At 40.9% G+C, this 71,704-nt stretch overlaps 2 protein-coding genes across 9 annotated transcripts; one reads left to right on the forward strand and one right to left on the reverse strand.

Annotated features, from left to right (window-relative positions):
- Positions 1-5,565: 5,565 nt before the first annotated feature.
- Positions 5,566-52,775, forward strand: usp9 (ubiquitin specific peptidase 9). Of its 7 annotated transcripts, none has more exons than XM_034693574.1 (48): positions 5,566-6,088; positions 12,325-12,593; positions 17,331-17,476; positions 18,245-18,324; positions 18,464-18,576; positions 20,720-20,938; positions 21,763-21,878; positions 22,003-22,254; positions 22,351-22,486; positions 22,605-22,757; positions 24,202-24,306; positions 24,426-24,632; positions 24,726-24,862; positions 26,185-26,223; positions 27,438-27,571; positions 27,683-27,773; positions 28,388-28,501; positions 28,612-28,840; positions 30,342-30,437; positions 30,551-30,762; positions 31,513-31,753; positions 31,959-32,108; positions 32,396-32,516; positions 33,126-33,256; positions 33,649-33,927; positions 34,031-34,168; positions 34,392-34,529; positions 34,872-35,038; positions 35,135-35,243; positions 35,386-35,532; positions 35,689-35,835; positions 35,938-36,145; positions 36,233-36,453; positions 37,430-37,617; positions 37,698-37,871; positions 37,991-38,132; positions 38,271-39,027; positions 44,120-44,243; positions 44,328-44,553; positions 44,683-44,812; positions 44,949-45,134; positions 45,521-45,741; positions 45,821-45,909; positions 46,010-46,166; positions 47,540-47,752; positions 48,329-48,358; positions 50,065-50,163; positions 50,592-52,775. In XM_034693574.1, exons 2-48 carry the CDS (start codon positions 12,492-12,494, stop codon positions 50,889-50,891), a joined length of 7,914 nt encoding a protein of 2,637 aa, XP_034549465.1. In that variant the 5' UTR covers positions 5,566-6,088; positions 12,325-12,491; the 3' UTR covers positions 50,892-52,775. The 7 variants fall into 7 exon arrangements, with proteins under 7 accessions (XP_034549465.1, XP_034549464.1, XP_034549466.1 ...); XM_034693573.1 differs by having other exon boundaries at positions 5,566-6,016; XM_034693575.1 differs by having other exon boundaries at positions 5,566-6,016; positions 34,404-34,529.
- A 4,047-nt stretch (positions 52,776-56,822) lies between these two features.
- rpl8 (ribosomal protein L8) lies at positions 56,823-60,704 on the reverse strand. Of its 2 annotated transcripts, none has more exons than XM_034693990.1 (6): positions 60,612-60,704; positions 59,877-60,020; positions 59,626-59,767; positions 58,050-58,268; positions 57,846-57,961; positions 56,823-57,019 (listed from the first exon to the last, which is right to left on the reverse strand). In XM_034693990.1, the coding sequence occupies exons 2-6, from the start codon at positions 60,012-60,014 to the stop codon at positions 56,861-56,863; spliced, it is 774 nt and encodes a 257-aa protein (XP_034549881.1). In that variant the 5' UTR covers positions 60,015-60,020; positions 60,612-60,704; the 3' UTR covers positions 56,823-56,860. The 2 variants fall into 2 exon arrangements, with proteins under 2 accessions (XP_034549881.1, XP_034549882.1); XM_034693991.1 differs by lacking the exon at positions 60,612-60,704 and adding an exon at positions 60,294-60,401.
- Between the last annotated feature and the right edge of the window lie 11,000 nt (positions 60,705-71,704).

A 71,704-nucleotide genomic window follows, 5' to 3' on the forward strand; every position in this document is an offset into this window, starting at 1 on the left:
AATTGAATAAAAAGAAGATATCCCATCCTATACTCCTTCCCTTCCCATGTACAATCCTTATAATTTAAGTGTCTGTTTTTGCCTTAAATTGCAATAAAGTTTTTTGAATTGAATTGAATTGAATGTCTCAGTTCAGGACTATGGGGTGACAGTGTAACCAAAAGGGTCTTTTTAGGGGGGAGGTTATCTACCCCTGAACTAAATTTAGACCCTAGTTCCACTGGTCGAAACGCATGTAGTTCAGGGGTTTTTCCACCAAAGGAACTTTACCCCCGGAACTAGGGACTCTACCCCTGAACTACGTGCGTCTAGACCGGTGGACCCAAGGTCTAAATTTAGTTCAGGGGTAAATAATCTCCCCCCTAAAAAGCCCCTGCAAGGGGGGTACTTTTCAAAGGTCCCGGGGCTTTCGGGGGGGAGGGCCTCTAATGCTGAACGTGTCTGATTGGTAGCTTAACCGCAGAGTGTTTATTCAACCCTCTGTCCACAATAACATCACACACATCTGTGATTCACTTGATTTCTCTTTCTTTCATTTGTTCTATCTTTTTTTTTTGTACGTGTGTTTGTGCGTGTGTGTGTGTGTGTGTGTGTGTGTGTGTGTGTGTGTGTGTGTGTGTGTGTGTGTGTGTGTACTTTTCAAAAGAAGAAGCTGTGATTCTCTTGATTTAGCAGCTTGTAACAGTAGTCTTCTCTAAACCCACCGCGAATGGCGTCTCTCCCGGTGTTACGGTTTTAAAAGTGACCCTGTAAACTGGAGACCTTCAGCTTCCATATGTCACTGGCCTGATTTGCACAATCTACCCAGGACTTCAGCCCGCGGTCGAAACACAGACAACAATGAGGGCACAGGAACCTTTTAGTTCCAGGTAAAATAGTTCTGGGGGCTAAAAGACCCCAGAACTCTTGGTCGAAATGCACCTCAAGGTGATCCATTGTATGGAAGCCGCACAAGGACAGGCATATATTTAATGTCCTCCATAGTCCTATGATAACGACTGATTTCTGGCAATATAGCAAAATTTGTTTCCCCATTGTCACTGATATTTGATCTTGTTAACTCGAAATGTTTACTCGATTGGGATACATTCAGGGATACATTCCTGGTGATTTGACGTTAAGTGAAAATCTTGTAGAAAAAACAGAAATGCACTTGTTATGTAAAAAAACTGAGTTATTAATAAATCATGAATGTATGTATGTCCTTCCATAAAACTGGATGCCCAATGGTGGACAAAACATTGCCCTGTGTCCTATGTTAGTCCAATTTGCAGGAAAATGGGAAGCAGGACCCTCTCTGGTTCTCTTACTGAAGAAATGGTGATGAACACTCAGGTGGCCTTCCAATATAGCCCTCTGGGGTGCCCTTCCTTTGAGAAAAATGTAATGGAGTACAATCTAGAGTACCCCCACAGAGAAGAAAATGGGATTGTGTTGTTAATCCTGCCTTGCCATAGAGAAAACCTTATGCAGGGGCCTATATGGTGCCATTTTAGTGGGCTCACAACAAGCAGAGTCCTTGGGGTTACCTTCCAGTGGAGAACATAAAAAAACCCATGAATAAGTGTTTTTTGGTGCATCAATGGTATAAACGCAATTCAGGAGTTCTAGGCTGCCCTAACTGTGCAGAACACATTAGTAAGTACCCTCCAGGTATCCATCCAGAGGAGAAATTATACAAACGAGCCCCCAAGGATACCCATCACGTAGAGAAATTATGATGGGTGCCTTACAGGTGGTGAAGAGCCTTCTGGTACCCTTGCAGTAGTGAAAACCAGATGTAGTGCAACGAAGAGTGCCCTCCTCCAGGATGGACTTCAATGCAATAACAGTGCTGTGTATACAGGCATTGTAAAATTACAATAGACGATTAAGATGACAAAATTATACAGAGATTCTGTATGTATGAAAAAAATGGATTCAGGATTATGTTGACAGACTTATGCTATGGGTCCCCCCTCTTCTCCATGGGGACCTATATGATATCATGTTACACATTATCACAGAGGACAAAGCTTGAGCACACAATACACATTGTTTTTTATAACACTGTTTTGAAATAACATATGTAATTGTAAATACTGTAACTCCTCAGTTCTTATGTTTACACCTTAAAAAAGTGCTGACTCATGCATCTGTTAAACAGCTGATTTCTTAACAATAGCTTGAATACAGCATGGAATAAAGACAGCTTACTCTCCTTTATAGATGTGTTTTATCTTTTCTCTTCTTCTATTCATGGGTTAGGAAGCACACCTTACATTAATACTTTTCATTTTTGAGTGTTTTGAGTTTAGATCAAAGCTTATCTTTTATTTTTCCACTGCATCTCAACACCTACAGAAAGCCTGCAAAGACATTATGAAAAAGGGTGTTTTAACACTATTATGTACATATATTACTGAAACACAGTTAAGGTGAATTTAGTCAAAAGGGAGCTCCTACTTTAGACCAAGGCAAATCACAGCACAGACAGAGCACAAAGAACCCAGTGCATGATGGGAGGGGAGGATAAGTGTCTCGTACACTGGATCACTCCAGTTTCTATTGGCCTTGTTTTTGCTGTGTCATCAGAGAAACATATCTGGATATGTAAGCAGATATGATATCATTTTGGTGTCTCCTGTAATCCTTCTATGTAGAATCTCATATTTAGAGAGCTTTAGGTAATAACACATAAAGAAATATAACTAATTTTCATAGAGATGGGAAATGCTTTTAATCACACGTATGAAGTGAGTCATATTGTGACTTGTGTTTTCTAGAATCCAATGAACTGACTTTTTGACTTCACTTTGTAAAAACGAAGCTATCCTGGTGGTATAATGGACATGTTGTCTAAGCTCCAGTACTGTCAATTAACAGCAACATGATCTAACTAATGTTCCAGCAAATTCAAGTCTTTAAGGGGCTCTTATTGCTCCCTTAGGCACCCATCACTTAGGGGCTTCCAAGAGTGGAGTTGTATTGTGCACTTATGTCCACAGGGACACACAACAGGTTGGGTGTGGCAGGAAAAACTGACAAACTATATCCAATTATACTGAAGCCAATCCTGGCAATAAAGTGGATATACATTAAATGTAACCCATAAATCTCTAAATACATTTTTTTACCACATTTGCAAGAAAGTAGAGTAGTCAACAATATTAAAAAACTTTTACTTTGTACAAGAAAGAACACACCACAGGCCTGGAAAATACTGCTTTTGGAATATCATACAGTTTTTGTTTGCTGAAGATTTTAATGCAGCTGTAAAGTGAAGTTTGAGGAGATGGTAGCGTGGTATACAAAAGAGTATTTTGTGTTTATACTCTTATATGCTTTGTGTATAGTATTGTCACATTGCATTGAACGGAACAGAAGTTATTTTTTGTGGAGCTTAGACAACATGTCCATTATACCACCAGGATAGCTTCGTTTTTACAAAGTGAGGTCAAAAAGTCAGTTTCAATAAAAGGGTGTTTCATGTTGAGCAACCAGTCAGTGGCATACCTTGCTTGCATCCTCTTCCAACCATAAGCTCTCTACCAAGGGTCAACATGGTTAGACTTTTTCTCTATTTGATTTCTACGGAGGCCATTAGCAGACAGTCATACATATGTTGTTTGTTTGTTTTAAATTGCCTTTATTGGATAGGAAAGCTGGAGAGAGACAGGAAATGTGGGGAGTAGAGAACATAGACTGTAAAAATAATGGACGTAGTATCCGTGACATAACCCATCTGTTTCTGAAGCGCTGCATTGAGGCCAATCGTCGGCGGCAGCCATATTGCTGCTGTCTAGCAAGTGTGACCTGAAGAGGCGGGCTTTGAGCCTCCTAGCCAGCAGCTACAGTGTTCCCGCATGTCAATCAAGTCAGCTGTGCCTCTCATTGGAAGACTTGTAATCTCAATATCTTTGAAATTGCTGCGTTAGAAAAAAATTCACCCTGTACAGTGTGGGCCGATTGAGAGTAAGCTATCCAGACTACACTCATCTTTTGTACCAGGCTGTAAACATGTTTATTTGATAAACTGCATTTTTTAACACTTTCTCATTGGAATCATGTTTTTAGACCGGAGGTTGCCGCTTGGTAGAGAATGGGGGAAGACATGCAGCAGGTGGAAGAGGTCAAGAGTCGAACCTGAGACTGCTGTGACGAGGACTGGGGCGCGCACTTAGACCGCTATAGGTTTCCTGAATTGCAGTAGTGTTTTCTTATTTTCTTGTAGTGTTTTCTTATTTTCTTGTAGTGTTTTCTGATTTGTCGTAGTGTTTCCTGAATTGCCGTAGTGTTTCCTGATTTGTCGTTGTGTTTCCTGATTTGCTGTAGTGTTTTCTGAATTGTCGTAGTGTTTTCTGATTTGCTGTAGTGTTTTCTGATTTGCTGTAGTGTTTCCTGAATTGCCGTAGTGTTTCCTGATTTGTCGTTGTGTTTCCTGATTTGCTGTAGTGTTTTCTGAATTGTCGTAGTGTTTTCTGATTTGCTGTAGTGTTTTCTGATTTGCTGTAGTGTTTCCTGAATTGCTGTAGTGTTTCCTGATTTGTCGTTGTGTTTCCTGATTTGCTGTAGTGTTTTCTGAATTGTCGTAGTGTTTTCTGATTTGCTGTAGTGTTTTCTGATTTGCTGTAGTGTTTCCTGAATTGCCGTAGTGTTTCCTGATTTGTCGTTGTGTTTCCTGATTTGCTGTAGTGTTTTCTGAATTGTCGTAGTGTTCCCTGATTTGCTGTAGTGTTTTCTGATTTGCTGTAGTGTTTCCTGAATTGCTGTGGTGTTTTTTGAATTGCCGTAGTGTTTTCTGATTTGCCGTTGTGTTTCCTGAATTGCTGTAGTTTTTTCTGATTTACTGTAGTGTTTTCTGATTTGCTGTAGTGTTTTTTGAATTGTCGTAGTGCTTCCTGATTTGCTGTGGTGTTTCCTGAATTGCTGTAGTTTTTTCTGAGTTGCCGTTGTGCTTCCTGAATTGCCGTAGTGTTTTCTGATTTACTGTAGTGTTTTCTGATTTGCTGTAGTGTTTTTTGAATTGTCGTAGTGCTTCCTGATTTGCCGTGGTGTTTTCTGATTTGCTGTAGTGTTTTCTGATTTGCTGTAGTGTTTTTTGATTTGCTGTTGTGTTTTCTGATTTGCTGTAGTGTTTTCTGATTTGCTGTAGTGTTTTTTGATTTCCTGTAGTGTTTCCTGATTTGCTGTAGTGATTTGCACTTCAGGGCCACCGTACTGTTTACTTATTTTTAAGATAACTTATTTCAAAACACATTGGATTGGACTCTAGCGGTTGTCATTGTAAGATGTGTTCTTGTTTGTCTGTAAAAATATAAAACTGGGTAACATACACTTTTTGATTGATGTATAAAGTAGAGAAACCTTATGAAAGTATATTATAATAAAAAATATATAGATATGAGGTGATTTTTTATTTTTTGTGTTAAATTTTTATTTTTTATTTTTATGAAACTATGTTTAATTGTATATCTGACCACCCAGTGCGATAGGAGGCGATATAGTCAGGTGCTCCAGGTTGTTCAGGTCTTTTTTTACTTGGTTTCTCTGAAAGCACGGATCCCAGATCCCTCCTGGATCCGGAGTCCTTTATCAGAATAGAGAGGGGTTTTGTGCCCTTTCCATTTAGCGGCTGTTGTGTTAGCAGAGCTGATTTCGGTTGCGGTGCAAAGTAGCCCCAAAGACAACGCGGACTGCTGGACTCCACGCAGTCGTTCACAGCCTGTTTTTTACGGAGCAGCATTTTGTGTCCGACTGCGCTTCCGCCATGTTGAACTGATTCAAGTTGTGAGTGACTGCTGGGACCGAAGTGACAAGCCCCAGAAACCGGACTAGATAGAGTTAGGGGGGCTGTTACCGCGCCGGTGACGCAGGAAAAACACCCAGAAGCAGAGGAAAAACGTAGGAATTAGATCTTTCTAGTAACAGGTTTGTGTCCTGCCAAACTGTCACGTTTATGTAATATACGACGACACCATCGTTTCAAGGCTGGACGTAGCCCGTGAATAGAGGGGGAAGTCATATCAAATTCCTGGTGAGTTGTTAGCTAACTAGCCCTGGTGATTGTTAGCTGCTAGTATTAGCGTCAGCTGGTGGTGGATGCAAGGTAACAAACACTGCTGCATATGGATTACTTGTGTTATTCACTCACTTGTGGGGTTTTCTTTCCTACCTATTTAATTCTGGACAATGTCAACGCTATCAAACTGCAATTCATGCTCTTGTTAGTACGTGTCTGATTAGCTTACTCTAGTTGATTCCAAGCTAGTCCTGGGCTCTGTCTACAGACTGCAACATTTCCTTTAACCGTCTCATGTTTACAACTTAAACATATTTGTATCCCCACAATTCATATAATTCAAACACAATTAAGACTGCTTATACAAATAATCAATTTCTGTTAATATTCTGTGTCCCCCTGATTGTCGTTATCTTATTTTCAATTTGTTTTTGCCAAGTTATAAGTTAGCGATACACGGCACAGGTCACTGAATGTCAGGAAATAGACGACTCCCCTGTCACTATCGTATTTGACGTTATGTAGAAGCTGGGTTTAACATTTATTTGGCAGCTGAAATGACTTCTGAGGGATGTTAATGTTAAAAACAGAGTGTTGCTTTTATTGAAGTAGTTAAATGTCGAGTCATATGAGCAAACGTCTTGTCAAAACAGAAACGTTAGGGATGGCTAACGGCTAACATTAACTGTTTATCCAGATTGCTCTGCGTTAGCTAGCTAGCACGGCTCATTGTAAGATTGAGATACAATAATGCAAAGGAACCAGATATTTGATTTGTGTTAATATTAATTACAAATACATATCTGTATGTGTTATAAAGCGCGTCTTTTAAATGACAAAGGTTTGATGGATAAGTGTAATGTCAGGCCCGACTGAATATCGAGGCCTGTGTTTCGGTGCAGTGGGGCTTTGGACGAGAAGGCCGTGGAGCTCTGCTGTCTGTCTGGGCGGATCGCCTTGCAGCAGCTAGCTAGCAGCAGCAGCAGCAGGCGTTAACTAACCAACCACCAGCTGTTAACGGCGCTAGTTTGTAATGGTAGTTACGTAATGTCTCCGTGTATTTTATATGTATCCGGTCAGTGGGCATTTGAAGATATAGTAAGGTTTCACACGTACTCCTACATGGCCGATTACACCATCCAGACGATGCTTCTGAAATGACATTAAAGCCGGTTCAGTCCAAAAGGCCGCAGTTGTTCCTAGCATAGCGCTTGTAAGTTGTAATGATGGTGGCTAATGTCTGTATGTCTGTATGCCACTCTTTCACTGTGTCTGTGAAACATTGTGTGTTTTTTGCAGCATCATTTTAGCTACGGAGTGATTGCACTTGTAGTAGCTTCAGATAAAAGGTGTGTGTTTTCAGTAAGCCCCAAAAACCCTCACTGGAATTTGCATCAACCCATGACTGTAATGAAATGGACTATATCTATTGACAGCTGCAGCCCAACTGATACTGGAGCAGATGTCATTAGAGGCCTGTAAAATAGGAAATGATGTAGTTTCACTTAGACATTTTAAGTTGCATCTGTTTTCCTCTATTCAAATCACACACAAATTCAACAGCTACTCACTAAATAGATTTATGGTCACTTAAAGCTGCTGTTGGTAGGAATGGTGTAAAAAAAACATTACTTTTTTCTGCTGGGTTTGGAGAAACGGTCATAATACCCATCGGTACTCATCAGTAAGTGGAGTAATTTGAGACTATTGCGAAATCTCTGCGTTTTCCAATGCCTTTGTATCAAGCAATGTTATTATTATTCCCCTTGTTCCCTTTATGACGGACCAATCATAGCTAATCTCCAATCCTCTGTCCTGATTGGTTAAGAGGCGGCCCCTACCACGTCCTCCGATTGGTTATGATTCCAGCACTATCATGACTGCACACGCCGATCTGTGTTGCAGAGGAAATCTGCTTGGGAGTGATAGTGTTGACATTCGAAGTCCCTCTCTCTCTGAACAGATGTTTACTCTCTGACTACCAACAGGAGCTTTAAGTCAAATTTGTACACCAACATCAACTCTAGAGAGGGCATACTCTTGTAAAGCTGGTGATATACGCCTTAATGAAGTAGTCATTCTTCTCATAGACAGCAAAATAACAGTCATTGTTTTTAATGATGGTTTTATTGTTGAGTTTAATAGCATGAGCATGTGTTTGTGTATGTGTGTGTAAAATGTGAATCTGACATTCACTTGATCCTACTTTCCAGAAGGGATGGGAATTCAGAGTAATCCTTGTACTCGATTACTCGAATTACCTAATGAACGACTACTCGAGTACTTGCAATGATTACTTTTTCCATCTTTTCTTCTCCGTGATGGTAGCTTGTACTCCGGCTCGACAAATGCGATCAGCTCTTTGAAGCCTTCTCCTTCAACAAAACGTAACGGGAGCATATCTCCAGTTACCATTTCGGTTATTAGAAGGCTAATCTTCTCCGCTCTGGTTTCGTCGCAACGACGTGTGCTAACAGGGCGAACAAAAGGAGTGATGCGAGACTGCCTGTTATCTGTCTCCACTGTTTTCTCCTTGTGCTTTAAGCGCATGTGGTTAAGCATCGATCTAGTATTTCTATGGTATGCAAGTTTAACGCCACATATCTTGCACTGCACATAAACTTCATTGTTTTTTTCGAAGTACTTCCAGACACCACTTTTTTTAACTGACATGCCACAGGTGTCGCAGACGGTTCTGTATTTGTTGTGCTTTCGCTTTCGGTGGAATAATATGTTCCTCAAGAGTTGCCGTAGCTGCTGTAAAACAGTTGTTTCTGCTGAAATCTTGCTCGGTGTGTACTAAAGCTGGAGAAGGCATACGTTTATATCCTGTTAATTATTTTCCTACCTCGTATATTCAGTTCGGCAAAAACAAAAAGCGCATGGTCACACATGTAACGCTGTATGAGTTCAAGTTATGTTGCCAGGTGCGTGAGTAACAAAATGCTACTGGAATAATGGGGTCAAAGGCGAGTACCCAAGTACTCCAGTATTTGTACCCATCCCTACTTTCCAGTCATGTTGTTTATCCGGTAATGTTCTGTTTCTCTGAACAGAAGACACAACTGATCGCGTGAGTGTCGACTTCACCGAGGCGTTTGTGTTCTTACAAACACATCGAATGTTTCATTTTCTTTCTAGTTTTGTCTTTTGACACCAATAAGCCTTACTCCTCTCCCTTTGACACTCTGCCCCTCACATACTTTGATCACAGGTATTGTTTCTTGCTTCTGTTAAACTGATATAACCTGAAGTGAATCGAGAAGAGAACAGACACAGAATTGACTCTAAACCAAAATATTTGGGCATAACAGTCATCTAAATGTCAGGAAGACTGAAAGGTGTGGCACTGGTTACCTTAAATGATGCTGTTTATTATCTATCTGGTGACTTTGAAGTAGCTTTCGACTAATGTTTGCCTTCTTAATATTTACTAATGTAGTTTGTTTTCCAACAGACATTCAGACTTCTTTAAATGCTGAAAAAGGACCACCATAACTATGATGAATGCAGAGAAATGAAACTGAAAAATATTTAATTTAGCTCAAGTATTTACGGTTCATAAGATTCTTCCGTGCCTGTGTCATTCAAAGGACATTCCTAGTTTTGCACAAGCTGTGTTGCATGTTCTTCTCGTCCATTAGTCATATCGGTAATAATTACATTTCACCCACTCAAGTAGTCCGTGTGATCTCTTTTGCAATTTATAGGCCAGCTTCCTGGCTAATCTTTGACCTGCCCTACTAACTGCAGTTTAAAGTTTACACGGTTTCCTCCGCAGTGAGGAAATATTACCCGCATTACAGGTTTTACCTCCAGATAAAGTCGGTTTGAGAACACTCTGATAATCCTATCGCTCATGTTTTCGAAAGAAGCAGAAGTATTGTTTTCCCCAGTCCCAGCAATTAAAAGAGTAACTTAAACAACGACCAGTTTGACTAAAGAGAATCTGAAAAGACGACTAAGGTATCCTGATAAAGTGTGAGTATTAAACTTCTGCTCCAAGGTTATAAAGATGTTAATTATACCTCTTTAGCTCCTTACAAAGTAGCACATAGCTTGTAAAGAGACATGGACAGTAATAGGAATTTGATAACATGAATTTAAGTAAGTCTTTTTTAAATACCCCGGTTAGAAGAACTATCAAAATTATGAAAACATTCCACAGTCCGTCGCAGATGCTCTTTCGCCTTTCATTACCATCCTCTCCTGAGGCTGTGTGTTCACGTCTCCCCTTGAACAGATTTGAGATGCTGTTGTTGACTTGAAATGGATTCAGGCAGGTCATATCCTCTGGCTGCTTATTCATGGGGAGTGATTAGGGCCCTTTGTTAGCATGATTCAACAGATTTTCAGAGTAGAACTGGAACTTGGATTTTCAGGGGGCATCAGGGGTTGGTATGTCTCAAGGGTTGTCCAAAAGCCGAAATCATGTAATCCAGTTTTACAGCTGCTGTGACAAAAACGTCAGTACGACATGAGATGCAATCAGGATGGGGGCGCTAATATTACTGAAAGGCTAGATGAACTGGTAGTTACAGCACTCATGTACAGCTGACTTTCAGAGATTCATTTTTAAGGCCGAAACGTCCTAATCCATTGTGTTTTCGGGTTTTAATTTCCAGGGGAACACTCAAATAATCTCATCTTCAAATCAAGTAGACCACAATCTCAGCTCCCAGCCTCCCTTCATATCCTTTCTCTGTTAAAGACGGACATTACTCTGGCTTTGTAGCCTTTATTAGATAGGGCAGCTTGAGAGAGTGACCAAGCAGCAACCTCTAGTCTCATAATATGAAGCCCATGCGGAAGTGTTATAAACTGCAGTTCATCGAGAGTCCGCTTGAGGCTGGCTGCAGAAACGCCAGAAACCACATACACACCCATTCAGAAAAGACAATGTTTGCAGCATTAATAAACATGTTTACAGCTTGGTTCAAAAACGCTTCGGTACAGGGCGTGAATTTTTTCCTAACGGTTCAAAAGATATTAAGGTTAAGAGTTTTGCCCATTTAAGGACATGACTGACACAAGACTTCCACCAGATCTGTGTCCGGTCTGTCTCTGATCTGCTGCGGTGCGGCTCTGTGCTCTCTCGTCCGTCAACACCCACCTGGTTGCGTTTTCAGAACCGCCGGACAGCTGGAGTCATGTGACCGAGGCTTTCCTGCGGCAATCACTGAATCAAGGATAATCCTCCTCCTCTCCTCATCCATGTTGTCTTTATGGTCCTCTGAAAACCTCTGACCTGGCTCCATTCAAAATGAGATCTTGTCGTCATAGTTAAGTTAAAAACGATCTAACGATAACACATAGTGTTTTATTCTGAAAATTAACTGGATGTTTTCATTTTGTTTTGGTGCCTGACTTCCTGTCCTGCTCCATCTGCACTGTGCTGAATTGATGCGTCGTTCTCCAGCATCCGGCACAAATGGAAGTCTTGCGTATCTAGAATAGAAACCTGTCAGATACCGGTGCCATGACGGATCGAAAACGAATCTGGTGGAATTTGGCCGTGACTTGACTGACAGGCGGGAACACTGTAGCTGTTGGCTAGGAGGCTCAAACCCCGCCTCTTTACCTCACACTAAGTTTGGTTGAGTTCAGCATTTCCAATATGGCTGCCTCCGCCAATTGGCTTCAAAACAGCGCTTCAGAAACAGATGGGTGACATCAAGGATACTACGTCCATTATTTGTACAGACTATGAGAGTGACAGGAAATGTGGAGAGAGAGAGAGAGAGAGAGAGAGAGAGAGAGAGAGAGGTATGGCAAGCGCCAAATCATGTGTGGACTGAGAGTTGATCCTGTGACCAGTGTGGTGAGGACTGTAGCCTCTGTACACGGGGCGTCTGCTCTACCAACTGAGCTAAACCAGCACCCGTAATCCGATCCTCCAACTCAAAACTGTTACTCCTCTTTTAGAGAAGAAGGAGACCTTTTTGGTGACACATGTTAGTGGGAAACTTGGCATTGGATCAATACAAAGATGGGCGTACTCTCCAAAACCTGATCCTTCATTGTAGGCTGTATCTAAGGCATCTCCCATACTGGTATCAGACCCCTCTTGGGTCTTGGTTAGTGAATAACTACTAACATAACCTAAAAGAAAATGTATTTTAATTTAGCAGAAGATTCAAAAACCTAACTTACACAGCTAATAATCAAAAGGAAGAGAATGACCTGAGGTGTGCTGGATTCAAGGTCTCTCCTTCTCTTTGTGGAAGAATCTTTCTTTCATTGATGCATCATTTCGTGTGTTACAAGTTACTGTACCAGCCTGTTGATAACCATGACCCTGTACCCCCTCTCCCCTGCTCCAGGTTATGCAATGGTCTCAGCGGCACATCCAGATCTCCAGGTGCTTGTGTCCCTCTCTCGTGTGTCCGGGCTCTCTTCCCTCTGCTCTACAGCTGAGGTGGCTGTGATTTCCCTCCTGGCCAGCGCTCCCTAAGAGGCCAAGATTGCCAAGATCTGCCCTGTGGCGAGCATGACGGCCACCACGCGTGGCTCTCCGGTGGGGGGCAATGACAGTCAGGGCCAGGGCCAGGCACCTGATGCTCAGAGCCAACCCCCTCTGCCACAGAACCAGGTCAGCAACCTCTGCTCAATTACTACTCAAAGTTACACCTCTGTCGTCCAACACAATATCCAATATGTTATGTTATTTCTGATTATCTCTCTTGTCCAGCTTCTGTGCTGTCAGCCTGCTCTCTGTTTCTTGTTTTGTTTCTAAAGGCGCCTTTTTCAGACGCTGCACACATGTAATTTAACCAACCTGTGATTAAGACGGAGTAGTAGTGTTAGCAGACATTGCAGTACAGGTTCTGAACAGGATTTGCTTGTACCTAACCACACACTGATGCCATGAGCGGCAGAAAAGAGAGAGGGGAGGAGGGAGCGGAAAAGAGGGAGAAAGAGAGTGAAGGCGAGGCATCAATGAACAGAGCCTCCTGAGTGATGGATAAAGGATGTGTGTGTGTGTCTATCTCTGTGCGTGTGCATGCGAGGGCCTGTGTTGGTTAGAGATGAGCCGTGGTGAGACGTGAGAGGCAAGCTGCCTATGTAGGTCAGCCAAGCAGAAGGAGCCTTCACCACACTCCCCCACATTTCATATTTCTCAGTTGTGCATCTCTCCCGACTGTGTGTATCCCTTTTTTTTACTCTCTCTCTCTCACACACAGCTGCTCACAACACCACTGATGTTCATACACACTTGTTAGATGTGGAGAACACATAAAGAAGGGGACGATAACATTGCTGCTTGCCTTGAACTCACATTTAGAAAATTCAGAATTTTTCTACTTTTTCCTTCTGAAATTTTCTATTTCACAGCCGCTTAACAACAATACACCCACGCACTAACACGGTTACACTTCTAACACAACCATGTCAGCTCTTACTTTTTGTTTCCTCTCGGCAGATAAGGATGAAAAGCGCATTGCTCCATGTGCCAAATACTATGAGTATTATGACTTGAATGGCTTTGTTCAAAGGCCTTTCAGGAGAGACACCTGCTGCTTTATATAACACGCACGTGCACTTAGTGACCAGAACAAAAGACATCTGACCCCCATATAAGAAGTGTCTTTGCCTCTAAATTGGTATACATCACCATAGAAACATATATGCTTTCAACGTATGTGAAAGCATTTAGGTTGAGCTCTGGTTTTTGTGGGTTAGAAAGTTGTTCTTGAGTCTGAAACAAAGGTCCCAACTAAGAAATATTTCACTTGTCTAAGCTCTGTTTTATCTCCTGATTAATCAATAAGTTGTTTGACCCACTTAAAAAGAAATCAGACATGAAAGACTAGTGTCTCTTTAAACCAAAGATGACCTCCTCAGATGTCTGCTTTTCTCCACAACCCAGAGATATCTAGTTTCTCAACTCAACTTATTTTTATTTCTATAGCACCTTTCAAACAATCAAGCATGCAGCCCAAAAGAACAGAGACAGAAAACAACAGCAACAGGTAAAATGATACAAGGCTAAAACGAGAGAGAGAGATGTGATATGAATATAAAATACAATAAATTAAAATAAAATAAATCAATTAAATCTAATCAAATAAATACCAGAAAAAAAAATCGAATAATTTGAAAAAGGAAGAAGAAAAAAGAAGATGGAATATAAATAAGAAATTATGCTAAAAAAAAAATTATTTTCTTTTTTTTATTTAACCTTTATTTAACCAGATGAGAACCCATTGAGACCAAGACCTCTTTTACAAGGGGGACCTGGCTAAGAGGTCAGCAGCACACTTCAAAATAACTAGTACAGTTCAATAGAATGGAGCATATGTAAAAACAGTGTGTAGGTACAATCAATAATTTAAAAGTGCAACTAATTTGCAAATACCGTGCAATTCGTGAACACAAAAGCATTTTTTTTTAAAAACACAGGCACGGTTCTGTGGTCTGTCTTTCTTTTAGGCGTCAAGTGAAATAAAATCAGACAATTTCAAGTCCTTCTGGAGTGTATTCCAAGCAGTAGGAGCAGCTAAACTAAACGCTCTCTTACCGAACTCTATCCGAACAGTTTCTAAACTCAACTAATTTTTATTTATATAGCACCTTTCATACATTCAAGCATGCCGCGCAAAGTGCATCACAAAATAAGAGACAGAAGACAACAGCAACAGATAAAATGATACAAGGCTAAAACAAGATAGAGGAATGTGATATGAAATACTTAAAAAATAAAAAAATAAAAAATAAAAAAAATCAATTAAATAAAGTAATGTGAATGCCAGAAAAAAATAAAATACTTAAGAAATAATGAGATAGAATAGAAATAGAATAAATCAAAAATGATACTAAAACAATGGTTATAACAGTAATACAAGTAATAATGCAGTCTAGGGCTAAAAATAAATTACTCCAATTAAAAGCCATATTAAAAAGGTTAGTCTTAAGTTAAGTCCTAAAGATCTTTTTATTTTGTTTTTGGCCACTGACACAGTCAGAACCATCTGCACCAACACAAATAAAAATGCTGCAAAAAAACAGGGATTTGGGGAAACAGAAAAAATGGACTGATATTGAGAATGAAGATCTTCACTGAGGAATTGCCTTCATGTAATGTCAAGAGTTGTAAATATCTTTGTTGTTTACTAAATTTGAACATATTTATTTTTTAATTTAGAAGCTATATTTGCATTCTATGTTTTAAAAATGGTTCATAAAACATGTTTTTGGTTTTCACAGTTAAAAATCAAACTTTTTTCTATTCAGATCTTATGTTTTTTGTGTGATTTTAGGTGTAGTTTATTAATACTTTATGTCAAAATGAAAAAATAATGGCATAGTCATACTTGTGGGGTTGTGCTGAAAATAATGACACCTAACAAGGTAAGGTAAACTGTTTATAAGGGGAAATATAAAAGTAAAATCAAAATGAGTCAAAAATGGCCAACTAGACCCCATAAGTTTAAAAACACCCAGAGAGCTCGCCGTTTTAAAGTCCAGGAGGCAGAGTTCAAAGTAGTTGACATGTGATCGATCATCATTACATTCTATCTCAATCCACTTTCACCAAAATTGCCTGAATCTGAAGCCACTTATCGGTCTTTAAACATTACTTTGAAACATATTTATGTTAATGTATGGAAGAAAACTGAGACAAATGTTATAACTCTGGGAGGGGTGAAGTGATGCAGACTGCTGCATCCAATGTTGGGCCTTTATTTTAATAGCTTGGAATCAGACACACAAAAACAGCCCCATCTCTGATCCATTGTTCGCTTTGCTCTGCATACACCGCTGATCTAAAATGCCCCATTGTGCTCCATTAAAACTCTGCAATTGTGCAGCCTTGTTAGCGAGTGACCACACAAGCGCACAAATTAAATAAACAGCACCCTGCAGGTTCAGCTAATGATACGACAGTGAGAGTCATTGATATTACAGCCAGAGCTTTCATGCCTTTCAGCATTTCAACACAAAATGAAGCTTTTGGTTGGAGATTGCATTTGAACTCTTTGCCCAGTCATGTTGGAAATGAAGCAATGCTGTTTAAAGCTTTTCCTTTTTTATTGATGGATCAGTCATATTTAGGAGGGGGGGGGGATGGACAAAAAAAAGATTGCTGAAGAAGGCCAGGTGGTTTAATACAGGGGTTCCCAAACTTTTCAGCCCGTGACCCCCAAAATATAGCTGACAAAGTCTTGCGGCCCCCACTGTCCCTCTAAGGGGTTTAATGCAACTTCATTTAGCTGGTCTGTAGAAATTTAGCCTACCTATATGAGCATGTGTCTGTGTTTCCTGTGCCATTATGAATTAACCTGCTGCTACTGATGCTTTTGATAATTAACTGTTCACTAACCCTAAACTTAGGAGTCATCTGGCAATAAAGAAAGGCAGAAAACTCATTACATTTTATATTTTCAAGGATTTATTTCAAGTTTAGCTACTATTTTTGTCGATATTTTTACTTTAAATGGGTACAAATTGACTATTTGTCATCAACTTTTTTTGTTGTATAGAATTTGCCAACTTGTGGTGAAGAAAGAAATACTGAAAAAAATGCAAGTAATACAAAACCAACAAAGAGAAGAAAAGATAAATAAATACAAAAAAATACAATAATAATAAAGAAATAATAATAATCAACAGTACAAACCAAAAGGAAGATAAACATACGAAAACAGAGTAAATAAACAAGAATAAATAATAATAGTTTTTTTTTTTAGATAACTTAAAAAATATATATTCTGGAAGACATCTCACGACCCCCAGGGGGTCCCGAAACCACACTTTTGGAACCCCTGGTTTAATGGATGCAGTGACGGCATTAGAATAATGAAAAAGAGACAGATCACCAGGAATAAAATCATAAGGATGACATAATATGATTTTGATAACAACTTTGCTCCTTCCATACATACAATCTTACATTTTCATCTCCACAACGAGTAAGAAATCAGTAGAAAGTTATTTCTCTGTTTATGACCACAAGAAATATTGGATTTCTGTAACCACTGAATTATAATCTCTTCAAAAAATGTATAAGGATTATCAGTAAAGAATGCAATCAGAAAAATATTAAATACTTAAACAAAATGAACATCTAATTAAGTATTTCCATCTGTGACATTGTGAAATTGTAAAAAATGTCCCCCTTCACACCACGAATGATGTTTTTATTTAATCTGTAAGTTCTAAAATACTGAATCAATCATTAACTGTCATTGTCTCTTTGAATTGTAAGTCTGTTATGTTTGTTACACATGGTCTGTTAAATTAACACAGTCACATTTTGGTTGTTTTTTTTTCATCCACAAAGACCAATGATGCATTTAGTAATTCTGATTGTCTGTGATTTTTCTAGACATCATCTCCTAACTCATCTAATGAGAACTCTCCAGTGAGCCCACCAGATGAGCAGGCCCAGGGGGACGTGCCCCCTCAGCTGGAAGAGGAGGAGCCCGCCTTCCCTCACACTGACCTAGCCAAGCTGGATGATATGATCAACAGGTACTGACTCATGCTGTAACAGAAGCTGCATCCTCAGTCATTCCTAATTCACCTGATGCTTGTAGATTTAAATGTTAGTTTCAGGTGGTTTGTTATTACAACTGAAGTACAGACAGTGCCTCTGAAAACTCAAATATAATGGCGCTCCAACGTTTTTTGTAGGCTTTTATTTCAGTAGAGCCAGGTGACACTGTGCTCTGTTAATGGGTTCTTCAGTCTAAATTCTTCAGAAATAGAAAACAAACCGTGGGTATTCGCCCCCACAAAGATTGTAACACCAAGATTGAATTGAAAGCAAGAGTGAGACAAAAGATCTCTCAAAAGTCCTGACAGAAGTTAGGATCAGCAAAAAGTGTGCATCAGTTTAGTTCTGCACAACAGTAGAAAAATGTGTTACTCTCTCAGTAAAGGTCTCCACAAACCAGGAAGTCTGTCAGTCATAGTCTCCACCTTGACATTGAAATCAGACGTTGTGTCAGTTTAAGTCCCCATGACAATTTTAAAATCAAAAAGTGTGAAGGTAAGAACCCCACATTGCTTGAAAAATATGCTTTTGTATGTTAAAGTCCACGTGATATCAGAGAAGATAATGTGAAGATAGGTGTTGTCAAAAACTCCAAACGTAAGTGGAAAACCAGGAAGAGTTTATCAAGTCCCGACAAAAATCAGTTTCAGTGTCGACATGAAGAGAATAAACAAAGTGAGTCAGGGAAAGCCAGAAAGCGTGTCAGTAGTAGTAATCAATGTTGATTTGTTTTTCTCTCTCAGGCCTCGCTGGGTTGTTCCAGTTTTGCCAAAAGGAGAGTTGGAAGTCCTTTTGGAGGCTGCTATAGACCTGAGTAAAAAAGGTAAGGTTTACAAAAGGCTGTTTTGAACCAGTAGATTCTTCTTACAGCACAACATTCACACTCTGTCATTTGAGTATTTCACTACAGGTACATTATATATGACAAGTAAATATTACATGTTTGACGTCTCTCCCTGCAGGACTGGATGTGAAGTGTGAGGCGTGTCAGAGGTTTTTCCGAGATGGTCTAACCATCTCCTTCACAAAGATCCTGACAGATGAGGCTGTCAGCGGCTGGAAGTTTGAGATCCATGTGAGTTTTCCTTTCTCCTTTTTATTTAGTTCTTTAAAAAACCCACCTTCTTCCATGTATACAGTCAGGGTTTAATTTGAAGCCGTCAAACCAATATGTCTTCTAAGTTGCACTCAGGGTTTCATTAGGTTCAGGTTTTATGAAAGACATGAGGCTAATATGTGAAGCTTCATTTTAAAGCATTTCTACCTTTGGAATATGACACCGCTTTCAGTTCCCACACAACACATCATCTAAACCGGTTTCAATGGAAAGACTCAAAGGTATTTTGAAGGAGCTGACAAAAATCCATATTAAGTCAGGTTGCATGACTCAGCACGGTCACCTAAGCTGTATTTACTTTCTGTTTTGCTTTCTCATCATAATGAATGTATGCTGTGTTCAGATCTGGATCTTCTCTGGATGTTGAGCTTTCTGTTTTGTTTTCTTTTGAGCTGGGGGAGAGAAACACCAGCAGTGATCAATGACCTTTTTGGAAGCAGGAGCTGAATCTTGCTGCTGTTTCGTAGTGATAAACTGATCTGGAACCTTTATGCAATAAACCATCAAGAGGGATGAGAGTGTCAAGGGGCAAAGCTTCTTTGTGTCTCCTGTGACATCAAACACAATGTCCACTAAATGAAAGACACTCATTTATACTTTAATTCTAGTCCTGTGTTAGAACATTAAAATCCACTTTTACTTATTTGAAGTGATCCAGAGATGCTTTGATGATTCTCTTCGTTGTTTTGGAAGAAACCTGATATTTGTTGACCTCAAGAAAACTTGTCAGGTAGACCATTTCCGGAGCCGAGTTTTGGGAGCGGCTCTTTCAAGGCTGTCTTGACTGCAGGGTAACAGAGCAGAGGCTATTAATAATATAGTATTTCTCATATTTCCAGGTACAGTGTATAACTGTAAAGATGACGGCTTTCTTTTATCTGAGAACACTTTCTTGAAGTGACGTTAGAGGTTATTTGTTTATGAAAACAATTTCTATTAAATATGTGTTCTGTTAAAACACTTCAAAAGGCTTAAACTGTGAGATCCTCTTTTCAGGAAAGTCTCTGATGGCGATACACTTCCAACAGAACGTCCAAACTTTCCCGTACCTCTTATGTCTTAAAATCCTGGGCCTCAGTTGTAAGACAGTAGATCAATAACATGAACTTAGTGAGCTGTTTATGTACTAAGTCGGTCCCATTAACTTGTATTTTCTGCACAGCTAATACTTGTGGTTTAATGGTAACAGTTTCCTGCATTTGTTGTTGCAGCCACCACTGTCAGCTGTTTTGGTTAGCATATGGTTTAGTATATATTCATCAAATCACAAGATGTTGGTTTCATTTTTATTTAATTGCTCAGCATATAACTTATGTTTTCACTCTTGTATCATATATTGAAATTGTTTGGGGATCAAATGCTAATAAGGCAGTGTTTAGATTGCAGTCCAAAGGTTTCCATACCCACGTTGAAGACAGATTGATAATAAAAAGTCACGACACGAAGAGACAGAGTGCAATTTTAATTTCTGTTCAAGTCAGATCTAAACCACATTAGGAAGTGTTGGGTGTGGCACAGTGATGACGTCACCACGAAAGGGCCAAGAGTGCTTCTTGTGATTTGATATACATGTAATGGTTGTGTCCAAGGGTTATATGGAGTCATCTGATAACAACCTCTGGACCTTTTAATTAAATCAAATCCAAACTATGTCTTGGCAAAGTTCACATTATGTTATATTATGTATTATCCAAAGATTCAGTAAATATGAGATAGTATAAAAGTTGTGATAGACATCCCAAACATTCACTGATCCTACATCACATTCTGATCACTCGTAATCACAACACTGACAGTCTCTTAAAAACCTAATTTTAGAAACAAATCTGATCTGCCTGCATTCTGAACAAACTTGAGATGGTGTGAAATTGTCTTAAAGAGCCTTTTTGTTGTCATTGCTCAATATAAACTGGGCGCATACGAACAGCCTGTGTGGAGAACATTCACAGTCTAAATTCAATGTGAATGTCAGTCAACCAGGACCGGAAAAGAAGCTTTTCTGAGGAGGACGTTTTCCATTCCAGGGTTGAATTCTCTTCCTTCCACACTTTTTGGCCTCTCATAGTCTTATGCTTAATATGCCGTCTCTCTCCTCCTGCAGAGGTGTATCATCAATAACACACACCGGTTGGTGGAGCTGTGTGTGGCCAAGCTCTCTCAGGACTGGTTTCCTCTACTGGAGCTTCTGGCAATGGCCACCAACCCTCACTGCAAGTTCCACATCTACAACGGCACTCGGCCCTCTGAGACTGTCCCCGCCGGAGCGCAGCTGGCCGACGATGAGCTCTTCGCCCGACCACCAGACCCACGCTCCCCTAAGGTGAGTCACCGCCACACTCGAACATGTCTTAAAATAATTTGAGTGTGTAGTGTGAAGAGAAGGAGAAATAATCTTGTAGGAACAGCTATATCTTCCTCCAGAGGACAGTTGGTGTGTCTTTCTTTTGGCCTGGACAGAATCCACCGAGTGGCATTTTAGAATTACCCCGAGGGGCCACACTGAAAGAAAGACAACCCCTCTCTGGAGAAGCCTGATAATAAAAAAATATGGAACTCTCAGTCCCAAAGACACTTTGTGCTTGTGTCAGTAACCAGATTGTATAAAAGAGAAGGTGGATACACCAGGGAAAGGGAATTTGACTGTGAAAGAGTGATGAATACAGCGTGGGCACAGGGTCAGTTTGAACAGCACTGCAGCACTGCTAGCCTGTCTGCCTCTGTTGGCAGGGGGCCCAGGACTACTTAAGGTTCCACTGTGCAATTATTAAGTCAGATTTTTCTATCGCTTTGTTTTATTCAAGCAGAAATCTAATCAGTCATTTCTAAATATGAAACTACAACACAGACTTTGTTTTTGGCTCTAAGTAGACTTAAAAAAAGAAGTCAAATATTTGGTTAGGAAGAGACGGAGTGATGTTTTGTCTGGTTCTCAGCTCTTTGAATGAAGCGCTGAAGAGAGTCGGGTCAGAACAACAATGTTCTTCAAGCTCATTCTCAGGAACTCAGTTATAGGAAATATTCAGGCATTCAGTGTGAAAAATGGAGGAAGTGCACTTTTCATTTAAATCTCTGAGCAGGTATTGAGGACAGTTTATGAAAATAACTTTCAGCTAACAGGTTTCTCTCTTTCTTCTGTCTTCACAGGGCTGGTTGGTGGACTTAATAAACAAATTTGGCACGTTAAACGGGTTTCAAATGTTGCACGATCGCTTCATGAGCGGCCAAGCACTGAACGTCCAGATCATCGCTGCACTTATCAAGTAAAGCTTTTGTTCATTTAAACATTCACAATATTCTCCCAACACATCAGTGGCCTCTCAGTGTAATGAGGATGTCTTTCCAAGTTTGTGTGTGCTCACTGATTCTGTGTCTTCTCTGTTGCAGGCCTTTTGGCCAGTGTTACGAGTTCCTCACATTGCACACAGTAAAGAAGTACTTCCTTCCAGTCATCGAGATGGTTCCACAGTTTCTAGAGAATCTAACAGATGAGGAGCTGAAGAAAGAGGCCAAGAACGAAGCCAAAAACGACGCACTGTCCATGATAATCAAGTCTCTGAAGAATCTGGCTTCTCGTGTACCAGGGCAGGAGGAGACTGTGAAGAATTTAGAGATTTTTAGGTTAAAAATGATTCTTAGGTGAGTTTGGAAAAGATCCTGTCTTCATTGCACTTTCATCTTCAACATGTACATCTGTTTAAAGTTTCATAACTAATCTGTTTATTGTATCACCAGGTTATTGCAAATTTCTTCTTTCAACGGCAAAATGAATGCACTAAATGAAGTCAACAAGGTGATCTCCAGTGTGTCTTACTACACTCATCGGCATAACCCTGAAGAGGAGGAGTGGCTGACTGCAGAGCGCATGGCGGTGAGTGCAGCTACGCTCTTTCACTTCCTCACTCTACACTTTAAGATTTTTCATAATTTAAAACCCACCTCTCCTTTCTGTGTCTCCTCTCTGTGTCTCATTCCTTATCCCACTCCAGGAGTGGATCCAGCAGAACCACATCCTGTCGATCGTGCTGAGGGACAGCTTGCATCAGCCGCAGTACGTAGAGAAACTGGAGAAGATCCTTCGCTTCGTTATCAAAGAGAAAGCGCTTACAATGCAGGATTTGGACAACATCTGGGCTGCACAGGTACGCTGCTGTTTACACTGTTTTTTCTATGATTCTAATGAGGAGTTGTTTACTGTTTGTACTGACAAATGCCATCAAAAACAAAACGTTTGCTTTCAAGATATTTATGTTGACAATTTCTAATTGCATCATGTTAATTGTAAGTCTGTATTAACCTATTTCTACATAAATACAATGATCAGTGTTTCTCTCCCTTACATGTATGTAGTAAGTATGTTGATGTATATATAGCATGGATCTTGGTGTATTTTGGTTGGACATAAAAGAGCTTAATTGGATTAAGCCATTAGACAATTAAGGACTTCTACTTGAGCAGCAGTGATATAACGAGGGATGACTTCAGGGTGGTTCTATTGCTTTATGGGTGACATGAGTCTAGACCAGGAGGCTCAAACCCCGCCCCTTATGTCACACTATGCCTGGTTGAGTTCCGCATTTCCAATATGGCTGCCGCCGACTATTAGCTTCAAAACAGCGCTCAGGAACAGATGGTTAACATCACGGATACTACGTCCATTATTTATACACTCTATGGTCTGGACAGACAAGAATTTGAACTGCAGCTGAACAGCCTGGCTGAGGTATTCCAGTCTTGCTATAGCAGCAGCTGAAAACCTTTTTCATGTTTTCTTGCCCGGTTGTGATTTAAACCCGGCTGATATTAGGGATGGGCATTTCAAGCCAAAATACTTTTCGATGCTCATTGGCTTCTATTCGACGATTATTCACACACACACACAGGCACATACACATACAGTTGTCCCATTAACAGCCCATTTGTGTGGCAGTCACGTTAACCAGCAGCAGGATGAGGTGCTGCTAGTAGCGGGCACTGTCAGCGTCTGTCTCGATCTCTGTCAGTGTTTCTGTGACGCAGCGGCGTGGCGTGTGTGTTTAAATTTTACAGCCATGCTCAGTCTCTGGAAATACATGTGTAGTAGTGTTCATTCAGAAACTGTTACTTAATGCGGTTTGCAAACAGCCTTAAGACACTCTATAGCCCCCGTCTGGCGGGAATACCGTATTACAACCAGGCACCGGTATAAAACGATGAAAAATTGTACTTTTAAAATGAGAAAATATTTGAAGAAACTCTTCGATTTTTTTGAACATTCGAAAATCATTGCCCATCCCTAGCTGATATCTTTTGCAGTTTTACTTCAGACCATGGAAGCACAGTGCTGCATGGCATGATCACAACAAATAGATCTTGATTTGGCTTGAGGGAGAAGGAAAGCTGGTATTTTTGGAATACATTCACCTACTTTTAAGGCGAGGAGGTCAAAATCACAGTGAACCACTTCTTTTATGAGACCAACACACCAGAAACAAATGCAGTTGTGCATTGCCAACAAAAAGTATGCAGTCTGACGCTGCTGTGATGGTGGACATTAGAAGTTTTTGTTGACCCATCAGTCTTGTTGTTGCCTCTGTGTATCTGCAGGCTGGTAAGCATGAGGCCATCGTCAAGAATGTCCACGACCTCCTGGCCAAGCTGGCATGGGACTTCTCCCCTGAGCAGCTTGATCACCTCTTTGACTGCTTCAAGGTGAGTAGGAGTTGTGGTTTTTTTTTGTGAACCACAGATTAAACATCACATTAGTGTATTGTTCTTCCTGTTTTGTCCTTTTTTTTAAACCTCTGGACTTGGTTGTTCCTCTTGTGCAGGCAAGCTGGACAAACGCCAGCAAGAAGCAGCGCGAAAAACTGCTGGAGCTCATCCGGCGCTTGGCTGAGGATGATAAGGACGGAGTGATGGCCCACAAGGTCCTCAACCTGCTGTGGAACCTGGCACACAGCGATGATGTGCCCGTGGACATCATGGACCAGGCTCTTAGTGCTCACATTAAGATATTGGATTACAGTTGCTCCCAGGTACATGTCGGGTTGTTTTTCGGATGAGTTGTATGCCACATAATAGATGAGAAGTTTGTTGGAAGCAAAATGCTGTTTCATTTATGCTCACAGGACAGGGACACGCAGAAGATTCAGTGGATAGATCGCTTCATAGAGGAGTTACGAACCAACGACAAATGGGTGATCCCTGCCCTGAAGCAAATCAGAGAAATCTGTAGCCTCTTTGGAGAAGCCCCCCAAAACCTTAGGTAAGTTCACGGGAGAACAAAATCCCTTTTCTATATCACAGGAACTTTAACAGTGCGACTATGTTTGAAGTTTTTATTTAGTGCAGTATTTTAGTCTGAATTATTTGCACTAAATGCATCAACACACAGGAAAAGAACAGATTCAATTTTCCCATTTACACTAACTCCAATCACTCAACGCCCGAGCTTTAACTCAACACTCAACCAGTCTGAATGCCCCTTCTCTTACAGCTGACTCGCTAGTTGTCTGAATAGTCTGGCAATTAACTTTTCAAATACATTTTCAGTAAATATGAAGTTACTTTTTTAATTCAGATACTTAGATCATTCCCCATAGCAGACATTAAAGGGATATTTCAGTTTTTTTTAAGTGGGGTCGTATGAGTTACATTGCACTAGTGCTCCTGTTAGCCACAGTGAGTGCTGGTGAGCTCTTCCCCTTTTAATGAGAGAATTCCCAGATGACCGGCAGGCAAGCTAGGCTACAATTCCCTGTGGACAGGGACACCTCTTTCGCGTAATTTCGCTAAAGTTGAGAAGATATGGTCCTGGCACTCATCACGGTGCAATTGCATGCTCTACTAGGAAAAAAATTGCAGCTCTTGACTTTGCCGCCAGAAACCCCCTTTGTTTTGGCACTATTTTCGGACACACCTCGCAGACCTGTGTTCTTCCACTGCATGAGCATGGATACACGCCAATCAGCTGTTTGGATCAGCCTGCACTTTAAGGAACAAAAACTACAAACTGCAAAAATGAGTGATTCTGACAGCGGTGATGACATGCCGTTTACCTTAAAGACAAGAGGATACCTCTCATTAAAGGGGAAGAGCTCACCGGCACTCATTGTGGCTAGCAGGAGTACTAGTGCAATGTAACTCATATGACCCCACTTAAAAAAATAAAACTGAAATACCCCTTTAAGTAGACGTTTTAAACTGTCATAGCAGGAAAACCAGAGGAAAACATTGTAGCTTTATGGAATTTGACTGTCATTACTTTTATTACTTACACCTGTGCTTCTCCTGCTCTGACATGTTGAAATGTCTTCAATGAAACGAGTCTGTTTGCACCACATGCTGATCAAAAAAAGCACAAGCTAGCAATAACATAAGCTTGTTCTCTCAGTGAGAGCTGAGAACAAACACGTCAGGGAGAAACCAGGGTCAGAAATATTACAAATGTTAGCATAACAGCACATATTTAAAATCAATGTAAGATTCTTGTAGTCGTATTGTTAAACATTAATCATAAAATATTTCTGATTTGAAGTTTCCAGTCAACATAGAAAATATGTAGTATGCATGCCTGTTGTTTTTCAGAAAGAAAATGCCAATTAACATACAAACGAGCTTAGAAGGGTAAGTTCAGAGCTAATTTCAGGGTTCTACCTACCTCTGTGTTATGTCCAGTCTAACTTTCTCTTTGATATATTTAAGATGTACATAAAATATCAATCTCTGCCATGAATCTGCTTAAGCAATTCTTTCCCGGGTTTCATCTCAAATGACTGATTCGTCCTCCACTTCACTGTCCAAAGTCCTGCACACACGTAGTTCAGTCAGAAAACAGAGAGAATGTCAGAAAGCTTATCAATCATTCTTCTGAGCTCTCCACTTTCAGTTTGAAGTCCCCATGAAAACCCCATGAAGTTGTTTTGGCAGAATGGTAGTTCAAAGTTGTCATTTTCTAGAAGCACAAGCACATGTTGATGACTTTACTTGGCAGTGTGTGTTAATTTTGTATCCAGTTAAATACTGATCTCTGTGCTAAGAAAGCAAGTCAGAGTGCAAACACAAATAGTTCAGTTGCACAACTCAACCAGAGGTCCTTTGAGATGGAGCCCCATTCTTCCTGATGCCAGCTTTTTTCAGCACAAATCACTCAATGCAAAATATCAGAGGTATTTCATGCCTTGGATCCACTTTTTCAAATGAATGCAGATGTTGTTTCCTCAACATTTGCATATAGATCTTAAATATGTAAACTCTGGAATGTGTGATGGAAACCAGTTTTTCTATTCAGCATGATGAAGCCACTGCTTTTAGTCTGAGTCATGAAGTATCTGCAGAGTTTTAATGCACCTGAGCCGTCTCTTTCTCCTGGTGCTTCAGTATCAGTAATCAAACTGATATTAATATTTTGCAGATTATTATGTGGCTCATTATTAATATTTTCAGATCATGTGGCTTTTTGCAGTACGGTGGCTGAATCACTAAATCATGAACTGCAGTCTTTTTCAGTTCTTGAATCAATTTCTAAAATGTGGACAACAAGGCAGGAAATAGCCTTCATGGATATGACTTCTTCTGCTGGATATTCTGTGACACCACACACACACACACACACACACACAAACACACACAAATACACATACCAAAAGCTGCTTTCTTAAGTCCCTGAAAGAAAAAAAAAAGGAGAAATCGGCCATGCAATGTTTTCTTAATCACAACTTTTGTTATCAAAAGAGTGTAATATCAACTGAATTATCTCTCTCTCTCTTCCCTGGGTCCACATTGAACATCTTTTTGTGTCTTCAATACACCCTCCACTCTTCCTGCTGTTCTCTCTTTAGTCAAACCCAGAGAAGTCCCCATGTGTTTTACCGCCATGACCTGATCAACCAGCTGCAGCATAACCACGCTCTGGTCACCCTGGTGGCTGAGAACCTCTCGGCCTACATGGAGACGATGAGGCAGTTCTCTAAAGGTACAGTGTCACGGTCTTAAAGCGTGTTTGTCTGATATCACTGGAACAGAGCGGTGGAGTCAGGGATGTGGGCTGTCAGCACCCTGACTGGTCTTGTCTGTGCTCTTACAGAGGAACAAGCTGAGTTTGACCCCCAGACGGTCAGGCCAGGAAGCCGCTACAGCCATGTCCAGGAAGTACAGGAGAGGCTCAACTTCCTAAGGTACATGAACATCTTGTATTCAGATACATGGAAAGAACATGGGTGTTGTAGGTCCCTGAAAGCTGAGACTTAAACTCAGAATGAAATAAAAACAATAAAGAACATTTTAAAATTACAGCAGGCGACTGGAACCTCCCACTCCTATCTTTTTTCTTCTTTACTATGTGGCTAAGCAGCAGATACCTATTGAGAGTCTGTCCCCGTTTGAGCAGAAAAGACCCAGGTCACCCTTGTTTGTAAATACAGCTGTAATTATTTTGTTACATGCTAGCTGAACATGTTTGGTGGTTTTTAATAACAGGGGCAGTTTATTAGGAGACTGGTGACAAAGGCTCTAATGTTCAAAGCAGAATTCACGTTAGCCGGCATTATCCGGCTTTTGGCTGGTTTCACGTGCAGCAGTTTACACAACCTCTATTATTCATACCGCACATTCTGAGGACTCAAGCTGCTTAGTTTTGTCAAGGACAACAGTGGGCACTAAATATGGAGAAGGTACCACCCAGAGACTTGACACACCCCCTATTACGATTCAAGTCAGAGACCGACAACCAGGCCCTCACAAGCTTCAATCCGCCACTGGCTGCTATTGATTACCTTTTGTTTTTTGCCAGGTTCCTCCTGAAAGATGGCCAGCTGTGGTTGTGTGCCCCTCAGGCCAAGCAGATCTGGAAGTGTCTGGCTGAGAATGCAGTGTTTCTATGTGACCGCGAGGCCTGCTTCAAATGGTACAGCTTGACTTTCTCTCTCTCTCTCTTTCCTAAGCTTGAATAATTTCCCCTTTCTTTATCAATCGGCAAACATTTCATCTCAATGCTTTGGCACTTCTTCCTCGTAGGTACTCAAAGCTGATGGGAGATGAGCCTGACCTGGATCCAGACATCAATAAGGACTTCTTTGAGAACAACGTCCTGCAGTTGGACCCGTCTCTGCTCACAGAGAATGGCATGAAGTGCTTCGAGAGGTTCTTCAAGGCTGTCAACTGCAGGGAGGGCAAGCTGGTAGCAAAGCGCAGAGCCTACATGATGGATGACCTGGAACTAATAGGCTTGGACTACCTCTGGAGGGTGAGGAGATGGGTTCCAACAGGCAAACCCATGTTTTTATTTATTTGGTAGTTTAAAGTGCTGTGCCAGTCCTTTGCACTATGGAGGTTTCTAACACCTCAAAGAAATTGAAGACCTTGAGAAGAGAGAAGTGTTTAGCCCACTTGAGCAGCACTTAAACGTCTCAAACTGACAGAGTGAAGATTTGAAAACCTCCTGGTTACATAAATATGTTTATGTATTGCAGAAAGTGCCAAATACTCGGAAGGTTTTTGTTCAGCAAGGCCTGTTTTTGTTCTGGAAAGAGTCTTTAAGACCTACATCTTTCAGGAGCAATTACTCACATAATGTGCTTTCGCTCTACCTACTTTTCTCTCGCACTTACTTGTTACTTCATGCATCTGAGAGCCTTGTGGCACTTTTGTCAGGTGGAACGTTGAACCTAGCAGATTAGGTGAGGGGGGGGGCTGTTCTGTACCTCTGTTTCCACTGTTGTGATTGTACAAGAAAAGTTCACCATGGTGTTTCCTTTGTGCTAGGAAAGTTTCCTACAACTCTAAGAAAATAAGTGCAATATATATTGTTGTTGTGCGTTTTCTTAAGAGATATCCATGTGTAGAAACAAAACTTCTGTTCAGTCTGAACCCAACCTGACTGTATTTAGGTCAGTGTGCTGCAGATAATGAGGCTATGCTAGTTTTGAAGCTCTTATTTCTACTGATTAATTTTTATGTTTTTTGGACAAAGCATCAGCCAAAAGGAACACATATGCAGTAAAATAGAAGAGAGTTGATGAATTAATCCATTGATTGGCTATTTTTACACACGGATCTCTGAGCATAAGCAGGTCTATACCCTTTGAGTCAAGGTGGAAAGTTTCACAGCTATTGGAACAGTTAGGAATGTTGCAAAGAGAACAAGTATTTAATCAGACCTTGTGTTGAGGCTGGTTTATTCTTCTGCGTTGCCCCTACGCAGCAGTGGTCGATGCCGACATGAGCACCACATACTTGTGCTTGTCGATGTGTCCGTGTGGCGCAACAATTCTCTGCCGAAACGCTTGAGGGCAGTGCGGTCTCTCTGATAGTCCGGTCCCCTGTTTCCAGCCCCGCTACGATCTCTGTTTACTTATCCTCAGCAATTCAGAGCGTGTTATGTTAATCTACAGCTGATACATGTTGCCGTTTATCATACAGACATGATTACATGAAGAATAGAGAGGAGGAGATGAAATACACGGCCGAAAAAAGTGCTGTAAAAGCGTAAAATACAAGCCCCCGAGCCGACCAATTACAGGGCACGTCAGCTACATGCGTAGGCCTCCTGCGTAGGCACAGGAACTACACAGACCTCCGGCGTAGGCTGCGCCATCGATTTGACGTTGAAGTATAAATCAGGCTTTTGTGCTCAGTAATGAGGCTCCTCTTTTCTCTTGTGATGTGGACGTCTGCATTAGAACAGTCACAGAAAGACAGACTTTCATTTAAACCCACTGACTGACAAAGTTTCTTCTCTCTCTCAGGTTGTTATTCAAGGTAGCGATGACATTGCCAGTCGAGCCATAGACCTGCTGAAAGAGATCTACACCAACCTCGGACCAAAACTACAAGTCAACCAGGTAACCTGACCACTGTGCGCTGTAGGAGTCGCAGTGCATGCATCAACACGTGCTGTGCTGTCAAGAAGTCAACGTTACTTTTCGTCACCTGTTGCTTGTGTTTCTCTTTCCAGGTTGAAATCCATGAAGATTTCATCCAGTCGTGTTTTGACCGTCTGAAGGCTTCGTATGACACTCTGTGTGTGTTGGACGGAGACAAAGACAGCATCAACTGTGCCCGTCAGGAGGCTATCCGCATGGTGCGAGTTCTCACTGTGCTCAAGGAGTACATCAACGAGTGTGACAGTGACTACCATGAGGAGAGGACTATACTCCCTATGTCAAGGTATGATTACAACGACTCTGAGTGCATGAAGAGAGGTAAACAGTAGAGAAGGGCATTTCAAGCCAAAATACTATTCCATAATCATTGGCATCTATTCGCTGTGACTGTCGCTAATGTTTCTTCTTCTTTTGGTATTTAATGGAGTCAGTATTCTTCTTCTCCTGTTTGCTAATATGATTAGCAAACAGCTTTAAGACGCTGTATAGCCACCGTCTGGCGGGAATACCGTATTACAACCTCATTTTTATTTATTTATTTTTTAAATATTTTATTTGTAACTTTTTTATTGTAACAACAAGACAAAACAAATACAATCAAACAGGGGCTCAGACATGTGAAATGAAATAAAATAAAATTGAAAATATTAAAAATAAAATGAATAAAATAAAAAGATAAATAAATTAATAGAAAACACGTGAAGAAAATTTTAGTTGAAAATTTTACAACCTTATTTACATAGTTGATTACAACCAGGCACCAGTGAAAATGATTTAAAAGTTTACTTTTAGAATGAGAAAATGTTCGAAGTAACTCCAATTTTTACAAAGTGAACGAATATTCCAATATTCGAAAATAATCCCTAGTGAACATATTACTTAAAATCCACATTATTGTTATTCAGACACTGGAGAAACACTTTTTAATACATCCACATAAGAATCCTTGTACTGAATCTTTCTGAAAATGTTTCAAACTGTTCCCAAACGTAACAAAGACTCCACTCAATCCTTCTTTCTTCATGTGTTGCAGAGCTTTTCGTGGGAAGCACATCACATTGATCGTCCGCTTCCCAAACCAGGGGCGCCAAGTGGATGACTTGGATATTTGGTCACACACCAATGACACAATAGGCTCAGTTCGGCGTGGCATCCTGAACAGGATCAAAGCTAATGCTGCGCACACAAAGATAGAGCTTTTTATCGGCGGGGAGGTGGTGGATCCCGCTGACGACAGGAAGCTGATTGGGCAGCTCAATTTGAAGGACAAAACGGTACGAGTACTAGTGTCTCTCCTTTTTTTTTTCTCAACAAAGGGAGTGTTCCATTAAAGATGGCGCTCCTACAGCTCATTAATAACTGATTGATCCTGAAAGTGTTCCTTAGAGCGGTGTTTGTTTTGCTCCTGAATGAACTCATGTAAACCATGTGTAGCTTGTGTTAAGCTGGCATTAACTCACTGTTGTGTTTCATGTGCAGCTGATCACGGCCAAGCTGACCCAGGTGAGTGCCAACATGCCCTCCAGCCCAGACAGCTCGTCTGACTCATCCACCGGCTCTCCTGGTAACCACGGCAACCACTACAGCGATGGGCCCAACCCTGAGGTGGAGAGCTGTCTTCCTGGTGTGGTGAGTTAAACAGCACTGATAATTTATGTTCTGCACAAACAGATATTCCCTCTGAATACATAACCAACATAAGGAGGGCGGAGTGGGGTGATGTTAATTGGAGAATGCGTATTTGATGTATACTTTTAGTCAGGCTCTTAAATTATTGATTTCAAGTTCAGGTCATGTTCTCAGAATGCCAGCATGACTCATCCAAATGTTTACATCAATGATTTACTCTCTCACCTCTACGTCAGAGTTGTTTTTTTTAATGTGAAATTATAAACTTTCTTTGCCTTTTTACACAGATTATGTCGCTGCATCTGCGCTACATCTCCTTCCTGTGGCAGGTGGCAGATCTGGGTTGTAACCTCAACATGCCACTACTCAGAGATGGAGCTCGAGTTCTCATGAAGCTCATGCCCCCAGGTACACATTCACCTCTGCTCTCAATATATAAAGTGCACCTGATGAAAAAACAACACCTGCACACACTGACACGGGCTGCTTTCGAAACGACCTGCTACACACTACCTATACTGCTTTTGGATTCAGTGTGTAGTATGACTGTTCTGTTGGATCTGTGTTGCAGTATGCTGAGCCAGACGTCACTGGATTTCTGGTTTAGGAAAGCAGAAGTAAACAACAACCAAACTGATCGCAAAACTGCTTCTTTAGCATTCATTTTATAATTTAAAAAGTTAAGAAGTGGTTTATATGGAATATATTGATTTTTACAGCACCTAAAAACGGAGTACCACCGTCAAAGAAGAGTACAAGAAGAAGTGTAATGCTAGCGCTGTGCATTGTGGGGAACAGTACGCGAGGCAGACTAGTCCGATGCATACTGTGAAATTTTCCTGAATCAGTATGACATCCGGGTAGTTTTGGCATACTGCAAATTTTGCTCTTTTTCACTTACTACATACTGAATTTGGCCAAATCAGTATGTACTGCTAGTATAGAAGGTGGTTTCGAAAACAGCCACAGACTCTTTAAACCTCACCTCTCATGTTTGTGATCTCTCCGTCTCCTCAGATAACACTACAGTGGAGAACCTGCGAGCGGTGTGTCTGGACCACGCTAAGCTTGGGGAGAACAGCCTCAGCCCTTCCTTGGACTCGCGCTTCTTTGGCCCCTCACCCTCACAAGTGCTCTACCTCATTGAGGTGGGTTGAACTGTGCTAGCTAGAACACCTCAAGTTGTTAAAGTTTAATGCCTTGGTATACATGTTGACTTTGGTGTTTTATTTACTGTTTTTGCTCATTGATTTTTTCTGAGGTTGTTCCTGGTTTCTCTTGTTTTGAAAAGTGCTGTAGAAATAACTTTTTTATTCTTTTGTTCAGATGTTGTTCGGATTAGACAGCTTGGCATCACCGTTAGCATGCTAATAAGCCATATGAATATATATCCTGTCTTGAATTGCCTCATTAGTAGATTAGCAGGAAAGCTGCAGTGAATTTAACATTTCAGAGTCTGTGTTTTTATGCAGCAAAGATAACCACTTTATAAAACTCCTGTGTGAAAAGGAAGCTTACACTAATCCTGTCCATGTTTCAGGTTGTTTATGCTCTGCTGATGCCAGCCAGTGCCACTCTGGGCGAGGACGCCAGTGACTTCCAGTACAACTTCTTAAAGAGTGGCGGACTGCCCCTGGTGTTGAGCATGCTCACCAGAAACAACTTCCTCCCATCAGCTGACATGGAGACACGGCGTGGAGCATACCTCAACGCTCTGAAGATCGCTAAGCTCCTCCTCACTGCTGTAGGCTTTGGGCATGTGAAAGCTGTGGCTGAGGCCTGCCAGCCCAACGCTGAGGGGAATATTCCTGTCTCACCGGTTAGACAGCACACATATAACTCGCACAGAGATGAACCTGCACTACTTGTTCCTCCTTGTTGACTTCCATATATCTTACATCACTTCTTTTGCTTGTGCACAGATAAATCAGGCCACTCATGACCAGGCTCTGGTCCTCCAGAGTGCCCTGCAAAACATCCCCAACCCTGCCTCCGAGTGCATGCTGCGCAATGTAGCTATCCGCCTAGCCCAGCAGATTTCCGATGAGGTAACAGAAAATGTAAGAGAATCGGCTGCTCAAGGGTTTGTAAAAAATGAACATGTAACAGCAGTAGGGTTTAATAAAGGTAATAATAATGATAATTGTAATGGTAATGGATTTAAATGAATCTGTTCTATTAGACGCTGCCTTTAAGGCGGTTATAGCCATTCTTTTAATTTTGATATTTAATCTCAGCCTCAGTTTGTAATAATGGCTTTTATGGGAATATTTTTTTCACCAGAATTTCTTCCAGGTATCGAAGTACATCCCAGACATTTGTGTGATCAGAGCGGTGCAGAAAATAGTGTGGGCATCCGGCTGTGGCACAGTACAGCTCGTCTTTAGTTCAAATGAAGAAATCAGCAAGATATATGAAAAGGTAGGTTTCCTTTGAACACTGCTCTTTGTCGATGTCTTTCTTTCTTCTTTTTCCATCTCTTTTAATTTTAAAATCGTATCAGTATAATAAATTGAACAGTAAGCAGGAGAACACTGAGTGATGGCTGTGCAGCACAGACTTCAATAATAGATGTAGACTGCTGTAGGACCAGGGGAGGCAGGACAAGCCTGGTCCCTAAAGGTCCTTAGCTTCAAGCAAGGTTCAACCAGGGGACAAAGTGCTTTTGATGGGCTTAGTAGACTTTCGAGGGATTAAAAATTTAGAAATTGCAGTGCTTCATATATTTTTATATAATATTTTCCATCTCTCTTTTTGTGTTAGACGAACGCAGCTAAGGAGCCAGATGGGGAAGATGAGCAGGTGTGCTGTGAGGCCCTGGAAGTGATGACGCTGTGTTTCGCCCTCATGCCCACGGCTCTGGATACGCTAAGTAAAGAGAAGGCCTGGCAGACCTTCATCATAGACCTGCTGCTACACTGCCACAGCAAGTGAGTACACCCGGATGTGTTACTTAAGCATGAAGGCAGCCTTTCATCAAGTTAAATAGATACCATGATGCTCATTATTGAATTTGTTTCAAACAGATCTGTGCGTCAAATGGCCCAGGAGCAGTTCTTCCTCATGGCAACTAGGTGCTGTATGGGTCATAGACCCCTCCTCTTCTTTATCACCCTGCTCTTCACCGTGCTGGGGGTGAGTTGCTTTACACCTTGTGTTCCTAAAGACTTCAATAAGTGCCTCCTTCTGTTATTAGAAGCATTATTTAGCATCACCAGCTGCCAGCTGTTGGCTTCCAAGATTCTGATTTTAAATTGATGTGTCCTCCGATGTCCAGAGCACAGCCAAGGAGCGAGCCAAACATGCTGGAGACTACTTCACTTTACTCCGACACCTTCTGAACTATGCTTACAACAGCAACATCAACCTGCCAAATGCTGAGGTGCTGCTCAACAACGAGATCGACTGGCTCAAACGGATAAGGGTAATGCAGCTTGTTGATTACATGTTCACGACTTGTTTTAATACCTGAAGCCAATACGTTTATCTTGACTCCTAAGAAGATGGTTAGCTATTGTTTGGCCATCACAGCTGAGTGTGAGACAAAGCTGACGGTACTCGATGTGTTTGCATTGACTAGGATGAAGTCAAGAGGACGGGGGAGACTGGTGTGGAGGAGACCATCCTGGAGGGCCATCTCGGAGTCACCAAAGAGCTTCTAGCTTTCCAGACACCAGAGAAGAAGTATTACATCGGCTGTGAGAAGGGAGGCGCAAACCTCATCAAGGTAGAACCGTCAGACAAGACCTGAAAACAGGTGGAAAAAATATTCATACTCTACTTTTTCACAGCCTTACTAAGACAAGTTTCTGTCATTCTTCTTGATTAGGAGCTGATCGACGACTTCATCTTCCCTGCATCTAATGTGTACCTGCAGTACATGAAGAGTGGGGAGTTCCCCACAGAGCAGGCCATCCCGGTGTGCAGCACTCCCGCTTCCATCAACGCTGGCTTTGAGCTCCTGGTGGCTCTGGCTGTCGGCTGTGTCCGCAACCTCAAGCAAATAGTTGACACCCTAACTGACATGTACTATTTAGGTATGAAAACATCAGTGTGGTAATTTCTCAGTATTTCAACGATGACTCGTAAATTACATCATGCATGCAAACCTGTCTTCCCTCCAGGTTGTGAGACACTGACGGAGTGGGAGTACTTGCCTCCGGTGGGGCCGCGGCCAAATAAAGGATTTGTGGGTTTAAAGAACGCAGGGGCCACCTGTTATATGAACTCTGTCATTCAGCAGCTGTACATGATCCCTCCAATCCGCAACGGCATCCTAGCCATCGAGGGCACAGGCACAGACGTGGATGATGACATGTCAGGGGATGAGAAGCAGGAGAACGAGGTACACTGACATTCTGCTCCACTTAAGAGCCTTTCTCAGCACACTGCGGCTTACTTTACTGCTGACAATAGGCTCATACTCATTTCTGCTGAAGCATTAGCGCGATCCAATATCATCATTATTACTCGACAGTGAATGTGGTAGCTTCAGAGACTCACTCTGACAAAATGCAAACAATCAGATCATTTGTGATTATCTGATGGCGCTTTAGTTTTTGCGTTTCTTGTTGGTTTTTTACTTAGTTTTTATTTTGGTTCAGGCAACTTAAACAGTCACTTATACACCTTTTACTGTATCTGTTGCTATATGGTTTCATAAAATATAATATAACAATACACAAAACAGAAAGACATACCTTTAAATGAATGAATTAACAAGTAAGAGTGAGTAATACATACATATAGAAATAATAGAAAAGGGAAGGAAGAGAAAAATAGAAATAAAATAAAAAGAAGTGAATAAATGAAACTATAAAGGTCACTTCACTTCACTAACACAATCAAGGCAGGGCTCCACCTTCCAACAAACACATCCCTCTGCAGTCTCAGAGTAGTTTCTACGTTTTTAAGCTTAACTTGATGTCATTTATGTTGCATCTTTAATACATGCTGTCCAAAGAGCTTCAGATTAAAAATTAAAGCAACACTGACAGAAAAAAGGCAACAATCTGTTAAGTTTCCAATAGCACGGAAATTACAACAAGATAGTTCAACATGTAAGAAATCTAGAAGTCAAACAAATTGTGAATTTAAAAATAATCCTTAAGAAAAAATGTTAAAACATCACCTCTCATTGCAACTTACACTCAGGCTGTAATATTTCTGCAGTTTTCAGGCCAAATTCCAAAGATAAATGTTAATTTTCTCCCAAATAAACAAATAGAGCTCATCACTGTTACATCTAATAGCAGAAGAAATGTTTGTAATATAGACTCAAGTCAACAATTACATGACTTCTGTGCATTTTGTCATCACAGAGTAACGTGGATCCCCGGGACGAAGTGTTCAGCTACCACCATCAATTTGATGACAAACCCTCCAGTAAGTCAGAGGACAGGAAAGAGTACAACATCGGGGTACTGCGTCACCTTCAGGTCATTTTTGGTCATCTGGCTGCGTCCAGGCTGCAGTACTACGTCCCAAGAGGATTCTGGAAACAGTTCAGGTATGTTAGAGTCGTGATTTGATTTGTAATGTGATTGTTCACCAGTCACTGATTCTCATCTTTACTTCCTTCTTACTTAGGTTATGGGGAGAGCCAGTGAACTTGAGAGAGCAACATGACGCTCTGGAGTTTTTCAACTCTTTGGTGGACAGTCTGGACGAAGCTCTGAAAGCCTTAGGCCACCCCGCCATGCTCAGCAAGGTGCTGGGAGGGTCCTTCGCAGATCAAAAGATCTGTCAGGGATGCCCCCACAGGTGAGCGCAGCCTTTCCCCCTCTCTATGCTCATTTAATGGAAATATTAACATAACTTCTGCAACATGAAACTGAGACTGCTTTGGGCTCATTTGACCGGATCATTCGTCTTGTTCTCAGGTATGAGTGTGAGGAGTCATTCACAACACTCAATGTAGATATCAGAAACCACCAGAACCTGTTGGACTCAATGGAGCAGTACGTTAAAGGAGATCTGCTTGAGGGAGCCAACGCCTACCACTGTGAGAAGTGTAATAAAAAGGTGAGGATGGAGAGGATAGGATGAACAGCAGTGATAGAAATAGACATTTGGATGTGTGATTTCTTTTACTCATCAGCTTCTTCATGATGCAGTCATAGAGCCAGAGAGGTTATGTATGATGTTTTCTCTTCCCGTCAGGTGGACACAGTAAAGCGCCTGCTGATTAAGAAGCTCCCCCCTGTCCTGGCCATCCAGCTGAAGCGCTTCGACTACGACTGGGAGAGAGAGTGTGCCATCAAGTTCAACGACTACTTTGAGTTCCCCAGGGAGCTCGACATGGAGCCGTACACGGTAGCCGGCGTGGCCAAGCTGGAGGGCGATGACGTCAACCCGGAGAACCAGGTGATCCAGCAGAATGAGCCCTCTGAGCCCACACCTCCAGGGAGCTCCAAGTACCGTCTGGTGGGAGTGCTGGTCCACTCAGGCCAGGCCAGCGGCGGACACTACTATTCCTACATAATCCAGAGGAACGGCGGTGACGGTGAAAAGAACCGCTGGTATAAGTTTGACGATGGTGACGTGACTGAGTGCAAGATGGACGATGAGGAGGAGATGAAGAACCAGTGCTTTGGAGGGGAATACATGGGTGAGGTGTTCGATCACATGATGAAAAGGATGTCGTACAGGAGGCAGAAGCGCTGGTGGAACGCCTACATCCTTTTCTATGAGCGCATGGACTCACTGGACAAGGACAGCGAGCTTGTCAAATACATCTCAGAGTTGGCCATCTCCTCCACCAAGCCTAATCAGGTCAAGATGCCTGGTGTCATCGAGTGCAGCGTCCGCAAGCAGAACGTCCAATTCATGCACAACAGAATGCAATACAGCCTGGAATATTTCCAGTTCATTAAGAAACTTCTGACCTGTAACAGTGTCTATTTAAACCCTCCTCCAGGTAGGCATCCTTTCTCTTCATGCACTGCTATATGAGCTGTTGATGCAAACATATTGATGTGTTGTTATTCAGTTTAAAAAGACAGGAAATTAAATGAGCACAGCCACTTAACCTTTGCACAAACATCTGATGGGATGTTTTAGAAGCAGAGTGTAAACACTAAACATGAAACACCACAGAAACATACACAAAGCTGGGTGTTGTGGACAATTTTACAAACATTCAACAGGTAAATGCTTGTTTGGAGCAACATATTATATCATCATGAACACCAACTCAACTCATTTTTATTTATAGAGCCCCTTTCATACATTCAAACATGCAGCACAGAAGAACAGAGACAGAAAGCAACAGTGTGATATGAAATACTTTGAAATAAAAATGATATAAATTAAATTGAATTAAATCAAACAAACACCAGAAAAATAAAATAATTACAAAGAAGATAGAATAAAATAAATAAAATCAATTAAAATAAAATCAATCAACTAAATAAAATCAAATAAATACCAGAAAAATGAAATAAAAAATCGAAAAAAGATGTAATAAAACTAAAATATTAAATATTAAATAAAATCAATTAAAATAAAATCAATCATTTAAATCAAATAAATACCAGAAAGATTACATGGAATGGTTGAAAAAGATATAATAAAATAAAACATTAAATAAAATCAATTTAAATCAAATCAATACCAGAAAAAATGAAATACAATTATTGAAAAAGAAATAGAACGAAAATAGAATAAATAAAAATGATGCTAAAACAATGGTCATAAAAGTAATAATGCAGTCCAAGGATAAAAGGAAATTAATCCAAATTAAAAGCCTGATTAAAAAGGTGAGTCTTAAGTTTGCTTTTAAAAGTGAGGGCTTAACCATATAGACCAAATATCTTGATACCTTTTCATTTAATGGGGACACATTATTTATCTGTACATAAACATTCCTCATTCCACTCTTTAAATAGATGACCTCATGGTCAGTAAGCATATTACTGTAAGTGGTTCTTACTGTAAACAATCCCTTTACTGAGGATTGGTCCTGGCATATTTTTGATTTGTTTTCAGTTCATTCACCATCGCTCTCACTAGTAGTCAATTGAAGTCTGTGACCAACACTCTGCGTCCTCTGCCACTTGTTGAATCGCACTGCTTTCACAACATTACTCCCATTGTTGGTTGTCATAGCAACCAGTCCCATCGGTCTGAGCTTGCAGCTTGTCGGGGCGTCCTGCAGGGCTTCAGCTAAGTTCTCTCCGGTGTGATTTTGGGGGGAAAATAACTGGTTTGGAGACAGGCACTTTAAAACTCCCACTCTTCTATTAAAGTTCTGTCACACTCATATTTGGCTCACATAAGAGGCTCTCTCTTATGTCAGTGTAAGTTTTTGGCATTACTTCTCTTGTAAAGTAGTTGTGACTAGGCAACTGGTACCTTGGGTCAGTGGTTTTTGGCAGCTGTGTAAAGTTGTCCTGTTCCACGGTTGCAACAGAGACTGTCTTCAACAATATGGTTGCCACTGCCTTGATTTTATTGCCACAATTTTTAGTTTTTTCCCAGCAAGGCACAGCTCGGATAAATGAAGCTTGCATCGTGGATTGTTTCGGTGCTGAAGATTGTGAAGGCTTCATGTCTGGGTTGTATAAATAATGGACGTAGTATCAGTGACATCGCCCATCTGTTCCTGAGTGATTTTTTGAAGCCTATCCTCGGCGGGAGCCATATTGGAAATGCAGAACTCAACCAAACTGCTGTTGAGTTAGTGTGAGGTAAAGAGGTGGGCTTTGAGCCTCCTAGCCAACAGCTACAGTGTTCCCGCCTGTCATTCAAGTCAGTCATGCCCTTATTTGGACAAAACTCTCAATCTTAATATCTTCTGAACTGTTGTATTAGAAAAAAAACACCCCAGTACAGTGTGTGCCGATCAAGCAGCAACCTCCGGTCTCAAAATATGAAGCCCATGCGGGATTGTTATAAACTGCAATTCATCGAGCGTCCACTTGAGGCTTGCTGCATAAACACCGGAAACCACATAGACACCCATTCATTAAGACGATCTTTACAGCAGAAATAAACATGTTTACAGCCTGGTTCAAAAAACGGCTTAGCTCTATGTCGCTTATTTCTCTATCAGCACACACTGTACGGGGGGTGAATTTTTTTCCAAGGCAACAGTTCAGAAGATATTAAGATTATGAGTTTTTTCCCAAATAAGGACTTGACTGACTTGACTCCCGGACGGGAACACATAGCTGTTGGCGAGGAGGCTCAAAGCCCGCTTCTTTACGTCACACTCTTTTGGATGAGTTCAGCATTTCCAATATGGCCCCCGCCGACGATTGGCTTCAAAACAGCTTTCAGGAACAGGTGGGTGACGTCACAGATACTACGTCCATTATTTATACAGTCTATGGTGCTGATGGAGAAATGAGCTCTTCAGACCGTAGCTGTTTTTTTGTACCAGGCCGTAAACATGTTTATTTCTGCTGCAAAGATCAATTTAATGAATGGGTGTGTATGTGGTTTCTGGTGTTTCTGCAGCCAGCCTAAAGTGGTCGCTGGAATTGCAGTTTTTAACACTTCAGCATGGGCTTCATATTTTGAGACCGGAGGTTGCCGCTTGGTTGTAGCATGCAGTTTTACACACTCTCATATTGTACTCAATGGCGCTGTTTTAAGGAGATTCGTCAAGCTTGAACTTTTTGTTGCAACCTGTTTTCAGCCTTCTCTACAGAATACATTATTCTGCTGCTCATCTGAAATTTAAAACCTCAGCCATCTGCATAATAATCCATCCTTTTTACTGACCAACATCCTGCTCTTAATCTGCCTCTATGTTGTCGCCACATACAGGCCTTGTTGTTGTGAGCGAGGGAGCCATATCAAATGAGGTTGATGAATAGTACTGAGCGATCTGATATCCATTTATATAAATTGATAACATTCATAACCAGAACTATAAAATAATGAGCTTTAATGTCTTATCTTTGATCTATAACCTTTTGAATTATACATCAGTGATGGCATAGCTCAACCCTCGCGTGTGCTGAGTTGTCAGAGTAACATAAACGCTCAGTATGACGTAACTCCTCCAGTTATGTCTCTGCATATTCAGTATCTCCACGGGGCTTCTTTTATCTCATGAACAGTGATCAAGCCCTCATCACGTGTCAGCTGTGGATTCTCTCTTAAAGAAACAGCAGTCTGAACTTTATCTTCAAATGTTTGCCTCGCCTGTCTTAGCAGTAACGTTTCAAAGTGATGCTAACACACGGAGTCTCTGTGGAAAGAAATGGCGTTCTGTAGCATTTAGCACAGGCTGCCGAGAAATGCACTGCCTCTGTAATGCATTATTAATGGAGCCAGAGCCCGTAATGATCCACAGGAAAATAAATGTTTGGAAGCAGTCATCAGGACCACAACTCTCGATGGGGGTAGAATGATTCAGATTTAAAGAAGTGAGTGAGGATGGGTTTTGGAGTTCGTCTTTTTTCAGCTGAAACAAAGTGATTGGAGTTCTGAGTCGAGGCTGCCCTCCCAGTTTCTGAGCGGACTGCTTTTAATTGCTTAATCATCCTTTCATTTTTCATCTCATCTGTAGTTTGTGCTGAGTTCAGCTGGATCCAGACGGGATTATCTGGCTCTTTTCTTTCAACTATTAATAATAGTGTTCAACTGATATCATCTTTAACGGCTGATGCTGATGTTGGTAATTAGAGAGCAGATAGATAGATAGATAGATAGATAGATAGATGTACTTTATTGATCCCCCATTAGGTGAAATGTGTTTGTTCCAGCAGCTTATAACAAGGGACATGAGAATAAAACAAGGTGCTTAAAAAAAAAAAAAGAAATAATAATAATAATGATAAGGTGAATATAAATTAAAATAGTAATAATAATAAGTTAAATATAAAATCTGAATAAAATAAAATTACAGTAATAATGATAAGGTGAATATAAGATTTAAAAAAAAAATGTAATAATAATAAGGTTAATATAGATCAAAATAAAATAATAGTAATAATGATTAGGTGAATATAAAATAAGATTAAGAAATAAAATAAACATAGTAAATATAACAGATATATACACTATGTACACTACTACACTTCTATCTTATGAATCCATAGTACGGTAAGCTATAGGATGGATAAAATTGCACCATATTTTTATGAGTATAATGCTGACATCACATTTTTGTGGTTGTTTTTCTCCATTCCATGAAATGCACGATTTAATAATAAAAACATCCATCATTCCACACACATCACACTCTAATGAACATGGTTATCTTAGCCAGTAACATGTCTTTAATGATATAGAAACATACATTTTGTTATGCTTAAAATTTCAGAGCATGGCTGATATTTATGTCAAAAGCAAGACTACACTGCATCATTCTATATGTCACAACAGAATATATTTAACACCAGCCAGTCACTGTTTTATATTTGATCTGCCATCTTTGAGGATAGAATCAGCCGATACTAATTATTTCCAAGTGTCATTAATCAGACAGATGAATCCATCCCTCTCTAACTGATAACATACGGCATACATGAAATGAAGCGCTCAGTTTGTGGAGTTATTTTTTGAATTGATTCCCCACTCTTCATTTTGAATTGAATGGATTTGAATTGAAGTGTTGGCCATGAAGCCAAAAGTCAAGCTTTTTCTTTTTGAGTCAGTTTTGGGTAGAAATTGTCACTCCATTATTTTAAGTCCCCAAAATATAAGAGAGACATTTAGATTTAATAAGACCTTCATCACCGAATGATTATCAGTTCATTATTTCTGGTCATTTTTCAATCAAAAAATTTGAATATTTTCTGCCCTTGATACTTTGTTGTTTATGAATTTTCAGATTTTTTTCTTTTAATTTAAAGAATAATATTTAAAATTAGATAATGACTGTGAGTTCAGAAACTTAACATTTTTATGCGTCTGTCTTCTTTAGAATTTGAATTTGTAAATTGACCTGTAGCTGTAGGGACGACTGTCTTCTTTTGTTACATTACTGTGAAAACAAAGAGAATAACTGTCAGAGTTTTGAAAGAGTCATTTATGATGGGTCATTTTTTTCACAGGACAAGACCATCTTCTGCCCGAGGCAGAGGAGATTGCTATGATAAGTGCTCAGCTGGCTGCTAGGTTCCTCTTCAGCACAGGTTTTCACACCAAGAAAGTAGTACGGGGTCCTGCCAGTGACTGGTAAGCTCTGACTGCTTCTGTTTCTTTAGGGATTCCTCTGTTTTTATCCTCCTCTCTCAACATCCACCCTCTCCTTCCCCTCAGGTATGACGCCCTCTGCATCCTGCTGAGACACAGTAAGAATGTACGCTATTGGTTTGCACACAACGTTCTGTTCGCCTACCCCAACCGCTTCTCGGAGTACCTGCTCGAGTGCCCGAGCGCTGAGGTCCGTGGCGCGTTTGCCAAGCTCATTGTCTTCATCGCTCATTTCTCCCTGCAAGACGGCCCCTGCCCCTCCCCCACTGCCTCACCCGGACCCTCTGCTCAGGTTGGTGTCAGGGTCGAGCTGTGGTCCAGAAGGCCTTCAGTAGGATTTTCTGAACGACTTAATAACAGTTGCTTTCCACTGATGTAACCCTGCTTTGGTTTGTTGTTGTTTTCCATGTTTGTGTATCAGGGCTGTGACAACCTCAGTCTTAGCGACCACCTGTTGAGAGCTGTACTCAACCTGCTCAGAAGAGAGGTCTCTGAACATGGCCGTCACCTGCAGCAGTACTTCAACCTCTTTGTCATGTATGCCAACCTTGGTAAGTAGAACGCTGCAAGCACTTGTGTCGTGAACATCTGCTCCTCAGTGAACTGAACAATCACAGATTATGAAATCATCATTTGAATGCTGCTTTCCTTCCCCCTTTCCCTCCCTCCTACCTCGAACAATCACAGGCCTGGCAGAGAAGACGCAGCTGCTGAAGCTGAACGTCCCCGCCACCTTCATGTTGGTCGCTCTGGATGAAGGTCCCGGCCCTCCTATTAAGTACCAGTACGCTGAGCTGGGCAAGCTTTACACTGTGGTCTCCCAGCTGGTCCGATGCTGTGACGTCTCTTCACGCATGCAGTCCTCCATCAATGGTGAGTTATTTCCCTTCAGCCCCACACACGGTGAAACACTGGGCTGTTTCTTGCCACTGAAAAATGGAGCTTAAAAGATAAGGGTGCCATTTAAGATGAAAGAGATGCACTGATTTATAGATACGGCGGTCAATGTAGGGTCAGCCTCTGGGCATAAATCTTCAAACAGTGTTGGGATTGTTTTGGTGGGGAAAGTAGGAGCCCGATGAAGATCTTCATCCTTGCTCAGGATCTAGTGACTGACAAACCAGCCACTCTGAGCACCAGCCTTGTGTAGGCGGAGCTTAGAGCTGAGGGCTCCCTGAGAAGATACACATCTCTGCCTCCAACAACAAAATGTATTTTCAGATTCGAGTCACCCTGAATATTCTCTCTACCTCCTCCAGGTAATCCTCCTCTCCCTAACCCGTACGGAGACACAAACCTGACAGCCCCAGTGATGCCTGTGCAGCAGCTGGTGGCAGAGATCCTGTTTGTGAGGACCAGCTACGTGAAGAAGATCATCGAAGACTGCAGCAACTCAGAGGAGACAGTGAAGCTGCTTCGCTTCAGCTGCTGGGAGAACCCTCAGTTCTCCTCCACTGTGCTCAGCGAGCTGCTCTGGCAGGTAAATGTCCCCCGCTTCTAGGTTTACATATACGTGTTCACTGGAGCCGGTGTTCAAATAATGTATGTGTTATGTACAGGTGGCGTACTCCTATACATATGAGCTGAGGCCTTACCTGGACTTGCTGCTACAGATCCTGCTCATAGAGGACTCCTGGCAGACACACAGGTCAGACTCGTTGCTCACTGTGTAAATAATTTGTGCTGCATGTGTTTGTGTTGGACGTGTTGAGAGTTTTTATTTCTGCTTCTTCTGTTTGTGTGTTCAGGATCCACAATGTGCTGAAGGGCATTCCCGACGACAGGGACGGGCTTTTCGACACGATTCAGCGCTCAAAGAACCACTACCAGAAACGAGCCTACCAGTGCATCAAGTGCATGGTGGCACTCTTTAGCAACTGTTCTGTGGCTTACCAGATCCTACAGGTACAGTCACTGACAGATGAAGTGATCCAATACAATGTCACATTACATCAGACATATGCAAAGAGATCTGCTTCTTATTTCAACATTCTAGTGAACATTTTAATAACAAGTTTTAACCCCAATGAAGGAGTCGTTTTGGTATGAGGCACGTTAACCTGCTGCAATAAAGTTTACTATAGTTATAATTTATAAACCCACACATTTCTGCATTCCTCCTAATTAAAACTATAAAATGCTTCAGACTTTATGGTTTAATAAGAAACAGTCCTCTCTCTGAAACTACAACTGTGCACTTCAACATAGAGTGCCGTAGGGATGACTTGTTTTTGTAGACCAACATGGAGGTTTCATTCCCTCCAGCTCCCTGTAGTAAAACAGACAACATGAGTTTCTTTTTGATTCTGCAAAAACAAAAAATGATAATTAGCAGTGAAGCAACTGGCACACAAGTTTATGATTCAAGGACGCTTCTGTAGTCAAATTTCTGCAATGAAGCAAACTTTTGTTTGATGAAGTTTTACATAAGGCTATAAAGCCCTTAACCTTGGTTTCATAACATCAACATCAGCCTTAAGCCTGATTTATACCTCCTATGCAGCAGGAGCTGACACGGACATGAGCACCACATACTTGTGCATCGATGTGTCCGTGTCGCGCAGCAATTCTCCGCCGAAACGCTTGAGGGCAGTGTGGTCTCTCTGATAGCCGGTCGCCTGCTTCCGGCCTCGCTACGATCTCTGTTTACTTTTCCACAGCGATTCAGAGCGTGTTATGTTAATCTACAGCTGATACATGTTGCTGTTTATCAAACAGACATGATTACATGAAGAATAGAGAGGAGGAGATGAAATACACGGCCGATGAGCGGGGATCCCGGAAGTGCTGTAAATGCAGGAAATACAATGCCGCTGAGCGGACCAATCACAGAGCTTGCGGTCCCCATCGATTCTACGGGTAGTTACATTTTGGAGGTGGTGCATGTTGTAGACCTCTGTGTAGGTACGGGAGCTATGAGGACCTCCGGCGTAGGCTACATCGTCGATTTAACGCAGAAGTATAAATCAGGCTTTACTTATCCTTTAACTTGGCATTATGAGTATGTCCCAGACAGCCTCTGTTGTCTTTTTTAAAAACACTGAAATGTGATATTAACTGAGGCTCTTTATGTCAAAAAGCCTCTTAAATAGTGTATGAAACAAACTTTGTCATGCATTTAACCTATAAGAAAAGAAACAACAGAACCAGAAGTCCAAATAAACTAACATGTCCACGTTTCAGGACTCATTCTTGCAGTGCTCTGTCAGCAGGAACAACAGCTGGAGACATACGTCCTAATAAGAACATTCTTTTCTTCTCCTCTCTTCTTCCCGCAGAGTAATGGTGACTTGAAACGAAAATGGACGTGGGCAGTGGAGTGGTTAGGAGACGAGCTGGAGAGGAGACCATACACAGGGAACCCCCAGTACACCTACAACAACTGGTCTCCTCCCGTTCAGAGCAATGAAACCTCCAATGGGTATTTCCTGGAGCGCTCCCACAGTGCGCGTATGACACTGGCCAAAGCCTGCGAGCTTTGTCCTGAAGAGGTAATCACAAAGACATCTGACTGTATCACACATACCTGCACCTACACAAGTTTTCCCAACATCACATAGAAGTGTTGTGTAGTTTTAGTGATTGTGCTCAGGGTGCTAAACTGGGACCAGTATCTAAAGCTACAGGACATCATGTATTCTGTTTGTATTCAGATGTCATTTCTAGACTTGTCTGGTCACCATCACTAATGAGCCACTGAATGGTAGAACATGGTCTGAGTTTAACCGGGTGTATTGATAACAACTCAAGTCATTTCTCTTGTTGACATTATAACAAAGATTCAGTTTTCTAGCTTTTCATTTCCCTGACATTTGATGACTATTTTTCAAAGATGTTGAATTATTTGGACTCATTTCCAGCAGGCCATTTGATAGAAATGTCCTCTCAAAGCTACAGCTATGACATGTTTACACAGGAATATGTTTTTTTGTATTGATTCATGGCTGCAGTTCACAATGCATATAAATAATTCATATTTCTGTTCTCAATTAAGAAAAGTTACTTGTATTTTCATGCTGAAAAGTCCAGTCCAATGACACACTTCTCCTGTAATATTCCATACACAGCTCAAGTGTACTCAGGGAAGCCCAGGGAAGGTCAGTATTCCAGGCAACACCACATGAAGGAAGGAAAATGTAACAAAATTTCAATTTAAACACCAACAGAGAAATATGGCCAATGTTTAGTTATGTCACAACACAAATACAACACATTATACTTAGAGGTTCACAATTTGGAGTTTCCCTTAGCTTAGTCAGTTGTAGAAGAAAGGAACACATTAACAAAAAAACTCTGTTTTGTCTTTTGTGTGGACTAAATATTAGTTTTCTCTGAAGTCCATTTTTATAAATAAAGGGAAAAATTAAGATGGAAACTCTGTGATATAACAAAAAACACTCTGGGGTAAGTCATTATGAGATAAAATGACAAACTTTGACTAAAATAATCAACATTTCAGATAAAAGGTGATGATTCAAAAGTTAAATTACTACACTCAAAAATTTTAATTATGAAAAAAAACAGACAAAATTATTATCTTTGATTATTATTTAAAAGATCAAGTTAATGAGATTTAATGTCAAAATAGAAGTCTGTATGATGTAACATGGTAAAAAAAATACATATAAATATTATAATAGTTGTTAGAGAACTTTAAAACTGTAAGATAAGAGTCATAAGTTGTTGTAATATAAAAGTGGAATAGGAAGTATTCTTTATTTAGATTGGTGAGAGAATCACTTTACATTAATATTTTAATACTTGAGTTTTTTTAACCTGTCTGTTAAAAAAACTCTATATCTTGAATATGATCTCTCACAATGGGTACTATTTTTAACTTTTTAATATTTGTTGGCTTAACTTGCTATTTCAGGAGGACAAATTGTCACCATGGAATAAATCAAAGCACTGCCGTCTTCTATTCTGTCTTTATTTTTGAGTATTAATATAAAGGTAGTTTGTAAATCTAGTTGAAGTCCAAGTGACTCACCCGATCAGCATCACTGAAAAAGCCTCTCTCCTCTCAGTCTAATTCTCTTTGATGCTGCATCACTGAGTGTCCCCTCTGGAGATCAATTAAGTACTATCACATCTCTGATTGATTCTCCAGTATTAAGACGTAGTTGCCATATTTAAGCTTGGAGACTAACTTTAAACTGAAGGCTTGTGTCATTCTGATGCTGTAACACTGTTTGTGCATCAGTTTACATGATGTTTAAAATCATAGAGGCAGTAAAGAATTTCTCTGCTTTGTTTCAAAATGTAGAGATGTGATGATGGAGTCGAAACAAAACAAGGATGTTCATTATGATGGCATCTTTTAGCCCATAATCTTCACATTTATTAAAGTAATGTCAATAAGCCCTAAGCCTCAATATCACATTGGTATCTGCTCTAATATAAGAGGAATATAATTTAAATGGTCACAAAGATATGTCGTCTTCAAATGTTTAATAATGAGGCTGGAGTTATTTGATATTTTCCAGAAAAGAAAAACATCCAGTGAAATATCCTCCACAAGGAATCCCTCAGATGTAGAATCCACCCACTCACAAAAATCAAATCGGATTTAAGCCTCATTTCCTCGATAACGCCTCACAGTCGGACTTTCCCCACACAACCCACTCGTAATTTCACACTGAAGTGCAGAAGCTTAACATAATACACACTGTTGTGTTAAAACACACTAGCAATCCCTGCTGCGCACATTTGATAAATGATAGTATGAAGGACTTTTTTTTTTTGTTCCCATTTTTGGAGTTGAAGTAAATTACGTATAACTTCTCTCTCTCATGTCTGCCAGGAACCAGATGAACAGGAAGCACCTGATGATCAAGACTCCTCCCCACCTGAGGACACATCTCTGTACCCTCATTCTCCTGGAACCACCCAGTTTCAGCAGGTAGTGTGTCGGGATCACATTGACCTTGATCAGGAGGAGGTTGATCATGATGATGTGAAAATAAATGACAAGAATGAAGCCGGTCGTTACTTGTAGTGATGATTAACCACTGGAGGGCAGCAGCTACATTTTAAATATCATGTAGGAACAAAAAGTGTTGACCTCTGCAAATGTCTCTAAATAAAAGCTTGATAACAGGGCTTTTATTTTGGTAGGGCACAGGAGTTGTGCCCTTAAATCTGCTTGTCTTCTCATAGGATTTGTCTTGACAGCAGATGAGATTAAATTAGTAACCGCCCCCAGAAGCTTGTGGCATGATGAAAACTTTGCTGCTTTTATTAAAACGTATGAAATACTAAAGAAAGTGCTTTCAGTGAAAGGGTTAATTTTGTTTGTTTGACCTCTGTCCACTCTCTCCTTCTCTACAGAACAACCACCCTCACGGGCAGCCGTACACCGGGCCTGCTGCTCAGCACATGAACAACCCCCAGCGTCCTGGTCCTGCCTCCGCCCCGACTCCAGGCCCCACCCAGACCCCGACCCCGACCCCAGCCCCTGGTCCCACACCTGGCCCTGGCCCTGGCCCAGGTCCGCGAGCACAAGAGAACTGGGAGAGCACCGAGGAGGTCGCCCCCACCCCCACCACCACCCCAGCCCCCACCACCACCACCACCACCACCACCACCACCACCACCTCTACCCCGGCGCCCGCCCCACCTAAGGAGTAACACCCCCTCACCCTCTCCTCTGCTGTGCCTCGAGCCTCCATCGTCCCGCTCTCCTTCTTCTCATCCTCCGGTCAACAGAGCTCCTCGTCGGGCTTCTCTTTCTCTCTCTCTCTGTCCCCAGGGCAGGGCAGAGCCAGGCCTCCCTTGTCCTCCTCTCCAGGCCCACTTCTTTCCTGCAGCCTGCGTTCGGGGGGGTTGCTCTTCCCTGGCCTGGGGCTTCCTGACCATCATGGCAGGGGCCTTCTGGCGGCTGCAGAGGCGAGGGAGCGGACAAGAGTTCTACTAAAGAAAAAACAAATTTACCCAGAGCCGACGATGCTGACGCGCTTGTCTACACGACGAAAAGGTGTACATAGTATGTTAATGTTTTTGACTGTTCAGATCCCCCAGTAGCATAACTCTGTGTGGTTTGCTGTTGGGAGGTGTTGCAGATATTATGAAAAACAAAAATGGATATTATAAATACGAAAAAACACCCAAAAAAAACTGTAAGAAGACAACAACTCCTCTTTGTTTTATCACCCATGCTCTGCAGTAAAGTTTGTTCAACCATCGGACGGTTACTGGTCATTCAACTGTAGAAGGACGCATTGTTATTATCATAATTATATTATTATTCTTAAGCTCCTTGGCAACCTTATGACCGATGCCAAATCAACTCACGAGCTGTGGTTGGTTTTAGTGTGAGACGTGGAATGGTTGGGTGGACTTTTACGGTGTTTGGTTGATGTGAAAAAGCAGTGATGCAACATTGTTCTGAAACTCATTGCCTTTCTCTTTTTTTTTTCTTTTCTTTTGTTCTTTTTTTTTTTTTTTTGTTCTGGTTATTGAATTCAATCCTTTTCGAAGCTCTAGTTAATATGCTGTAACATTTAGCATGGCTTCTCACCAGAATAGTGTAGCCCAAGGGAAGACTTGTGACCATAACAACCTAAAGCTGTTCTTAATCCACATCTCCAGAGGGGTGTTGTTACCCTTAGGTTTTTTTTCTTTTTGTTCCTTTTTCTACTCATCTACCCTGTCTACAATGAGGGCGATATTTTGAACCAATGTATGAATAAGTGGCTTCTCAATTGCACATTATAATCCTCCAACTTCTCATTCGGCAGTCAGTTTTTGGTGGGATATACGGCTTAGCTTTCATCAGTAGGAAATCTGAAAAATGAAACACATATGCAACAGAATTGCTACACTGGGCTTTCTGGTGTAAAATAGACTGTGTGGTTTGCTTCTGTCTCTTCAATAGAGCCTAGTTGTAGACAGACTTGTTGCCCAATCGGCCTCCTTTCTGCCACGGAGCTGGTCGGGTTCTGAGTCTGGCTGCGGCTTGGGGGTAAAGACCCTGAGCGGCAGCCTCGTGCTCCGTGGAGAACTGGATCCACAGCAGGGTTGTACCGTAAGAATAGCGGCTGGTTAGTCATGTTGCAACTTGAGCGAACTTGTAATTCTGTAGGAGTAAAAGGTAAAACATCAGTAAATACTGTATTTAATTGGTAACTTGAATGCATGTATTTTTTTGAATTTTTTTTTTTTTTTTTTTGTCTAAAACATACCAAATACTCCTGCAAATGAAAATATTCTGCCCATCGTATTATATTTAAATATTTTGCTCTTATTTTATAGAATTTATTTTGTTGTATTTCACTAAAAATAGAAATTTGATTTAAGAGGAACATTTTTGTCCTTGTGTTATTTTTAAAGAAGATATTGACTGTACAGAGTTCTGCGCCCTGTTTTTTGCCGACTTTTGTTTTGGCCATGGTGTGACGTTGAATTCTGGAGCTACAGTCGCGATGTGGACTTTCACTTTGTGAGGTTTTTTGTGCACAGAAATATAACAAAAAAAGCATTGCGCCCTTAGCAAATAAAGAACATGGAATCTTGCCTGTGTGTCATTTTTACTTTGGGACATCACAAACTTCTGTAAAAACATCTGAACAAAAAAAAAGACGTGTAAACAAACTGCATCTGTTCTTAAAGCTCCTGTGAGGAACCATTTGTGTGTGTTGATTTTGGCGCCCCCTGTGGACAAAGCAGTACATACATTATCTTTACTGATTTTGTCCTTTAGATATGACCGTGAAATTTTCTTTTTTATCATTTGTTTTTGATCTGCTTTCCTTCAACAGTCAAATGTATCACCAATCAAGAATTTATTCGGGTAAATGTTTGAAAAAGAAGTCTCTCTTTTCCACTCTGCTGCAGTTCAACACTTCGTATGACATCCTCCCAAAGAGTCAGATTTTTATGCTGGTGTTTTAGTCTTGGCACATTTGGTCTTTTTAGGTCACAAAGAAGTATCTGTATTCATTTCTGTCAGTTCAACATCATGATATTGACTGACATGTCGGTGCAGTATCAGCAGTACTGCAGGTGTTTTGGTGAAGTGTGAGTAGTGACCAAAAGAAGGAGATATCCCACATGGCCGGCTGATGTGAGTATCCTCCAAAGGGTGACTGGGCCAGTCCTTAGAGATGGGGTCTGGAGCCTGGACACCCTGGGGTATCCAGGAGGAGAGCCAGCTGAGGTGGTTCGGGCATGACTCCTCCCTTTGGAGGTTTTCCTGGCATGTCTAACTGAAAGCAGACCTCGGGGTAGACCCAGAACACACTGGAGGGATTATATTTCCTGTGTGTTTTGGGAACGCCTCGGAATCCCCCAGGATGAGCTGAGGAGAGGGATGTGTAGCCTGAAGCCACCCGGCCCCAGCTCTGGATAAGCAGAAGAGAATGGATGGATAGATTGATGTTTCATATCCAGCTAAAATCTCTTCACGGAAGCTTTAGGAAATAAAACATTTGCTGCGATAATGTTGCTTCTTTTTTCTTTTTTTGCATGTGTAGTGGATTTAAAGTGCTTTGTTATCTGTGTAAGCAGTAACAAGTGTTTGTTGAGTCCACAGCACAAAGTGAGCAAACACCTTGGAAACATTGTGTTGCTTTCAAAGAGGCCAGTTATTCTTGAAAGGGTATTTCTCCAACTTAAATTCATTTCTTCCAGTTTACTCCAGGCTTCATGAAAGTGTTGAAAAGTGGACAATATGGAGCAGGGGACTAAGAAGGAAAGAACACACAATTGTCCTTTACAATCCTAAACTGTGAGTTGATCCATGACAGGATTGTTCAAAAAACTGGCAACTGTTTGATATCTTCTGTTGCTTCAGAGGTCAGACACAACTCAAATAACAGCATCTCTCTAAATGTGTCAGAGTAGGACAGCCTGCTCAACTTTGAATTGCACCACTTGTGAAAAACCACAAAGTAAGCAGTCTAATAAAGATCCTCTATATCTGAAATACCTCTTCACTCTGCTGATTCAGCTTTTACCTTTTGTTTTATGTCTTTCAAAATGAAAAATACTCTTCTGAGTAAAAGTTGAAGTTCTTGACTTCAAACCTTTTTTTTGAGCTTCTTGTGGAGGGAAAACTTTTACGTTTCTCTAGAAAACTAACAGAAAACTCTTACTGAACAGCATACAACTCCAGATCTTAAAAGAGGTCAACATCTCCTTTCTTTGGTTTAAAATACTGTTTTAAGGGCTTACAAGTTAAACTTCCGTCTGCACTCAGACAGCACATGAATAGATGGAGCACACTGTCAGAGGGCTGCAGTTAACAAACTGCCCTGATACACAAGCTCCCTCTAGTGGACACAAACGGAATTACCAGGAACCAGGTAGGCGTACCTTATAAAGATGCTTCACAATAATGCTTTCAATAATAATGTTCGGATTGTACTTTGAGGTCATTTGTGAGGCTTTGAAATCACCTACTTCCATTACTTTAGATCAGACATGGTTGGTTTTTAAACTTACATTTTGTTTTCTGATAATCTGATAACTTTTCAGTGTTTATCACCTCTTGAGACTTTAAACTGGCTCAAGAAACGTAGATACAGTTCTGTGCAAGTAACAATAGATTGATCCCACTTTCAAGCAGCTTCCAGCAAAACAAACAAACTACCATTAGGAGGAAGCAGTACACAAGATCAATAGGTATACACTACTATTATTTGAATTGTCATTTTAAGAAAAGTACAGATGTGACAGAACAATAACTTGTGTCGAGTCAGCCTTCATGCACGCCACTCAACCATGATTCCCTAACCAGGGTTTATACACATTTTTTCATGACTGTTCCACGTACTTGAGGTCAAATTTTGATCAATCAATTTTTATACATGCACTGGGCAGATCTAGAAAAATATTTATGGGGTGGCAACAATAACCCTAACCTTAACCTTAACCCTAACGCTAACGCTAACCCTAACCCTAATCCTAACCCTAAACCTAATCATAGTTTGGTTCTGGTTCTGTTTGCTTTAGTTTGGTTCTGGTTCTGGTTGCTTGAGTTGGTTCTGGTTCTGATCGCTTGAGTTTGGTTCTGGTTCTGTTTGCTTGAGTTTGGTTCTTGTTGCTTGAGTTTGGTTGTGGTTCTGGTTTCTTGAGTTTGGTTCTGGTTCTGGTTGCTTGAGTTGGTTCTGGTTCTGGTTCTGATCGCTTGAGTTTGGTTCTGGTTCTGTTTGCTTGAGTTTGGTTCTTGTTGCTTGAGTTTGGTTGTGGTTCTGGTTGCTTGAGTTTGGTTCTGGTTCTGTTTGCTTGAGTTGGTTCTGGTTCTGTTCGCTTGAGTTTGGTTCTGATTCTGTTTGCTCGGTTTGGTTCTGGTTCTGGTTCTGATCGCTTGAGTTTGGTTCTGGTTCTGTTTGCTTGAGTTTGGTTCTGTTTTCTTGAGTTTGGTTGTGGTTCTGGTTGCTTGAGTTTGGTTCTGATTCTGTTTGCTCGGTTTAGTTCTGGTTCTGTTTGCTTGAGTTTGGTTCTGGTTCTGTTTTCTTGAGTTTGGTTCTGGTTCTGTTTGCTCAGTTTGGTTCTGGTTCTGTTTGCTTGAGTTTGGTTCTGGTTCTGTTTGCTTGAGTTTGGTTCTGGTTCTGTTTGCTTGAGTTTGGTTCTGGTTCTGTGGATATATTTGCTTTTTTTTTTTAATGTGTGCAATAAAAAAGTTTGATTAGGACTCAGTCTGATCTCATCTTAATCCACCATATGAAGAGCACTTTGCAGCATTTAGCAAGTTACAGTGGCAAGGACAAACTTCCTTTAACAGGCAGAAACCTCCAGCAGGACCAGACTCATGTTAGACACACATCTGCTGAGACCGTGTTGGGGTTGGAAAGAAGGATAGAGGAGATGAAGAGAGGGAGATGATAACTTTATAATTATCTGAAGTATAGAATAGAATAGAACAGAATGTACTTTATTAATCCCCGAAGGGAAATTCAGATGTCTGGCAGATAGAAATATAAAAATCACATAAAACAAGTAATTTGTGTGTCTGTCAGCTCATCTCCCATTGGCTACAGTTATGAAGCCTAATGGCTGCAGGGATGAATGATTGTCTGTATCTCTGTCCTGCAGCGCAGAGATGAGCCGTCCACTGCTGCTGTTTCTCTGGTCCACAAAGAAGTTGTGAAGTGGATGATCTGTGTTATTTAGACTGGCCTCATCCTTATGTTTTATACTGCCTCCCCAGCAGACTGCAGCATAGAATAACACACTTTCCACCACAGACTGATAAAAGCAGCATCTTACTGCAGATGTCTCAGGATCTGAGCCTCCTTAAGACAAACAAGACACTGAAACTTACCCACGCAAATATAGAAGTTAGCTCCTGTGACTAATGAAGAGGATGAGATTAAAAACTTATTCCCACTCCTTTTTTAGATGTGAATCTGATTATCAAGTGTTTGATTTTCTTGCATCATGCCTTTCTTTTCTGTGTGATCATCTTCTTGCATATATTCAAAATAGAAACATAATTGGATAACCAAACACTTCTTTTTCCCATAAGATGTTCAAACTTTGTCTAATATCATCTGTCCCACATCTGACCATTGGTGTGTTTGCGTGTGTGTGAACTCAGAAACCAAACGAGGATACAGATTCTTTTGTCACATGTTTTATTATCAACAAAGTCAGGTTTAGTTCTCCTTCTCCTGGACGGTCTTTGTTCCGCGCAGCCTGCCGGTACGACGGGCAGCAATAAGACCGACTTTGCGACCAGCTGGTGCGTCCCTCCTGATAGTTGAGGGTTTGCCAATATGCTGATGGTTACCACCACCGAAGGGATGCTCAACGGGCTGAAAGAGAGAGAGGAGAAACATTTTAATACCTGCCACCATTCCCATCAACTGATCTGGATCACAAATACTAAAATAACATGACAAAGAACATCTAGTATTAACGAGAGACACAATGATCCCATAATCTTAGTCGACTCTTTAGAAGCAGGAACAAAAGGTGCGAGTTACTACTGGAGAGCAGTAACTCAGTGTGCTTAATCTAAGAACGATGTGTTTATATTTTTACATCATACTGCACACACACTTCATATTTCACACTGAGTATTTTAACAGAACGTCCTCTTCCTCTCCAACAGTGTTCAGTGATTCACAAACTCTGGAGCTGAGGCTTTTAGAGCTGAACGTTTTAGATCAGTGAAGCACTTTGAGCATTTTATGTTGACTCATTCTTGTTATTCTTGTTCATTAAAGTGATAAAAAGCAGAATGTTTTTATATGAAAGTTGATCTGTTCGCCAAATCAGATGTTGAGAAAGATATATCTTCAAGGTCAACGGTTTGACCAAGATGCAGACTTTGAGCGAGCGTATCTGTGACATGTATGGATGTATATCGCATCAAGTCTTCTGAGTTAATCACAAGTTTGCTTTAGCTGTTTGATGAGTCACAGGAATTGAAACCAAAAGATGTAAAGTTGCAGGAGTATAACCCAGATTAAAAGCCTCAACACGATCATCTCTGTTACAGTAAACTTTCCATCTACCCGTCTGCTCAGATATTAAAGGTCTAGCATCCCAAACATGATCACCCTTGTGTGAGTAAATTCAGCGTTACCTGGTCAGCAGTATAACCAACATGATTGCAGTATGTTTGTGTTCACTTACGTTCATAGCCACACCACGGACACGTGGCCAGCAGTTCCTCTTGGCCTTGTACTTGTGGTATGCACGACCAGCCTTCAGGATGGGCTTGTCAATACGACCACCACCGGCAACAACACCTTTAACACAAACAGGACAGAGCAAGTCAGACCGGGCACAAGGGAGCGAGGAAACACCAGCTCAAGTTGACATGAGAGTACTTCTTACCAACGACAGCTCTGTTGGCGGAGGCGATGACCTTCTTGGAGCCTGAGGGCAGCTTGACTCTGGACTTCTTGGTCTCGGGGTTGTGGGAGATCACTGTGGCGTAGTTTCCTGACGCGCGGGCCAGCTTGCCTCTGTCGCCGGGCTTCTCCTCCAGGCAGCAGATGATGGTTCCCTCAGGCATGGTGCCGACGGGGAGGACATTACCGATGTTCAGCTGAGCTGTAAAAGTTAAAAAAACAAGGTGAGACGAGGGCTTGTGCTGAAACATCAGACACTTCAACCAAACAATGAGCCCTGATGACCAGGAATACACTTCACAGGTTGCTGTGTTAATATTACTACATCCCTGCTGTACTGTTGTTACTAACTTAAGCCCAGTGTTATAGTGAGGCGACATGAACACATTTAAGCAGACAGAAAGATGCTGAGGTTCAGCCGATCAAGCTCTAAATACAGCTGCTAAAATCCTGACAGGACTCCAGACTCAATTGGGCAATTTAAACACCATGAGCAAATCAAATGAAGACATAAAAGACCATCTACCCCGTCCTTATCTTACAGTGAAAAGGCTTATTTTCCCATTATGTGCGCTCCTCACTACCTACATGTGCTTGCCACTAAAATGCTTTCCTGTGATTAGTGCTGATCTGTTCTATCAGTGATAATTCACCCATCCAGCTATGTCAATAAAACCAAAAGTGCTATATCTGGTTTCTTTGTACAACAGTTTTGCAAAGCTGCAGAAGAAATCTGACTTATTACTAAGGCTTGAGCCCAAATTTCATGATTTAAACCCAATAAATGGGTCAAAAAGGGAACTGATGAACATGTTGCAGATTCATTCAAAGCAGAGTGTAAAGCAGCCCTATTCAATTAGTGGTCTGAAAGCAACCCTCAAGTGATTGTGACTTGGGTCCTGGGTCCGGCAAGAAAAACATCCTTTACTAACACTGACAAGTGCTTCTCTTTTGTTGTATTTATGCCTTTTGGATGTGGCAATACACTAATAAACATCTAGTGTGTTTGTTATCTTATCTATTTGTTGTTCCTTTAACTTTGTTCACTGTCTGCTAAGAATGTCTGGCTCTGTCTTTAAATCTGTCCCGACCAAATATTGAATTGAATAGCCCTGGTGTAAAGTGTCACCACATTAATAACTTGCTACTATGCTTCAGCAATTTCTGGTGCAAACTTGGGATGCCTAAAATCTGTGCTGATGCAAACTTGCTCGAGTCCTGTCATCCTTCATGTATTTGCATCATGCACTGACTATCTGTGTAATCATGTCACTTCAGAAGTTTACCTTACTTTCTGTCTGAACACAACATGGCTTAGTAGGATGCAACAACATTCACAACACTTAGCATGACCCTTCACTGATGTGATCACAGAATAATGTTGCTGCAAAATAAAGGATCCATACAGCAGAAGCATAAAGCAAGATTCTGAGCTACTATAGGCCCAGAATGTTTTACATCATCCAAAACCAGCTGTTTGTTGGTGGATAGAGCCAGGACAACAGACAGAAGCCACTTTAATAGTGAGAACCCTACAGAGTCTGCTGTCAGCCTCTTACCCTTCTTGCCGCAGTAGATGAACTGTCCAGTGTGGATGCCCTCAGCAGCGATGAAGAGCTCAGTCCTCTTCTTGAAGCGGTATGGGTCACGGAAGGCCACTTTGGCCAGGGGAGCACCACGGCCGGGGTCATGGATGATATCCTAAAAGAAGGTGAGACCCACACAGGTTAGACAGGGTCACACTGAACACTCAGGAACCACAAGGAAGCATGGCTGCCACCTTCACCAGAGTACATGTGAATTTCTGTACCTTCACGATCCCCTTGATGTAGCCATGGCGTTCAGCGAAGTCAATGTGCCGGAGTTTGGCAGCACCTTTTCTGTGCTTGACGTGGGCTTTGAACACGGAGCCCGCACCTTTTCTCTGTCCCCTGATCACACGTCCCATCGTGTCCTGAAACACAACACAGGTACAGTTATTCACCTGACATGTGAAGGCTAACAGAGAGGCTAACTTCTGACTTTTACTCTGACATGGTCTGACTGCCTTATAAGTAGTTTTCAACACCTGATCTATAATATGCTTATTTCACATTTGACAGAGAACATTGAATCACATGTTGGTGACCAGATCTGTACCCAGCCAGCTTTAGCACTAGCATAATAGCCGCTTTAGCTAGCTCAATACTCATGTAACAGAGTGAAATAGCTAAAGTTTGACACTCACAGAGCAGTTAGCTGTCAGTTGTACCCGATTTTACATCAAACTTATCTCTAGCTTCCTGAAGGAGCTCAAGTCTAACACACATCGGCTCTGTGAGTAGTGGCTACCGGCCTTTTAGCCGCTATAACAGCGCCATGTCACCAGAGAGCAACTTACAGTCAAATAAACTTCAAATCCAAACTCTTTTTCTAAAAATACTGATTAAGTATCAATCTTATATATTTCATACACATTTACAAATGTTAACTTTAAGTGGATGATGTTAGAATATCATGATTTAGAGCAGATTTCAGTAAGGGAATCGTATAGTTGCTGTCCTACCTAAACTCCGATGACGGAAAGAGGAAGTGGAAGGAAGGAACGGACGTTTTCTTCCGGAGAAAGGAGCGCGGGGCATGATGGGAAATGGAGGCAGAAACGGAATCACCGGTTTGTGCGCAACGCTTATCTTATTATGGGACGTTTTTGTGCTTTTCAAGTACATCTTTACACTCTCACTGCGTTTTAAAGCTTATTAAACTTACGTTGGCAGCGTTTCGTTGTGGAAATATACGAAAGAGGATTAGGACCACTGAAAAAAACAAAAAAAGAAGGTCATTTTTTTTAAATTATTATTATTCTGAGGAAAAAGTCAGAATTCTGTCTTTAATCTCAGAATTTTGACTTTTTTATCATAATAATAATAATTTTAAAAAAAATGACCCTACTTTTTTTCAGTGGGCCTGATCCTCTTCAGTAGAAATACATACTCAACATACTCCTGAAGGTTTTTCAGCTTTTATTAACTAAATTGACGTTGGTAAAATGACTGAAACTTCTGTTCACCTTGCATTTGTACGGAAACCATAGGCGAACATGCATCTATTCATTTAATTTCCCCATTTCTCTTGTCATAATAAATAACTTCCGGTTGTTTGCTGAGGTAAGACACTTTTTTTTTCTTGATAATGAGAACCTGAGAAGAAAACAATATGCTAGACCCTTCAGCTCTGTTCTGGTGTAAGTACACGAGGAAAAGGGGACTCGAGATCTGCAGGAACACACTGTACATGTTGATGAAGCCCAGAAGATGGCAGCAGAGCAACACCTGTGAGGGTTCAGCTGCAGACAGTCAAACCAAAGTAAGTGTAACTGTGCTTGTAATGGTTGATTTTACAAGAATTACACTGTATGAAAGATTTATAACAGTGAAGGCTCTTTGTCACTCTGATAACCACTAAACCATAACAGTGTCATACCTGTTGGATCAATACTCTCTGTAAATATACATGTAAATACACAATGCAACAATTCTCCAAGCAGAATTCCATATTTCTATTTATTTTATTATTTAAAGGCCCTGTGAGGAGTTTTGAACTGGCTGAGAAACAGACTGAAAATGATACTGATGCCTCTGTATGACCTTCAATAGCAAACAAGACCATCAGCAGCAACACTGACACCTTCTCTGTTGTAATTTGTAATGCCTGAAACCGCCCTGAGGGGGTAGGTTTCAGACCAGATGATGGACATCTCGCTTCAGAAACAGCCTTTATTTGACTGTTTTCATGGAAAATAATCACTTAGCCTGATAAAGTTGACTGTTAAAAGACAACAGGCTGAGTTTTTTGTTGAAAACACTACTTTTGCATGTATAGGACAAGAGATAAGAGGTATCACTTTGTCCACAGGGGGCGCCAGAATCAATACAAAACAAAAGTTCCTCACAGCAGCTTTAACTACTATTTTTTTTTAATGTAAAACTACCTCTACAACTCACCACTGCACTTTTATCATATTATTTTAGCCTGTACATATTAGTCATGCCTATTTGTTGTTCTTTTTAATTTATAGCTGATGTTATTGTTATTATTTTTTAGATTTTTATTTGTATGTCTTATTCTTATGCCTTGTACAAAGAGAGCACAGTTTTCCAAAGTCAAATTCCTTGTGTGTTCAAGCATACCTGGCCAATAAAGCTGATTCTGATTCTGATTCTGATTCTGATTGTTCATCACAGAGTTGTTGTAAATTCAGGTGAGTCCTGAACCTCATACAGTTGGGAGGACGGTCATCAGTACACTGAGAGGACAGAAGTAAAGTAATGATGAATCCTATGAACAAAAGCAGACAATATAGCCCATAATGGACATATAATACACGTGTAAAAGAACAATCTGTGTACATTGTGCAAAAAATGCATGAGAAGAAGTGTGTTAATGTGTTACCAGGTCTGGGCACTAGAGGGAGACGTGCTGTCACAAAATAGGGAAAATACTTTTCTGTAATTCTTCTTTTTTAATTGAAAGGTTTTAAGTCACATATTCCCATTTACTCCAGGCTAAGACTATATTTAATGTATAACTCCTCATTGGTTGCAGTGGGACATATTTTTTTTTCATAAATCAAAGTTACAAAGCTCATATTAGTGCTGATATAGAGGAGAAAACATCTCCAGTTTGAAACAATTTAACAAGTTGTTAAGATATGTCCTGGTTCTCTCCCTCTATTATTGTCAACTCAAGTCTTTTCAGATTCACCTATACAGCCTAAAATCAGTGTGTGAAGTGTGAACAGAGTTGATGATGATGTTGGTCTGCCATAGTCTCTTGTGTTTGATAAATTCAGCTCAGAGTTCTGGGTTTCCAATCCTCGCACCACAGAAGAAGAAAAGGTGTTGAGCAACACATGGTTCTCCTCCTGAGACCAGAATGTCCCGCTGGAGGAACAACACTGATATGATTAATGAGAACACAAACATGCACACACACACACACACACACACACACACACACACACACACACACACACACACACACACACACAAGAAGGTCTGACAGGGCAGGTGATAAATATGTGCTTCCCCTATTATGATGCTGCATTGTTTTATACACTCCCACTGGTGCTGGTATACATGCATAAATACTGCTTACACACACACGCACAAACACACACTCACACCAGCAGATGCTCCACTTGATCCAAAACAATGAACCTTACTACAGCAAACTTACAAATGCTACATTTTGTCAAAATGTTTAAGTTTAGAGCACATTGTCTCTAAAAAAACAGGGCAATAAAAGTGTGAATCAAACCTCACAAACCCCTGAAAGAGAGACCGGACTGTAATGAAAATGCCAAATGTTACCTTGAACTTTGGGTGCTTGACATGAGAGGAATATATGATTTGTGAAAACATTTTCAGCACTGAAATAATGTTAAAAGTATGATGAATGAATGATTTGCGCAGAGAGCATAATAGTTATTGAACATGCTACACACACAGCTTTTAACCCCCCCTTTTCAATTTCTGTTCTTTAAAGTCGTACATTGTGGAATAAGATCGGCAATGTGATATATATTATGTGGACAGTAACGAGAGATCAAAAATATCATCAGACTTTTAAGATCCGACAGGTTGCTCGCACATGATTTGGAGAATTATTTATGCTGACATTGGAGTTAAGTGCAGCACTGAACTGAAAAAGGGACGCCGTTGAATCTTAGTAAAAACCAATTGACGGTCAAACTTCTTAAATCTTCTTAATTCGTCTAGTCTTAACACTGTCATAACATTTATAAACACTTCTTAAAACAACTATAAAACACTTGTGCACCTGCTGAAAATTTAAGACTGATCGTTATACCTACCTGCAAAAAACAGTGAAGCAGCTAAGAAGTCATTTTCTCTGGTGGAGCCCAAAAACAGAGCCAAAAGGGGACATTTTAAATGTACTACAGAGAGAGGACTTCATCTGCTCTGCATATTTTTTGCTATAATCTTCACAAATTCATTTTTATGATCTTGTATAGTACGTGTGAACAGCTTGTTTCCATCGCCACAGATTTCCACAGCTTTCAGCCTCAGTGTCAGAAGACCGACTGGATTAACGATGGAAACACTCAGTCCATAAAATCTGAAAGAGGGAGTCTGTTTTAGGATTAACAGAAACATTTCTAACAGGTCTGCTGATCCTCTGTGTCGGCTGCTCTGTTCACTAAACCTGTCATAGTTACACATTGCCCTCTAATTCATCCTATTCTGTATGAAATATATCATCTGCTGCGTCTTCTGAGTAAAGTCTGTTCCTCCCTGAGATGATAAAAAAAGTTCTTTGTTCTCCTGCAAGAGGAACATAAACCGCAGTCACACCCAGACTTAAGTTCAAGCTTTAAAAGAAGGAGAAACAGCCATGGGTCTATGAGGAGGTGACCTTTAACCTCTGACCTCCCAGAGGTAGAATAACCTTTGAGCTTTGTAAGGAGGAAAATGCAGAGAGCTGCAGATGTGCCAGCAGAGCTCCATTCTGCTGTCCAACATCTAAACACTGCAGTGTGTGTGTATTAGCCTCCTCTTCATTAATACAGCAAGTTTTGTCAGATCTGGGACAAAACAGAACAATAGAGCTGAAGCACCAACAACACACACAGACTGCTCTGTGTATTTTACTGTGTGTGTTTCTGCTTCCCGTCCTGTTTCTCTCAGATTTAACCCCAAAATGTCCGGCAGTGATTCTGCTCCTCTTGTACAGCTACAATAATGGACCATTATAAATAACATTAAACAATGGTAGAACACAAACTTACTTTTTCCTTCTTATCTGTTTGATTTTAGATCACTGACAACACCAAGGTCATGTCCTCTGTGACTCTTTAGGGGAATTTAGGGGTTTTAGTAACTTAATGGACATCACAATCATAGTTTATGGGCTAAATCCTGATATGCTCAAACAGCCAAAAAAAACAGGAGCATGTCATGCTGCAGGGGTGTGGAAAGGAAGTGTGGGGATCAGAGTGTAAACTTTATTTAAAGGATCTGAGTCAATCAGAGGAGCATTTAATTAAAAGCCTTTTATTAATATAGGGCTACAGAGCCATAATTTAAAGAAAGCAGTAACCTCCAATCTTCACAAATGAAACCAATGCCGAAGTGCTGAAGACTGCAGTTCCTCAAGTGTCCACTTGAGGCAGGCTGCAAAAGCCCCAGAGGCTACATACACACCCATTCTAAAAAGTCCATCTTTATAGCAAAAAATAAAGAAGTCTACAATTTTGGTTTGAATAGCTCATTTGTCTATTCGCTACTGTCCGGGGGTGAATTATTTATTTTTTTACAACTCATTGGTCTTGAAAACTCTGCTTCAGAAACCATTGGATGACGTCACTGAGACTACGTCCACGTTTTGTACAATCTATGGTGAAAACATGCCTACGTGTTTCAGCCACTCAGGCCTTCATCAGTGCAGGTACTGTACACATGGATACCTATCTGCTTCCTGTTAAGGCTCATCAGTCACATGATCATTGTAAACTGGTAAAGTCCAAGGATGAACACATTTAAGCAGAGCTAACAAAACATTTAACACATTTGCAGAGCATTAAGGCAGGACCGCCCCTGATGGAGGCCATGCCGGCTGAAACACAGGCGTGCTTTGACTCTGACCCTGTAAACATTTAAGTCATAGAAACATTTTTTGTTAAATCACATTTCCTGACTTTTATGTGTCAGCATAAAATCTGAAAGCTGTTTTAGAGCAGAAATCAAATAGTTCAACTTCACATTGTGAATTGTGAAACTCATACAACAGTTATGTGCAGAAAACAGCTGCATTTGCTTTTATCTTCATACATTTGTACAAATATTGATAGATAGATAGATAGATAGATAGATAGATAGATAGATAGATAGATAGATAGATAGATAGATAGATAGATAGATAGATAGATATCACCGGACTCCCCACCAAACTCATCAACAGACTGCAACTCATTCAGAACTCGGCCGCCCGGATCATCACCCACACCAAATCCTCTGACCACATCACTCCTGTTCTCATCCAGCTTCACTGGCTCCCTTTCCAACACCGCATCCACTACAAAAACCTTCACCTCACCTACAAAGCTCTTCATAACCTGGCCCCCACTTACCTCTGCAACCTCCTTCATGAATACACTCCCTCCCGCTCCCTCCGCTCAACCTCTGCTGGACTATTAACCATCCCACCGTCACGCCTCAGTACCATGGGTGCCCGAGCCTTCAGCTGCACAGCACCCAGACTCTGGAACTCCCTCCCCCCACATATAAGACAGTCGGACTCCACAACATCATTCAAATCCCAACTCAAAACTCACCTTTTCAAACTGGCTTACTCCCTCTAACTGGACTCTCTGCACTTCCTTAGTTTTTAGTTTTTATTTATGACTCTTTCCATTTGTTTGTTTGTTTGTTTGTTTTTATGATGTTTTAATGATGACAGTTTTTATTATCTGTAAGGTGACCTTGGGTGATTTGAAAGGCGCCCAAAATAAAATGTATTATTATTATTATTATGATAGATAGATAGATAGATAGATAGATAGATAGATAGATAGATAGATAGATAGATAGATAGATAGATAGATAGATAGATAGATAGATAGATAGATAGATAGATAGATAGATAGATAGATAGATAGATAGATAGATTTGAAAAGTGCATCATACCAACTTTAATTCTTCTCTTAAAGAATCCAAGAAACATTGTGAAAGACAAAAACAGTTGGTTGTAATCCTGTTACCTCAGATTGTGCTGACTGACTTTATAACATCCAACATTATAAATAAGATTCATAGTAATACGGTTTATCAAGATGGGTCATATTCACTACAGTTTGTGTCTGTTTGTGTGTGTTTGTGTCTGCGGTGTGTATTTTTGTTACTAGACAATCAAACACCCCCTCAGTCTCCCACGGTCACCATGGGAACTGTGGACAGGAAGCATAGATTTAAACTTTAATTAGAAACGGTATTTATATATGTACACACACATACACACACACTAATGCATACACACACACTATACATCCTGATTCATAGTTCACCTTTGACCTCAGTGTTTGTGCGTCCGTCTGCGTTTCTCTTTGAACCTCCGTGACCTGAAATGTGAAGAAATGATTGTTTAAATGACTGTTAATATAAAAGTATTGATCAGAGCCACTCTGATACTTTTAATGCTTGAGCATTTTTTTTAAATCAAATCTTTTTATTATTTTTATTTTTTAGAAAAATGACAAATAGTGAACATTGTAATCACATTTGGAGTATCAAGTAGGTACAATGGCTAAACAGCCGCACACAAATTTAATTTGGATATTCATACATAAATGTGCAAATGTATGAAATAAAATAAATAAAATGCATAAATAAATGAAATAAAATAATATAAAATTTAAATAAATAAAAACCCACCCCAGGACAAAATGAGACCACCAGCTGCATCAGACCACAACACAGATCTTAGGAGAGGCTAGATCTGTTCTCTCAGTTTTTCAGCAAATTAAACCCACATTTGAATATCACACTCTTTAACCGTGATCATCCGAGCAGTGGAAAGATCTAAGTAATCTATATGTAGGAAAGTGAGGATCCAGCTCTTGACCGTCAGAGGATCCAACTCTTGACCATCAGCCTATCTGGGTGTTCCCACCTCATTGCAACCAACTTCTTGGCCGCCATGAGGCCGGCAAAAAAAGGTATTTTCTGCTGCCCAACAACAGGGAGCGAGGATAGATCATTCAAGAGTAACACTGTGGACGAAACAAGTATAGACAAGGAGAATATTGTAGATAAAAACAGTTAAATCCTGCTTTTTCCACTTCAAACAAATCTCCAAAATAAGATCATTACTTTCCCCCTCCGATCTGTCCAAAATCCTCCATGCTTTTATTTGTTCTCGTCTTGATTATTGTAATGCACCTTTAACAGGTATCAGTCAGAGCTCCCTCCACAGACTCCAACTCGTTCTAAATGCAGCCGCTAGGATTTTAACAGGCACATCAAAATATCAACACATCACTCCTGTCCTCGCCAGCTTACTTCGGCTGCCAGTTTTTTGCCGTGTCAATTTTAAGATTTTATTGATTCCTTTTAAAATTTTAAATGGACAGGCCCCAAACTATTTAAGCAACCTTTTAACCCCCTATGTGCCTGGGCGGCCCCTCAGGTCTGTGGATGCATCTCTGCTGGTTGTGCCAAGATCCTGCCTTAAAACAAAAGGTGACTGGTCCTTTTCAATCAGAGCTCCAAGTTTGTGGAACTCCCTGCCACTGACGATTAGACAGTCCACAACCTGAACTGCTTTTAAATCCTCATTAAAAACATTTTTATATAAGAAGGCATTTCTCCACCCCTAATTCTTGAATTTGCTCTGCATTCACATGTCTTGTTTTGCTTCTGTCTTTTTTCTTCCCCCTGTTTGCACCATTTTTATGTTTTGTAATTTTTTGCTTTTTTGTTGAGAAGCACTTTGTAACCTTGTTCAGAAAAGTGCAATATAAATACAGATTATTATTATATAATTATAATCGAGGGGAGAGGCCATTCCAAAAACAAGCGACCAGCGGTCATTTGACTGCTAAATATAATTTGTGTGCAGCTGTGTGTGAATGTGCTTGATTGGCATTTAAGTGTGTGAATGGGGAACTAAATTCGCCTCAATTTCAGCTTTCATTAAACTACAAGTGTCTGTCTGTCTGTCTGTCTGTCTGTCTGTCTGTCTGTCTGTCTGTCTGTCTGAATCTTCCTCTTCTTCTTTTCTAGGTCTTTCGCCGCTGGACTAGACAGCTGTTTTGCTCCAGAGGCGTTGTGGGTCTGTGCTGCTGTGGCGATGCCTCCAGTTACGGCAGCTGTTGCTCTGCTTCCTGATGTCAACATGGCTACTGGCAACGTCCATGAAAATAACAACATCATTTTAATCAACAGAGTCTCCATGGTGAGGACTGAAACCTTAATTTGCATAAAGACAGGATGCTGTCTGTGTGTGTGTGTGTGTGTGTGTGTGTGTGTGTGTGTGTGTGTGTGTGTGTGTGAGTGTGTGTGTGTGTGTGTGTGTGTGTGTGTGTGACAGTATGTGTGTGTGAGTCCAGAAATATACAGACATTAGAGATTGAAGAGTCTGATAGCTGCAGCTTTCACACACTCTTGACGACAGAAAGATGTTTTGCTCCGATTGGAAATCAGCTGCAGTCTTTAGGAGTTCCCCTCTGATGGCGCTGAGCTGACAGGAAGTGACCTCACTACCTTCCCAGTCTTTCATTGGCTGCCATTGCTGAAGAAGGTTCCAACCATACAGGATGTCCCATTCCTGCTATTCTGTCCTGATTCCTGTTTGTTTATTTAAAGCCTGAAAATAAACAACAGAACGGGAATTCATTTAACTGGTTAAGACAGACACACACACACACACACACACACACACACACACACACACACACACACACACACACACACACACACACACACACACACACACACACACATACAGACACACACACACACACTGAGTGCGGCTGCCAGCTGGTTGAGAAGACTATCTCGTTGTTTGGAGGAGAGATAAATGAACAGAGGAGATGTTGTCGGGAACATTCAGCAAACTTCATGTTGAATGCTCACGATGAGGTTTTAAATAAATAACACTCAGCTGAGAGAGTTAACAAAAGCCACCATAGCTTCAGCACAATTATTTGGCAGCATGGTGGTTCAATAGTTTTGTTTTTCTACACAAACACAAAAAGGCTGACTGGTTAGAAATGATAATGACATGAGAGCACAAATGAGGACATGTTGGAGGCTATCTTCAGTTACCAGTCACTTAGAACCCGTCCCCAAAGCTCTGATTTTACAATAACAGCAAGATTATTTATACAGAACCTTTTAAAAATAAGAGTTCAGTTCAGCGTTAGCCTAGCGGTTAAAGCGCGCCCCATATACAGAGGCTATAGTCCTCATCCCAGGTTCAACTCCCCGCTTCAACCATTTGCTGGATGTCTCTACTCCCCACATTTCGTGTCCCTCTCTAGCTGTCCTATCAAATAAAAGGTTTACAAAGTGCTTCGACAATGAAGCTAATCACGAACAATGTGCCAGTTTAAGTGGCAGTTCTGGGGAGGGGCCAACAGGGGCCGGTGCCCCTGTAAAACTGAACCTGGAACCCCCTGTGGCCTCCCCTCCACACCAAACAAATATTATACAATAAAAAAAGCTTCGGTATCGCGCCGATGTTACAGACGGAATGGTTCCTGTCCCTTGGAGCACTGAGGGACTCATGTTGAGTGTAAACAGCCATTTTGATCTAGTACACAGTAGTCTAGTAGTATATAGGGATGCAATGATGTTTTGCAAGTTTGTTCTCAGCCGGTCCTCGCCCTTCTCAGTCTCTTTTGGCAGGGTTGAATGTGTCCCTCTGACAGCACCCTTTGCCCCAGTAAAATTGGTCTGGAAGCAGGCGGCCCAGATTTGATTCCAACCCTCCGCCCTTTGTCGCATTTCATCTCCAACTCTTTCTTACCAGTTTCATACTCTATCCATCATCCTGTTATCTACAGTGAAGGCCTCCAAGCCTTTAAAGAAGCTTCAACAAATGGGAAACAGACAGAATCCCAACATGCCCAGACACAGCAAGACAATACAAAGATACTATAGATATGAAGTTCAATGGAGAGGATAAAAGATGTGAAACATTAAAACAAATATTTGCTTTAAGATGTAAAATCAACCACGAGCATCCAAGCTGATCTTTTGAGTTTGATATCTCCATAATAGAGTTCTGTTAATAAGACTGTGGAAAAAGAGGCACTTTGTAAAAGTTCTAATGATGTGGTCTTTATAATAACAACAGAATTGTAAGTACAACCATCTGTTTTTATCTGCTCTGATTAAAGCTATGAAATCTCTTCATCGGACTCTCAGCAAGACAGAAAATACGACAGCTGAGCACTACTTGAAATATGGAGAAATGTGTCACTTTGTTTCAGGAGTAAGTAGGTGCACCACAACAACCACAGAGATTGTGTGTGTGTATGTGTGTGTGTGTATGTGTGTGTGTGTGTGTGTGTGTGGTTTCAGGATGTTGCTCTCTCTCTGACAGAGGTGAAGGCCTGAACTCTTATTTTGACAGCAGGTCATCATAAAGCTCTTTTATTTTGACATCCTCAGACAGGAGTGGCCTTGACAGAAGTGAACTTCCTGTGACGACAGGAAGCGGGAGAGACGGAAACAGAAGACGAGCCAACATCTGTTGCCTGGGAAATGGGCTTCCAATCACGTCCCCCGCGTCGTCTAGTTAGCAGAGAGACTCAGTGTCAAAAAGAGGAAGTTCTGCAGAATCGCCATGGTTACTGAGGTATTTACCACAAAACCAGTTGGGAGGAAGCAGCAGTCAGTGTGTTGATCTCTGACCTCTAACGAACCAATTCATTTTTTCCTAACCACTGACACATTTTCGAGAGAAGTTACTGGAAAACTTTCGTAGAAAAAAGAAGAGAAGATTAAATTCAGGCCGCCTGACAATCAGCACAAATGAGGAACACATGACAGAGTCTTACTTCATATATTAAGAACATCTACCCACATAGATTACATCATAAAGGTGTGGCGTGGAGGGGGTTTCCAAAACAGA

The sequence above is a fragment of the Notolabrus celidotus genome, chromosome 10 (assembly GCF_009762535.1).
Source record: "Notolabrus celidotus isolate fNotCel1 chromosome 10, fNotCel1.pri, whole genome shotgun sequence".
NCBI lineage: Eukaryota > Metazoa > Chordata > Actinopteri > Labriformes > Labridae > Notolabrus > Notolabrus celidotus.

What these genes read in the sequence shown, in the direction of transcription:
- rpl8 (XM_034693990.1), bottom strand. Translation starts at nt 60,014, where the DNA reads ATGGGACGTGTGATCAGGGGACAGAGAAAAGGTGCGGGCTCCGTGTTC. An exon ending in CATCTACTGCGGCAAGAAGG is followed by an intron (nt 58,269 to 59,625) that starts GTAAGAGGCTGA and finishes TAACTTTTACAG; the next exon opens with CTCAGCTGAACATCGGTAAT. An exon ending in CGCCAACAGAGCTGTCGTTG is followed by an intron (nt 57,962 to 58,049) that starts GTAAGAAGTACT and finishes TTTGTGTTAAAG; the next exon opens with GTGTTGTTGCCGGTGGTGGT.
- usp9 (XM_034693574.1), top strand. Translation starts at nt 12,492, where the DNA reads ATGACGGCCACCACGCGTGGCTCTCCGGTGGGGGGCAATGACAGTCAG. An exon ending in CCGATGAGGTAACAGAAAAT is followed by an intron (nt 34,169 to 34,391) that starts GTAAGAGAATCG and finishes TTTTTTCACCAG; the next exon opens with AATTTCTTCCAGGTATCGAA. An exon ending in CTATTTAAACCCTCCTCCAG is followed by an intron (nt 39,028 to 44,119) that starts GTAGGCATCCTT and finishes TTTTTTTCACAG; the next exon opens with GACAAGACCATCTTCTGCCC.